This window comes from Arvicola amphibius, chromosome 3 (genome assembly GCF_903992535.2).
Source record: "Arvicola amphibius chromosome 3, mArvAmp1.2, whole genome shotgun sequence".
NCBI lineage: Eukaryota > Metazoa > Chordata > Mammalia > Rodentia > Cricetidae > Arvicola > Arvicola amphibius.
In genome coordinates this window covers 189,470,588-189,535,975 of record NC_052049.1, presented here as the reverse complement: position 1 = coordinate 189,535,975, position 65,388 = coordinate 189,470,588, and the positions used below count along the sequence as shown (strand labels likewise).

At 39.7% G+C, this 65,388-nt stretch overlaps 1 protein-coding gene and 1 non-coding gene across 3 annotated transcripts; one reads left to right on the top strand and one right to left on the bottom strand.

Moving 5' to 3' along the window:
* The first annotated feature begins 21,464 nt into the window (after positions 1–21,464).
* LOC119810516 (zinc finger protein 431-like) lies at positions 21,465–59,335 on the top strand. Of its 2 annotated transcripts, XM_038324035.1 has the most exons (4): positions 21,465–21,596; positions 54,687–54,813; positions 55,017–55,077; positions 55,525–59,335. In XM_038324035.1, exons 1-4 carry the CDS (start codon positions 21,570–21,572, stop codon positions 57,065–57,067), a joined length of 1,758 nt encoding a protein of 585 aa, XP_038179963.1. In that variant the 5' UTR covers positions 21,465–21,569; the 3' UTR covers positions 57,068–59,335. The 2 variants fall into 2 exon arrangements, with proteins under 2 accessions (XP_038179963.1, XP_041910733.1); XM_042054799.1 differs by lacking the exon at positions 55,525–59,335 and having other exon boundaries at positions 55,017–55,081.
* Positions 25,876–26,007, bottom strand: LOC119810927. Its single transcript, XR_005284863.1, has one exon. It is a non-coding gene; the product is annotated as a small nucleolar RNA SNORA41 (small nucleolar RNA).
* Positions 59,336–65,388: the final 6,053 nt, after the last annotated feature.

Below are 65,388 nucleotides of genomic sequence, written 5' to 3'. Positions count from 1 at the left end.
TAGGTGATAGACCCTGCCCACCTGGAACACTGGGTCTCCAACCAGGCCACAGTTTCTGTTCTCTTAACCATGAGTTTTCTTTAGTAAGCCTTTATAGCTACTCTAACATCTTCCTGAAATGGTGACCCTAAAATTACTTTGGAATGAGATAAGGATCAGAGCCTCTAAACACTTTCATTATCTCTGGCCTTTGAAAAGAGCAAGACTTCCAAAAGACTCAAGGCCATTTGGGGCTTCTAGACAAAGAAGAAACTAGTTATTTCTTAGAGGTTTTTTGCCCTAAACATCCTGTTCAGTTTCAACCTCTTTTCTTTTTTAGCATAATTCATGATTGATTATATAAGAATTTTACATCATGCACCTTAATCCTGCTCACTTCTCAGTCTCTCCATATCTGCCCACTACCCTTGCAGAACTCCCCCGCCCTGAGAAGAAAACCCTGCAAAATATTAATTAACTATACACCACCCAGATCAATGTAACCACAACAGTAGGTTTGCCCAACATGGTCTCATCCTCATAGCCCTAGGTGGTAACAGGAGCCACACACATCAATTCAGACACTGGCTGCTGTAGAGCCATGGAGTCAGACATGGCTCTTGACAGCAGCTCAGACTTGGGCAACCATGGCCCTATGTGGCAGTACAAGCCACTCAGGTCACCATGGCTCCTATGGCAGCACAGTCCCAGACACCAACATAGCCATAGGTTGTGGCCTAATACTCAGGCATCCATGGGCCATGCATACCAACATAGCCCCTGACTGTGGTAGTAACATGGACACAGACATTGTCCTCGGCAGCAGTCTGAGTGTGGATATCACCATGGCCCCAAAAGGCAGTGCAAATAGGTATCACCCAAGTTATGACCCTTTGACACCATGGCCCCAGGTAGCATGCAAAAATGAAACCAGAATTTGAATCTCCAAAATTTATATAAATGCTGTATGTGTTTGGTGACCAGCCTGCTATGGCAGGTCATAAGAGGTAGGGATAGGTAATCCATGGGCAGGTTGGCTAGCTAGATTAGCCTAATTATGAGCTCTGGGCTTATCAAGAGACCGTGGCTCAGTAAATAATGTAGCGTGTGATTAAGGAAAATGCCAATGTCTATCTCTAGCTTCTCATGAACATGTATATATGTGCACATGCAATTCCATACATGTACTCCCACACGTGCAAACGAAATGTAAATACATCACACACATATATATGTGAAAAAGAATTCTGCTGTCTGTTCTGCAGCTGTAGTAAAAGAAGTGTTCTTTAAATGAGTAAAATTTTTCTTAAATCTGATGCTTCTCTTACATCTGAAGTTTTTGTTCTGAATGAATGCTTTATTGAAGAAAAAAGATATTAAAGTCTTATTTAGTTAATATTTATTTTCAACTTGATTAGATTTAGAATCACCATGGAAATACAAATAAGGATATGTTAGTGTTTTGCCAGAAGGATTTTAAATACAGAGGAAAATTACAACCTTCAGTTGAGCAAAGCCATTGGAGGGGTACAGTCACAGGCTAGAAAAAAAGGAAAGAAAATTGAGCACCAGCCTTTATCTCTCATCTTCCTGACTGCACAAACAATGTGGCCTACTGCCCCCAAACTCTTACAGCACAGCATAACATAGCATAGTACAGGCCCCATACCTAACAATGATCTGGATAAAAAGGAGGAAGAAGGGTGAGAGTAGGGAAAAGTGTGTAATAGATAAAGTTAAGGGCTGGAGTGATGAGTTGATAGGAAAAAATGGGAATGAATGCCAGGCAAGCTCTCAAAAATATAAAAAAAGAAAGAAGGCTCCTGAGCAGCAAACCTCTGTGATTCCTATATGGTTGCCTAGTTGTCTTAGTTAGGGTTCCTATTGCTGTAAAGAGACACCATGACCACAGCAACTCATCAAAAAACATTTAATGTCTGGCTTACAGTTTCAGAGGTTTAGTCAATCAGTATCATGTTGGGAAATAGCAGTGTGCCGGTAAACATGGTGCTGGAGAATAAGCAGACAGTGGAGAAGGAGCTATATCTTGATCCTGCAGTCATAAGAAAGAGAACTGAGACACTGGGTGTGACCTGAGCATATATGAGACCTCAAATTCTGCCTCCACACTGACACACTTCCTTTAACAAGGCCACACTGACTCCAACAAAGCCACATCTCCTAAAAAATGCCACTCCCTGTGATCTTATGGGGGTCAATTATATACAGTTTACCACACTAGTGAAACAGAATTTGGATTTCTGATCTTCAAAACTAAACTATAATGGATTTTTGTCATGACAAGCCAGTGAATTCAAGTTGATTTAGCATCATTAATATTAGAAAGTTACTATACTGTGAACATTTATTATGGATAAAAAAGCCTAAGAACTTACCCAATATTTTATTTCTTAGTCAAGGTGTATGCTATTATATATTGAGAGCCCCTTATATCATCATCATTCCAGGCTGATAAGATAATGAGCTATGGGAGTCTGGGGTCAGTAAAGCTGATCCAGAGACTCCTGATTCCCAGTACACCTTCTAACATTCCATAGCTGTTAACATCCCAGTGACATCCTTACCATACCCAGTTCCATGCTTGGAGAACCACGAGATGCAGGATGTGGCAGAAGGTAGAATGGAACAAATACAGGGTGAGATCTGAGAATTTCATAGCGATCTATAATACCCAGTCATAATTCTGTCATGTTCCCAACACTCTGGTTGTTTCCTCATTTGTGCTACACTCAGTCAGCGGTCCCTGTGAGAGTGCATGTAATGACCCATGCAGTGTGCACACCCAAACACACAAAGGTCTGTTGATTATGCAGGTTCCTGTCAGGAATTGATGATCACTGGCTGATGTTTTCCCACAGGTGCTACTGCACAGGGTGACCTGCAGGCGATTCAGCCTGAGAAATCATTTTAGTTGCTGTTGAAGAAGGAGTCACTCTGAAGTACACTGTGACTCCCTTGATGTCTGGAGGCACAGGAAGTGGTTCAGGGGTGTGAGCACAGCTGGGAGATAACAGACAGGATCACAGGATACTTGAATGCTTCAGACATCACAACTAGAAACAGCCTAGACATGGCACTTATACTGAGAAGATGCAATCTGAACCAGAAACCTAGCTGACTGTGATTGAGTACAGTGTTGTTTCCTGTGTCTCCATGTGGCCCATCCTCCTGTGAAAAACAAGTAAGAGGCAGAAGTGATGGGTGGATGCTAATGTTCATAAACTGATTTCAGCACAGTGAGTTGGGGAAGCTGGGAAGTGCAGAGAGCTCACCATTTAATGAGGTTCCAGTTCTTGTTAATGGAGAAACATCTGCTCTATTTGTCCGCCTGCCCCACAGTCCTAGTCTTTTCTTGACTGACGAATAAAAGGTCTCAGAGAGTTGTGTGATTTATGTATGCACTGACAGCATCAGATATGACCAGTTTCCCCACAAAGCACTTTTCCTCCATAGGGAAGTCTTTTTATTTAGTGCGCTAAGCACTGAGGGTCTACAGTGACAGCCTCAACTTTGTATGCCATGGAGCTGGCAGGAGCTTATAAAACAGGATCACATCTCCATGAAAGCTCTGTATTTTTCTTCTGTGAGGACCAACATGCCAGTATGTAGGGGTCAGGGCATTTTTCCCAATGCCTCTTCATCTACAGAACACAAAAAGTTCCTGGAACACTTAGGTTTCTTGTGGAACTTCTCTGCCCTGGTAGAGGGACTGAAAAGATGCTGGGCTTTTCCCTGGCCCTGTCTGAAAATCAGAGGCAGTCTACTCTCACAGGCATGAAGACTGATGGAGCGAGTCATGGCCGAGAAATGGATCCTGTGCAGGTGATGTAGAGTTCTCAGAGTTAGGCAGGGAGATGCTTATTTGTATTTCTTGAAAAATGCACAGGATCATCTTTCTATATATTAATTTTCAGATTTTAAGCACAGGAAGAACATTCAGATAATCCAGCCAACACTGTTAAAGATGTGAGATCTGTCTATATGGCCATATCCCTGTTCAAGGTACCATGTATAGTTAATGTAAGAATCTGGTCAAGTAGCTAGATATGACTCCAAGACAGCATCTTGTGTCCCAGATGGACACAGTGTCTCCAGTGCGGAGCCAGTTGCACAGGAAGTGATGTTCCTAAGTCTGTTATTGTTCTACATACATTTGTGTATATATTTATTTAGTAAGTATGCATGTGTACTCATGTCAATTGCTTACTTAGAGGTCAGAGGACAACTTGTGGGAGCCAGTTCTCTCCTTCCACTGTATGCTTTCTGGGGATCTAACTCAGGTGATCATGCTTAACAACCAGCACCTTGGCTCACTGAGCCCTATCTTTGGCTCTGAATCAGAACCCAGTCACTACCCAGTGAAAGGTTTCCATTTATCAGTTTCTCAGGAGCACACATGCTTCCCTCATTCAAACACTGAGACCCAGTTCTGATTGGCAAACCTCTCCCCAGACATCTCCAGAAAGGTCTGAACAGATATTGACCCTTTCCTCTGGGCAAACACAGATCCACACTTTAGTAGAAAGAGCTGACCTCGTACAGCCGTCACCTGGTCAGGAGAACAGCTGACCTCGTACAGCCGTCACCTGGTCCGGAGAACAGCTGACCTCGTACAGCCGTCACCTGGTCAGGAGAACAGCTGACCTCGTACAGCCATCACCTGGTCAGGAGAACAGCTGACCTCGTACAGCCGTCACCTGGTCCGGAGAACAGCTGACCTCGTACAGCCGTCACCTGGTCAGAAGAACAGCTGACCTCGTACAGCCGTCACCTGGTCAGGAGAACAGCTGACCTCGTACAGCCGTCACCTGGTCAGAAGAACAGCTGACCTCGTACAGCCGTCACCTGGTCAGGAGAACAGCTGACCTCGTACAGCCGTCACCTGGTCAGGAGAACAGCTGACCTCGTACAGCCGTCACCTGGTCAGGAGAACAGCTGACCTCGTACAGCCGTCACCTGGTCAGGAGAACAGCTGACCTCGTACAGCCGTCACCTGGTCAGGAGAACAGCTGACCTCGTACAGCCGTCACCTGGTCAGGAGAACAGCTGACCTCGTACAGCCGTCACCTGGTCAGAAGAACAGCTGACCTCGTACAGCCGTCACCTGGTCAGGAGAACAGCTGACCTCGTACAGCCGTCACCTGGTCAGGAGAACAGCTGACCTCGTACAGCCGTCACCTGGTCAGGAGAACAGCTGACCTCGTACAGCCGTCACCTGGTCCGGAGAACAGCTGACCTCGTACAGCCGTCACCTGGTCAGAAGAACAGCTGACCTCGTACAGCCGTCACCTGGTCAGGAGAACAGCCAGGTCAGAGGGGGAATGTATTTCAGTTTAGAGAGATTTACAGGTTTCTTTTATTCTGATTGTAGAAGAGTCCTTCCTTGCCTTTAACTGAAGCAGGGGGAATGGCTTCATTCTAACTTTGAAGTATCAACTCTAAGGACACTGAGGTTCCCAGGTTGACTGTGCATTCTCGGGAATCCCAGGAGGGTCAGGAGAGAAGGAGTTGGCTGATTTTCATTGCCCTGCCATCTGCCCAAGCTGTGACCTAGATGAGAAAGGAGGGGCAGAGAGAGAGGATCTTTCATATATTTAACTTATGATTGTGGGAAAATGGGTCCCTTGGTGCCCCTTCCTTTACTGTTACTATACAGAAAATGATATTGGGTGCTTATGTGTCAGATCATGAGTGATATCAAGAATAAAAACAAAATGAAACAAAATAATACCTGATTATTCAATCACCATTTAAGAGAATATATGCAAGTAAATATTTCCAAATAACAATGAGTAAGTATTGTCCTAGAGGCAGGCTTCAAGTTCTAATTGTGCTTCAAATACACATTTATTTAAAAAGGTGAATGTTCATGTCCACCTAGCACTTTTGAACATTTTAAAAGTATTTTTGATATCCTTTAAGAGATATAAGGCAGGAAATAAATTTCGATCAATTCTGACAATATACAAATTATGCAGTTATTCAATAAAAGCAAACAATAATAATTGTAAATTCTAGGAGCAATATTTTGAATGAGAAAAGAAAATATTAAGGATAACTGTGAAAGTATTTTTAAAAATTATCATAGTAATCTGTCAATTAGAATACCAAGAATTGGATGCTGGATAACATTATCTAATACTTGGGTTGCATGAGAGGATCTGCTGTGCTAGTATTCTAAAAATCTTAATACTTTCCTGCAGTAGGAGGCTGTTTGCTTATTTCCTGACCACACAGACTCCAGGAATAACCACACAGAAACTGTATAAAATTGCTGCTTGGCCTATTAGTTCTAGCTTCTTATTGGCTAGCTCTTACATCTTGATTTAATCCATTTCTAGTCATCTGTGTATTGCCACATGGCTATGGCTTACTGGCAAGGTTCTCCAGGTGACTACATGGCATCTCGCACCTCTGCCTTCATTCTCCCAGAATTCAGTTTAGTTTTCTCCGCCTAGCTCTACTCTGCCCTATCATAGGCCAAGCCAGCTTCTTTATTTATTAACCAATAAAAGCAACACATATACAGAAGGACTTACCACACCATTTCCAACTATAGTTATGTCCAGAATATCTCCAATACCTGAAGTTAAATTTGAGGCACACAGAGAGGCAAACAGTGTTTAACCACTAAGTGTTTGAGGTTGTTCCAAAGATGAATGGCAGTAACCACAACATCAAGGTAACCAGCACTGACACCATCAGCGCCAACTGCATGATGCCTTCTACAGTGAATGCTCAAAGAGACGCTGATTTGTGAGCAGTTCAACCCCAGCTGTGGGACTCACAGTCCTACTCTCTGTCCCTCACACCATTCTTGTCAAAATGTAGGCATGCTCCACCCTCTCCTGACACCTCAAAATGTGTATACTCCAGTAATAAGCATGGGAAACACAATAGACTGGTCAGGTCCTATGGAGCTTTACCCCAAGTTAAAAAGTTTCTGTGACTGTCACAGAATGTCTCTCTGCAACTCCCAAGGGACCTGTCTCAATACTCAGTGGCCTATAGACTGCTTACCCAGCACTATGGTGAGTCTTCTCTGGGATCAGCCATAGGGCAGTTCTGTCACCCACTCAACTTGTACATCCAATCTGTCCCCGCAGAAGGAGTTCTGCGGCTCCTGGAGAGAACCTGAGACCCCTAAAGACAGAAACCTCTTCTGTCTTCTGGGCTCCAAAGAGTTTTTGTTCCTGCAAAATTCTTAGAGTCGGGTTCACTGGATGTATGGGAGGTGGTGCTTCAGAAATGGGGAGACTCTATGTTGAAGGGAAAGGAAGCTCAGGGGCTCAGGAAAGGAACTCTAGGAAATCATGTTGGAGGAAGGAAATTCATGTCTCACTCAACCTCAGTTTCCTTATCTTTGAAATGAGAATACTCACCAGTCCTCATAGGAATGGGAAATAGCTACAAATGACAATTCTTCATTCTATACTCAAAGGTTTGATGAATGTTTAGGAGGAAGTTACATATTTACAATTACAGTATGTGTGATCCGTGCTGCCCAGTGTCAGTCACACAGGTGCTCACTAATAATTAGCAAACACACAAGACAAATGGTGAACTATACACAATGGACATTTGCCCTCCTTCCTCTAATCTGTCTATCTGCATAACTTCAGGGCCAACAAGCACTTCTGCCTGCTCAGGATGCCTGTGTCTGTGCCTCTTATGATTAGTTAGCAACTGGAAATTAATTATCTCTGGCTTCCTCAACACAGAACTGTCCGTGTTTTCAACCTCAAACTAAAGGCCTGGTTCAGAGAAGCAGCCCTGTAGGGCTAGGAGAGAAAAAAACAAAGTTTGAGGGGATGGCTGACCTTGTGCTAATCCTCAGCTCACACTCATGGTAGGTCAGAACATTCATTTATCCCCCCCCCCTCTCTCTTTCCCTTTGTACACAAGGGAGATGAATAGATGCTTTCCATGCTGAACAGAGGGTGTCATCAATGTGATGGTGTCTTCCATGCCCAACAAACTGTCTACTTTATTCCTCCTTCAGTATAACCAACAAAATGCAACCCACACAGTTAAGCAGATGTTTATTAAATTTCACTGAACTTCTCTCCTAGGGAAATCAGGAAATTATTTTTTGTTAGGTACAGATAAATTTACTACTAAGTGTTCCATAAAACAGTATTTGTACTGTTTACTATTATATCAGTAGAAGATGGCAGTAAGAATCATTTCAAGATCAAAGATTATTCCACTCCAGTGTTAGGTTGACCTCAGAGCACTACTCTGGAATCAGTTAAGGATTTCTACTTAAGACAGAGATGGAAGAAGTCAGAAATCTGCTTCATCTTGGATTTCAGAGTTGAGGGTTTGAAGCACATCTTACTAAACTTAGGTCCCAGACGGTGAGTCACTAAAACCTCAAGATGTAATGAGGAACCCTGTAGGACTAAGGTAGGCTCCAAAGAGAAAGACCCTTTCTTGCCGCATTCATCTGAGTCCCTCTGAAAATGCACCATGAGGAGTCCCCCCCATCCAGCTGACTTCACTGTCTAGTTTCTGTTGCACAACCATGTATCCTGTGTGGTTTTCCTCTAACATAGCCACTCTATGAAGTGATAATCATTTTTTTTTCTCTCCACAGAGCAGATTATGGAATCTAACCTATAGCAGTATTTTCTCATTGGAATCACCAGCCTGAAAATAATGACTTGAAGGCTTATTACTAATTAGGAAAGCTTTGCCTTAGCTTAGGCCCAACTTGTTCTTATAACTCAAAGGATAAACCTAAGTAGCTCTTGTAACTTAAATTAACCAGTTTCTAGTAATCTACATTCTGCCATGTGGCTTTTACCTTTTCTCAGTGTGGCACATTCAACTTTTGAGTTTACTGTCAAAATTCCCACACCTATATTTCTTCTCCTCCTCTCCCCCTCCCACCCCTCGAAATCCCACCTTACTTCTTCCTGCCTTGTTACTGGCCTTTCAGCTCTTTATTAAGTCAATCAGAAGTTGCTTTGGCAAATATGCAGCTTCACAGTATACAAATACTCTGCAATACTCACCAGCACAGACACTTGACAGAGCAGATGCCCTCAATCACCATAATGCCAGAGCCTTCTTCCTGGACCCAGACTCCTCACAGTATCCTGTTGCTGCCCTGCCTGTTGAGTCTCACAGGTGTGCATGTTCAGGGAATAGAAGCCTCTCTCCCTGTCTTCAGCCAACCTTGTTCACAGAATTCATGGGCTCCAGGTAAACAAAGGAGCTTAGACAGGAAGGAAGATTAGTGTCTTATCTGAGACCCAAGAGCCAGAGTTCTCTGCGGGACAGAGAGGTGCAGAAAGGCACCAGAAGCAGCTGGTAGATGCTTCAAACAGCACTAATTTTTTTATGGTTTTATAAGAAACCAAGTTTTAAAAAAAACCATTCTTCTGAGAATTGTATTTAAACTTCTGTAACAATGAGGCCTGTTATATCACCTAGAGGGTTAGGGTCTCACTTTTAGTATTCAAATCATACTTACACAACACCCAGTGCCAGCAATACAAGATGAGCCATCCACCCACCCCAGCACACACACACACACACACACACACACACACACACACACACACGGCTCTTAGCACTTACAACTTTTAACCTGGTGAATTTTCTCCAATGTAATATGATAGATGTGGTGTGGGAAGTCCTATGTGTTGCTTTTCTTGGTTAATAGGGCAAAACTTAGGTAGGCGGGAAGGATTGGACTGAATGCTGGGAGAGAGAAAGGCAGAGTCAGAGCTGAATCTTTGCTGGTAAACCACTGCCATGTGGTGATACACAGATTACTAGAAATGGGTTAAATTAAGATATGAGTTAGTCAATAAGATGTTAAAGCTAATGGGACAAGCAGTGATTTTATTAATACAGTTTCTGTGTGGTTGTTTCGGTTCTGGGTAGCTGGGACAAGCAAGCAACTGCCCCCTGTATCATAGATGCTCTTACTGATCTGATCCAGAAGGAAAAACTGAGGCAGAGAGAATAATTTATTGTTATCACTCACCTTAGTATAAAAGATAAGATTTAAATCTAAACCAGCTACCTTAAGGCTTGTGCTTTCCTTCCTATTTTTCCCTCCTTCCTTTATATGTTACCTCCTTCCTGGAGCTAGGATTGAATTCACTACCTCGTAGATACTAAATTTATACTTACCATCAAGTTAATACCACCAGTACAACTCCAATTTCTTTTTCTTCTTTTCTATCTCTTTTTTTTTTTAAAAAAAGTAAAACCACATTTGATCATTAGGCTTAAAACTATAGATTAATCTCTAAAAGATGCAGAAAATTTAGTGAAGGACAGACGCCCTCAGGCTTCTCAATCTATGAGGAACACCCCCCCCCCCAAATAAAACTTCTTTAAGAAGGAAAGTCGAATGCTACCTCACATTTCTACCCAACATGTCAATTATCTCTGGAATAGTCCTCAGAGATCTGGGCTTCAATAATCTCCAAGGTGGATTTTCAGCTCCATCTAATGGACAACCAAGATATTCAGACATTGTCAATGGTATATCTGATACTCGCATTTGGCCAAGTATTTTCCTGGCAATGAATCCTTAAAATAACTTTCTCTATTACCAAGACAGAACCTACTTATGCTCATCTTGATTGTACATACCCATATCTGTGTATGTTTATGCATGAATATTGGTATATACACAGAGATACATTTTAAAATGTCTTTCTCTATTATATAAAATAATGCTTTAAACTACCTAACATTCACATAGGACAGCACTTTTTTTCTTTATAACCCAGCATCATCTCACTGCTTCATTATTTGCTATCTCTTATAGGAAGCAAACTTCTCTCCTGCTAAATAAAATTTGCCTCAAACCCATTCTGTCCACTAGTGCCTTGGAGCTCCCTCTTGTCCAGGAGATAAAATAAGGAAATAAACACTAAGAATAGCCATGTTATAGTTGGTGTCTGGGGTGTTCCTCAATGGTCATGAGATGGAGGCTTGGTCCCTAGAATAGAATGTTGTCAAATCTTGAAAAAGGAAAGTGAGTGGTCTTAGTTGGAGTCACACTCTTAAAAGAGATTGTGAGTCCCTGTTCGCTCCTTTCTCTTGTTTATGATCCAGTGTGCTTTGCTTTACCACTGTCTCTATTTGATGACCACCCTCACATAGATCCAAAGCTAATAGCCTGCCAAGGGATTGATGCCTCTAAAGTGGAGAACTGTAATAAAACTTCACTAGTTGATTTATCTCAGAAATTTGCTTTTGTACTGAGGAGTTGTTCAACACAAAGGTTATACTTCAAGTCTAGCATACCCCAAAACTCATGTGTAAAGGTATGGTCCTGAGGTGGTGGCATGATTTTAGGAGGTGATCCAAAGTTTAAGGAAAAGGGACTTAATAGAAAAACTGTGTCTCTTTGGACATGCCTTTGAAGATTATATGGGTTTCTCATCCATTTCTTCATCTTTCTGTTACCATGGGATGAGCAACATCAGTCCCTCACATGTTCTTACTGCAAGAGGCTCTGCTTCAGCATGAGTCCACTGCAGTGGGGCCAAGTGACTGTGGACAGAATCTTCTGGAACCACAAGCCTAAAGAGTCAGTTCTTTTTCAAAGGTTTTCCCCCAAGTATTTACAGCAGCAACAGAAATCTGGTGCAATAACCTATCATTACTCTGACATTTGTATTTTATCCATATCCATCTAAAGCTATACATCTACATCTATATCCAGTTCCGCATTCTGTTCCCAGCTTCTTGTTTCTACAGATTATCCAGTGTTCATGGAAGCTACTGTGTTTTAGGAAATCTGCTAAGAAACATGTTTTAAACTTCATAAACTCTTGTCCTCTCAGACAGTGTTGGAAATACTCTTGGCTTTAACTCATGTGAGCATACATCCCAGTTACTCCTGTCATGGATAAAGAAACAGAAACACAAAGATCTCCAAGGTCCCTTAACAGCAACTGAAAGAGTTGTGCATAGGATTCACCATCCCTCAGAGAGTTTGATCTCTCCCATGAATTTCTTGCAGTGACAGCCAATGATTGTGGGAAAGGGTGGAACAGGAACAACAGTTTTGACCTTTCTCTCCTGGCTGTTCCACTTCCTCTTTACATGCAAATAGCTTCCCTTTCACAATGCTATTTACTTGAGAAACTTGGCTTTTTGTTGATTTCCACATAAATCTTCAGTTTAAAATGGACATCAGAGGCCTAGAATGGCTGAAGATACCCACAAGTCTATCTGGACCTAACCTACCTGAGCAGGCAGAAGACATCCACAGGCCTTCAAGGCACAGGGTGAGCAGGCACCATTATAATGAGCAACTATACGGTGGACAAATGGGAGAGAAAGAGAACAGAGTGGTTCATGTGCTGTGGAGAGAAGCGTAACTGAATAAGCAAAGGCAGTGAGGAAGAATCTGATTTGAGTGGCCTGTGCTGTCACCTTGGGCTATGATGACATCCTGGACCAAGTTGATGCCAAGGGCCACAGCTAAGATCTGTGAGCATGCCCATGACTCCGGTTACTAGCTAATGCCGTGTACGTGGGGCCGTGTTGGTGCTCAAGTGCCATGCCATCACTGGGGCCGTACTGATGTCAGTGGCCTGTGCTGCTACCCAACTCTGTGGTGAAGTCCAGGCTGAACTGCTGCCAAGGGACATGTCTGGGTCCATGGTCTTGATACAGCTAGGATCTTTGTTAATATCTATGACCCTGGGTTACCACCAGTGGCCTTTCAAACCATACCATTTAAATTTCATTGGAGAAATTGAAATCCAAGGGTCATGATGAACCAGCACCACCTGTCTCTGGCTCTGGAAGATATGGCCCTGCACCTCACTGGCTGCTGCAGTGGTAGAGGTGGTCCTACCCCATTCGAGAGAGATGGTTCCAATGGCCCAGGCTCTGAGAAAGCTGGTCCCAGCCCTCACCACAGGGACTGGAGAGATGACTCCAATGGTGTGGTCACAGAAGAACTGACTCTGCATCTCTACTGAGAGGGGCCATCCTAGTAGAGGCCCAAACTGACCAACTCAGTTACCACCCAGGCACACATTCAGTGTTTTGAGTTGGTCCACCCTAACTTCTATTCCATCTATGACCTGCTGGAACTCAGGAAGGGACGGGACCTACAGAACCAAAGCTTCAGAATCTCTATGACTTGAGGAAATAGCAGGATACCTGAAAGGAGCTTCAGTGAGGGTTCAGTATTGATTGTGTAACAAAAGCCAGAGGTCTTGAATCAGACCAACAACTCATTATAATGAGTTACTGAAAGTAAAGCTATTTGGATAAAATGTTATGGTGACAAATGTATATGACAAATATAGAGGTTTATGACAAATGGAGAGGTGATGGAGACTCAGAAAAGATAGAGGAACAAAGTGGGTTTTGTTTGCTTGTTGTTGTTTTTGTTTTAGACTTTTTTATTGATTCTTTGTGGATTTCCCATAACGCATCCTGATCCCATTTATCTCACCATATCTTCATATCTGCCCTCTACCCTTGCAATCTCCCCCCAAAAATAAAATTAAATTAAAAAAAATTTAACAAACAAAACAACAAAAAGTCTGTAGTGTGACCCAGTGAGTCACCCAGTATATCCTGTAGTTCATACACCTTTACTTGTAAATGTTCACTGCGATGAGTCATTGGTCTGGTTCAAGATCTCTGGTTTCCTCTACACCCTCAATCCTAGGCCCTCATGGAACTCCTCTCGGATATCCTACTGTTGCCTGGTGTCATGAAGATCCTGCAGTTTTAAATTTCTAGGTCCAGCTCCTTCACATGCTCCAACAGTTCATAGACGAGATGGATGTTGGGGTGGGCCAACTCATAGCCCTGGTTCTGACCCTAGGTGGTTGGTCAGCCTGCCAGTATCCCTCATCAATATCACCAGGGCAAGCTCTCCAGGATTGCCAGGACTAGCTCACCCACTCAGCAGATAGTGAGGAGCAGGGACAGTTATTCTGCACTCATGCCCTAAAGGCTACCTCACCCACTCACACACCACGAGGGCCAGCTGTACTGTTTTGCCCAGGTAAGATGCGGGGGCTACTCTCCCCAGTGCTGTAGCTGGTGAGGTGCATGGCCAGCTCTCCTGATCTCATACCCCCACTTCCAACTCTCCCACCCACCACAGATGACAATTGGAGGGGAGAAGACATCTTTCCCTCATCCATGCCACCACATGGCAGATGAGGGAGAGTAGGAACCACTTTCCCATATGCTGCAGCTGGTGAGGGGAAAGGACCAGCTCTCCCTCTCTTGTGACCTCAGGGCCAGCTCACTCAACCACCAAAGGCAGCAAGAGGTGGATGATAGAGGAGGGCATCTCTCTCTTACCCACTGCACTATATGGCAGATGAGGGGTGGGGCCTGATTTCTAACATACATTCACAGGGCCAGCTCACCTGTGTACCCCTATTAACAAGGTCAGCTCTATTGTGTTGCCCAGACAAGTACTCCTGAGTGCTGCGGTTGGTGAGAGACAGAGTCAACTCTCTCACTCTCATGACTCGGGAAACAACTCTCTCACCTGTAGTAGGTGGCAAGGCGGGGGGTGGGGGGACATCATCACTGCATAACAGACAGATAGTGGAGTTAGCTCTCTCACTCTTATGCCTTCAGGGCCGGCTCACTGCCCTCCCCACCAACATGTCAGCTCTGCTGTGCTGCCCAGGTGAGGCACAGGACCCACTCTCCGAAGTGCTGAAAGTTGGTGTGAAACAGGGCTATTTCTCTCTAATGCTACATCCAATAAGGGGCAGGGCCACCAAAATGGCCAAAGGTGGCAGTCCAGATCCTGGGCATCCCCATGGCCCTTGATGTGATTCTTTTTAATTAATATTTTATTAATATTAATTTTAAGTAATCAATAAAATTAATATTTAATTAATTAATTTAATATTTAATTGATGAATGAAAATTAATGTTTTATTTGGGTATGTTGTCTCTTCATTTTTGTTGAATTCAAGGAAGACTTTAATTTCTTTATTTCTTCCTTGACCCAGGGGTGGTTAATTAGTTGATTGTTCAGTTTCCATGAGTTTGTAGGCTTTCTGGGGGTAGTATTGTTGTTAAATTCTAACTTTACTCCATGGTGATCCGATAAGACACAGGTGGTTACTCCAATTTTTTTTGTATCTGTGGATGTTTGCTTTGTTACCGAGTATGTGATCCATTTTTGAGAAGGTTTCATGAGTTGCTGAGAAGAAGGTGAATTCTTTCCTGTTTGGATGGAATGTTCTATAGGTATCTGTTACGTTCATTTGATTCATTGCATCTGTTAGTTCTCTTATTTCTTTGGTTTCTTTGGTTTTCTTTGGAATTCTTTGGTTTCTCAATTAGCCATTTTAAAGGTAGGGTCATTGGTACCTCTAAAGATTTGCTAGTTGCTTTGTGTTATTGTATATCCTGTATGGCTGGTGACCATTTTTTATAGTACTTATAATATCCTTCCCAGAAATAAGAGTTTTGATGACTGCAGAAATGTTAATATGGGTATTCCATTGCTGCCACAGGTCATGACCCCATAAATTCACTGTGATATTAGCCACATATGGCCTCAGGCTTCATCTCTGTCCTTTTAGTCCTATGCATTCAACCCATCTCATGCTTTGTTTCACTTGACATAGGGTTCCTATTCATAGGAATTGAACATCTGTCTCTTGAAGAGGCCAATTCAAATGCCAAGATTCTGGAGTAATGATACTCACATCTGTACCCGTGTCTGTCAAACCCACAATTACAATGCCATTTATATGCACTCTTAGCTTTGGTCTTTGATCATTTGTAGAAGTCTGCCAAAATATACTTTTCCTATTTCCTATTGGAATTTTTTATTTTTCTTCATGTTTATTCCATCATCCAGAACAGTATGGTCTTCTACGGCAGGTACTGAATTTTTTAGATGTCCTCCAGAGTGACTGGGAATGACTGGACCACTTTTGACTTGGGAGTCTGTGAAAGGCCCTCAAGGAGTTTCCTGATGGTATTGGGTTGCCTTGTCTGTCTTTTGTTGATCTGCATTCAGTGGTACAATGTCGGCATTTGCCATACCTCCTACATAATCCAGAAGGCTGATACCTTTTAATTTTGCCATTCCCAGAGGAGACACTATTTCTAGGAATTACTTGTCTACAATCCCTTCTCAGGTGTCCTATTCTACAACCATTAAAACATTTGGCATTTTGCTCTCTCCTCATTCCTTTGGAAATTGCTTCTCCTACCCAAGATCCAGTATTGTTGTTAAATATCTCAATGTTCATTGTATGCAGAATTCATTCATCCATTGGTGCTGATCTAACCTTTAAAAGCACAAGTATCTTTTTGCATTCTAAGTTGGCATTTTTAAAAGCCAGATAGTCAATAAGTACTCATCTAGTATATTGATTTGTTACTCCTATTTGTACAGCCTTAGTTAATCTTTATAAAAAGTCACTAAAGGGTTTTCTCAGGCCCTGTTTAACCCTGGTATATGATTCAATTCATTTTCCTAGTTCTTGAATCCCATCCCAAACATTTAAGGCTGCTTTGTGGCACAGGAACAAGATTTGTTCATTGTAAAGAGCTTGAGCTTGTGGGTCAGCATAAGTGCCCTCACCAAGAAGTTGATCTTGGGAAATCTCAAGTCCTTTTACTTTTCTTTGTTGTTCTAAAATTTTTGCCTCTTCTCGCAAATAACATTTCCACAGTAATTGTGGCCCATAATCCAGGACTGCTAAAACTAATTGAAGACAGTTGTGTAGGAGAGCTGTATTGCTAGAAGCCCATGTCTTTAATCTCCCTAACAAATTCTGAATGCTAGCTATAAGATACTAGTTCTTGCTTAATTTCTTTTAGCTCATTCATTTCTATAGTAGCCATCTACCTTCTTTGGATCCCTTTGGGCGCTTAAAACTTGATGCTTTTTCAGAGTTACATGGTAGTAAGCTAAAACCCTGGGTAAATCATCTCTGATGAGTACTGGTGATATTAATTCCTGTCCATCAGCTCCAATAATTTCTTCAGTTGTTTCAAAACTTTTTACTACTGTCATTCGTAAAGCCTGGATTTCCTGGCCTGTATATATTTCTAGTGATTTCATTGAGGCACATAGCCTCTGGTCCTCATTTTGCACATGTGATTCCAAGGTCTGAAGTTTTTCCTTTAAAGATAACATCTCAGCCTTGGACACTATTTAAGTAGTGTGAAGATTGCCTTCCTGGAGAGATCCTCTATCTGCTAACCTATCATAACTTTTTAACAGATTTTGATTGTCAAATTCAACAGATGAATTCTTTCTGATAATTTCTCAGTACACTTTGACATAGATTGAATTTTATCTGTAAAATTAATGTTATCCTTTTCAGTAGTATTAATTTTTAGGTAAATTTTGATTTTCGATGGTATTAATCCTGCCAGCTAGCTGTTCATTATTAGTATGTAAAGACTGTATCATTTCTAAAAGTGCCTCATTCTTGGCTCTGTTATCAAACCATTTTCTTAAGGATATAATATGCAGAAGAAAACTGAGTCCCATTATCCAATAAATGTATTACAATAACCATATAAGCCTTGCAGAATACAAACCATAGTATCAGCAAAAAGGTTATTAAAATTCTGCATGGTAATATTGTCTGAAATTATTTAACTTTCAAGTTTATTGATTTGTTTATTAATCAAATAGTTACCTTTGTTATATCTTGGTAAATTGTTTTGGGTGTAATAATCTTTATTGTCCAGCAGGTGTCACAGTTGTAGCGCATGGTGAAGAGTCACAACTGGCGGTTTTATAACCAGTGGTGGCATGAAGAGTCCTGTATCGCTTTGGTTTTCTGCCTTGGTGCCTTGTTAAATACTGACAAATATGTCTTGCTTGACAAATTAAAAGCAATCAATTCCATACACAGAACAAGGAGCCCAGAATTCACCAGCAAGAAGCACAAACTGGAAGCTGTGTGACAGGGAAAGGATATGCTAAACAAACAGAAAGGAATGATAAGTACTCCCAGAAATAGACTGCATAATGCTTTATTAACTTTGAATTATCTAAATATTAATGAGAAGGAAACAATAGCCGTGGAGAGACATTGGAGAGTAGAAAAAAATTGCAGAATCAAATCAGCCAATATACTTTAAAGATGTACTGACATCAGAATGGAAACCAGGACACGTGCTACACTGGTGAAGGGGTTTTACTTTTGTTTCCACAGGAGAAGAAAAGCTATGGATACCATCAAAACTGATAAAGATTCAATTTGAACAAGAGACACCTCTTAATTACAAGAGATGATAGTTCATCAAACAGCATAGCTGCTTAAGCTAAACTAACCTAGAAAAACTATTAAACACTTTTCATTTGATCAGATATAACTTTCCAAAGGGAATCCCCCAAAAACTAGGGTTGGAAGTCAGGGATGATAATGCCTCCAGAAGTACGTTTATTGTATAAGATTTTTTTGGCTATCCTGGGTTTCTTGTTTTTCCATATAAAGTTGATTATTGTCCTCTCAATATCTGTGAAGAATTTTGATGAGACCTTGATGGGGATTGCATTGAATCTATAGATTGCTTTTGGTAGAATTGCCATTTTTACTATGTTGATCCTCCCAATTCACGAGCAGGGGAGATCCTTCCATTTTCTGGTATCCTCTTCAATTTCTTTCTTCAAAGACTTAAAGTTCTTGTCAAATAAATCCTTCACTTCCATGGCTTTCCCTGAACTCTGAGGGCTTGGATTTCATGGAGATACCCCCCCTTTTTAGGGCTGAGTGTTCCAAGGGCTCTCACTCTGTGCAATGTCTGGCTGTGGGCCTTTGTGTTTGTTCCCATCTGTTGCAGAAAGAAGATTCTCTGATGATAGCTGACCAAAAAAATTATAAATGAGTATATCTGAATATTTCCTGGAAGCTGCCTCCTTGATGGAGAGACTAAAAATGACCATCTAAGTCCTCTAGAAACCTGGGGAATTTAGTATGTAAGTGGAAAGTGGTCCAGCTGGTTGGCTAAAAGCTACCACATGAAGAGGAAGAGACCTGATCAGTCATCCAACACGCAACAAAGCCACTTAGGAGTTTATTAGAGGGGGTGCTTACAGGCCTGGGGATCAGTGTGCAGAGAGAAAGAGAGGGAGATGGGGCATCCAGCTTTTAAAAGCTGCCTAGCACATGCACACAGGGGGTTGCTGTGACTACGCCACATGCTGATGACACAGATGACCGGCGACTCACACATGCGCACAAGGGTCTAGCTGAGTCATACATGGATATAACCACACATACGTGCACGTGGGTCACACAGGGCCCTTTGTGCCCAAGGGCCTGCCCACACATGCCTTCCTTTAGAACCTGGAAGTGCAGCCTTATCTGTGGCTGAATAATTACAATCTTGACTTCAAAATTTGGTTCTAAGGATATATTGCATTGGAAAAGAGGTTCTGCTTTTGTTTCCACAGATGAGAACCTGTGGATTCCTTCCAGGCTAATGTGGTTTTGATGGAACAAGACCTCTTGAAAGGTCTCCATGAACCCCTAAAAACATTTCACCCAACAAACAGCAGGAAGCAGTTTGGAGAGAACAACACTCAAATTCCCAAAATGAGTGTTTATAATGTTTATTTTCATTTAAAGGTGGTTGATTATAAGTGGTCAATGGTCACAGTCAATTTCTAAAACAAACAAACAAACAAAACACCATAAGGGAGATATGATATAGAAGTGAATAGTTTGCACTGGTATGGATCTTGGTCTATTAATACATATTTAAGGTTGGTTGATTTTGTTACACTGTGCATATGCATTTCTGCTCTTGTTTAAAGAATTCTGTTTGGGCAGCTCATTTAAAATGTAATGTATAATTAAGATTATACATTATTATTATTTATTATACAGATTAATAAATAGCCTTCAGTTGAGCCGCTGCATTTTGGGGTGCTTTTGTCCTTCCAGGTGGTCCCGACAGGTGTGCAGCCCTGCACAGACCTTGCAGTAGTGCATGAAAGGCGACTTAGGGCCCTCTTTGAACTTTGGCAGCCAGTCCAGGGATGGTGGCACATCACTGGTAAAGCTGGGGTCTCAGGGTCTGAGGCCTGGTGGTCCAGGTCCAAGGTTGTTTCTGCAGGCCCCACTGGGACTTTGGTAGGTGGTCCGAGTAGTGGGAACTTGGGCCTGGCTGGTAGAGTGAGGCTGTAGCTGGCTGCTCCAGTGTGTCCTCAGAATTCCTGATCCCCTTTGACTCTCCGGAGGCAGCAGGCAGCTGGCAGGTGGATGCAGCAGTAGGCACAGGGAGAGGCCTCTGGGGCCAGCTGTTGATGTGGAGTCCTGGCTAGCATACAACTGGGAACACCTATATCCCACTGGCACTCCTCCTTTGGGTACAGGTGCTGGCTGGCAGTGCTTTCTGTTCCAGGATAGACTGCATTGTGTAACTGGCCCCAGCCGCTGGGACTCGGAAAGCCGAGGATGGCTGGGAGCTGTATGTCTGGTCAGCACCCTGTGCAAGGCCTGAAGAGTCACTGGCTGCTACGTCCACATCCTCCCCAAGCTCACTTTGAGCCTGAGGTCCTGCTGAGTGTGGACTTGCCAGGGCTGCTGGCGCAGCTGGTGCATAGCTTCAGGCTACTGCTGCCGGTGTATGCCCTTGGCTACCTGGGGTTGATCTTCAGTTGGGTGCTGTTGGTGCTTGGTCTTCTTGTTTGGTGCCACAGGGAGCCACGGCCTCAAGGCCAGCATCCTGTGCTATGCACTGGTGCTGTTGGAGGATGAGGAGTGAGTAGTGCACCTGCAGGTGAGCGCCTGCAATCTGTCCACCTGGGTTCATTTTCCAGACACGGAAAGAGTAGAATGGCTAAACAACATGGTAAAGCACATGCGGCCCTTTATTTGTCAAATTATAGAGACGATCTTTCAAGAAACCACAGAACAAACTGTGCAGGGAGCAAATGCCCACCTCAGCACTTCCAGTTTCACAAAGATGAACATGGGTCAACAGCCCTTTAGAGTCAAGAAAACTTCGAATGCAATGGAACCATCATCCAGCCTTCTGGTGGGAGATGCTACTATGTTTTCTTATCTGATTGCTGCATTTGTTTCCTGGTTGTCTGAAGTACCTGTGACTTCACCTGAAGCCAGAGAACAAGCATATCCTTTTGTGTCCTAAAATCTCTCTTTAAAATTGTTAATATTCTGGATGCCCTTGCACCTGTGTGACAGGAAATCACTCCACTCCACATTGAGGAAAGGGTCCTGCAAGCTAATCACAAAGTGTCCAGGAGGAAAATGCAGAGTGCCTGTGGAGCGCGGGAAGATAGCATGGTCAGCGACTGGAGCCAGGGGCAAGTGCTATTGAAATGCAAATCTCTGCAGCTTTGGAAAAGATCTGGATCTGGGGTGGAAGGCGAGATCAGGACCCGATGTGCTGTGTCTTTAAGCACATGTAACCCTAAGGGAGTTGCTCTCATCACTAGCCAATCAGGGCCTCCAGGCGGAACTGCCAGTCAGAAGTCGTGCAGGGCACTTCCGGGAGCCAGGTTGCCGGTTTAGCTTTGTAGAGGAGCTGGTGCCAGGGCTTTCGTGTGCCGCGCTGCGAGTGCTGTTGCAGGGTGCTGTGAAGGGGCCATGGGCGACCTGGGAAGCCACGGCATGGTGAGGGAGGGGCTGCTGTCCCCAGAAGGAAAGAGCGAATGGGAGGTGCGGGAGCCGATGTGGCGAGTCCTCCCCGGGACTGGGACGGGTTGGGAATATGCAGTCAGATTCCCTGTCCTGTGCGTTCCCATGCAGTCTGTGCGACTCCCTGGACCCAGGCACAGGCCTCTGAATAATTTTGCTCTGTGGGTTGCATCTATTCAGAGCATTGGGAACCCGGAGCTGTGTGTAGAAAAGTATTTGTAGTTAACAACAATATGCTTTCGGTGCATCCGTGGAAGACAGGTTGCCAAACTTGGAGAGGCCTACTTTCTCCTGTATCTTCTAGACGGCCAGCACTTTGCATTTAACCTTTATGTGTAAGATCCATTCACAGTTAATTTTGTGGAGGTCGTAAAAAGTATCTATTGTGTTGGTTAGCACTCCACTACTTAGCTGTGATGTAGAGGAGTAGAATTGATGATATAAATAAATTACTAATGCTTAGTAGATGGTAAGTTTCACACGGTAGAATTTAGCTAAGGGAAGGTTGTCCCTAAAACACCCCAAAGCTAGAGATGCTAATGTACCTAAAAAAACAAAACAAAACAAAACAAAAAAAAAAAACAGGACTGTCCAGATATTTGGCTCCAAACCATTACAAAGAAGCCACCCGTGATTTACAATCAGTCCCTAGGCCCATCCCTGTATCAAAGAACAGTCCTCTAACAAGCTGCTCAAGGTGGCATTACAGGGTCATAACCTACTTTAAGGGCTGGTGTGCCTCAAAGTTGCAGCTTTCTTCTTGAGAAAAGCAGAGTTCTGAGAGATGGGACATACGACACCAGGTGACAAGCACCCAAAAGATAAAATGCTGTTGTGTTGAGGACTGGTCGGGGACTGTCATATAGGCCCTCCAGCAGGGAGGAGTAACTAACTTGGAAGAGAGAATAACAGCCTGGGGCCTAGGCCTTGGGAGCTTTCCATAAGGCCTTGATGCACTGATAATAAAACAGAGTACCTCTAAAATGTGGAATACAGAGGTGGTAGTGGTCTGGGACAGGGCCTTTGTGGAGAGGTTGCTTCTGATCCCTAGAACCTAAGATTTCCCACCAAGTGGAGCTATGGTTATCAGTCCCAAGGCACTGTCAACATAGTCAGTATTGTTCTTGAAATACCCTGTGTTCCCATTGGTTAGCCTCCTCCTGAATTTGTCCCATGGCATGATAGTTTCTGCTGACTTCATAGAAATTTTCTCCATTTCCTTCCATTCCCCCATGGGAGTGGTGTACAAGAAGGTATTCTTCTTAAGAAGCTTACTTGACATGAGACAAAGCTTGTGTAAGACCTCCCACCCTAGCTGTTATCTCTTCTACCATCTGCTTGCTCTGTCTTTCCCACTCACTGGCACCTTCACCTCAGGGCCCAGTCACTGAAGAATGACCTGTTGTATCAAGTCACTGGTGTACTTCAGAAATCTTTGCTGTGTAACTCCCATCTGCTAGACTTGCAGTCTCCTTTCCCTGTTTAATAATTGTTCAAAGCATAACCTGGAGCATGAACCTAAAAGAAACTTAAGGATGACAGCATGTGTGGAATGCAAAATCTGTCTAGGCTGGCTCCTTTTTGAGCATTAGCCAAAGATAGATAAATGCTCTCATTAAAGAGAATTTTCTTTATTAATCTCCTAAGTGTGTGTAGTAATTTCTCCTTTGGAAGGCATGTTAATTCTAGAACAACTGAACTCCCACCCTTTTGGAAAATGTGTTTCTGAGACAAGCTCTCTTCTGTTGATCCAGGTGGCCTTCATTTCAGACTGTTCCATTCTAGGACAATAAATGATCTTGTTGTCCTTTATATTCTCCCTCCAAAATTCTTAAATGACCATACCACCTCAGAGTTTTAAAATTTTTCATTTGTGTCAGGTAGTTGACTGTTCATTGCACTTACAGGAAAAGGATTTGCATGCGGAACATTTCTGCCTTCAGACAAGAGTTGGAGGAATAGTTTATTGTGTACACTGTTGGGGTGGAGGGAGACGAGGACAGAGTAGGCAGTCAACTGCTGGAGTCATCGTTTTAAAAAGTCACTTACAGGTATCAGTTTTTTTTTTAACATTTGCTTTATGTACATTATTGCTCTTATTTGTTTCTGTTCTCCAATGTTTCTTGGTCATTAGGAATTTTATTCCTTTTTTCTCAGGTGTTATCAATTTATTTAATTCTGTTTAGAGCAATATTACCCGTAGCTATGAAGTTGATAATTGCTTTGAACAAACGCCTAATCCTGCCTCTGCTGCCCAGTACTGGAAAGACAGTGCTGCAACTCCTTCCAGGTTGTGCCTTTACAGCTCAGTGAGAAGGATAAGAGAGACACCAGTGAATGTGTGTCCTCCAATATCTCTGATTTTTACTGGGGAATTGATTTCATTGACCAACTTTGAAAATGGTGTAATCACGGTACAGAAAGAGAGGGGCAGGAAGGAGGGGGAGAGGTTTCTTGCTTTGGCAGTAGTTGATGTTAGCAATGTGGAGTCAGGTAATCAATTTTAGATGCTCCAAAAATGTCCTGGCTGGCCATTTCTTGAGGTCCATAGACCAAGGCAATCAAGAATCTGGGTAAAGGACTGAACTTATCATGTAACCAAATTACTGCAGTTACATTAGTTCAACCAAAGTAGAGGATCTTTGTAAAAAGTTGTGGCCCTGCTATTATTTTCCAGTACTGTTATTTTCCAGATTTAAGATATACAGGCTGAGAGAAAAGGTGTGCGTAATCCTTGGTGTTCTCTCATACAAATCCTTAGTCTCTGGAGTACATGGCCCTAAAGCCTGTTTCAAATTTTCCAATAATTATTTGAGATAAAAACTATATCATACCCACAGTCTCTTTCTTGCCTCCAAACCCTATCATGACTTCTCATTGTTTTTAATTCATAGCCTGTTTGTTGCCTTAACAAGGACTCCCAGCTAAGAAGCAAAAGGTTGGCTGCACTGAATAGTGAGTGTATAATGGAATGTGCACAAAAAAGACCCTGTACCTGGCCGAGGAATAGGAAGTGTACTTGGAGAATGGAAGAATGTCAATTAAAATATAAACTTTCTAGCTGGGCGGTGGTGGCGCACGCCTTTAATCCCAGCACTCAGAAGGCAGAGGCAGGTGGATCTATGTGAGTCTGAGGCCAGCCTGGTCTACAAGAGCTAGTCCCAGGATAGGCTCCAAAGCTACAGAGAAACCCTGTCTCAAAAAACCCAAACAACAACAAAAAAAACAAAAATAAAAACTTTCTAGACTAGAGCCCTGTTTGCTGGGCTGGAAGAGTAGAGCTGGGAAGGTGTGTGCTGTGTGAGTCATTTGATCTCTGTTCACCCAGTATGGTAGCTGCTAATATTCTGAGGCCCAGCTGGATGGCCCTAGCTTGTTCTTTTCATGATTCTTCTATGTTTCTACTGTAGGGAGTTGTAAGGAAGACCACAAGCCATGCCATGGTGAATGGGGGGTTTCTAGAGCAGGTCTACTGCATTGTTATTTCTGCTGAGACTTGAATGGTCCATGAGCTAGACTGTGATTCTGTTGGTCTTCTGCTAACCTTGGCAGTGGCCCTTGTCCTCTAAGCCTCCCTATGTGGAATTTTCTAGGCAGGGGGAGGCACAGAAGCGTTGGCATGGGAGGATATGATGCTTGTAATATCACTGTCCAGGGTGCAGTTGTTGCTTGTGGTGGATGGTAGGAAAATGAATTGGAAAATGATGGTCTAGTTTCTGGACGTTCTCAGTATTGCACTCCACTGTCAGGTTTGGCTTATAAGTGTTACAGATAGTTTAGTACCTGATAGAAAGAGGTGATGTGGATTACCCTTCAGCAATACATGATTAGAATGCATTTAACATTCTGCTACCACCATGGTGTGATTCAGTTCCAGAGGACAAATGGGGCTTTCTGATCTGCAGAGATTTCTCAAGCATCCATGGTGCTGGGCAGATAAATAGGGCAGATTTCACCTCTTGTGCAATAATCCATTTGGCAGGAAGCAGATTTTAAATTATTCTTCTGTGTTGTTTTGCTATTGGGCATCAGTGGGGATGGGTTTACCTGAAACTACAAGGAACTATAGGGAGCTATAAATCCATAGCAGGAAATCACCTCCATTTGCAGAGAGAGTTCTAGAGCATGGGGCTTCTGTCTCTAGAAGAAATATCAGCAGCTGGAGGGTTAGAAACATAAGAGTTAAAGGGTCATTTTGAATTAATTTTGTGGAAGTTATGAAGTCTGTTTTTATTTAATTTCTTTTTTTTCCACCTTGTGTCTGTCACGCACAGGCCTCTTTCTTTTTGGCTAAGAAAGAGGCATGAAATTGTGTAACAGTCTCTATCCCACAGAGGAATGCTACAACTGCCACCGTGAGACCAGCTGCAGACCAGTACCTGTGGGTTTATTTAATTTCTATACAGATAGAATCATAGGGAATTGACTGACATTAGTTCAGATAACACTTTTCCTGACTGAGTTTCCTTTGGTCTTTTGATTAAAAGGTGACTATATTTTCCTACCTTTGTTCTTGGCTTTTTCTCTCCATGCCCTTTTTTCTTTCACAAATATTCTACACATTCTTGATTGCTGTAGTATTATGGTAAGTATAGAATTCATACTGTGTCAATCTCTGTACTGTTTTTTCACAATCCCATTAAACATTCTGAGTGTTTCCACTGTGACTGGATAATCAGCTTTCTTGTTATAAATTGTTGGGAAATTTCTTTGGATTGCATTCAGTTCATGCTGCAAATTTACCGTACACAGCATCCTATATTGATGCATCATATTCCCAAGGATTATTTATTTATTTATTTATTTAGGTTTTATTCTTGTTGTTCTCAATCTATGAGACTTTTGGTTTATTGGGTAAAAAGTGCTATATGTCTTGGCAGGTGGCTCAGCACATATTCTTCTTGGGGATGACCTGAGTTCAGATACCAACACTCAAATTGGGGATCTCATAACTATCTCCTATTCCCCTTTTATTCTCTATCTTTTTAATTGATTTTTATTGAGCTCTACATTTTTCTCTGTTCCCCTCCCACCCCCTTCAACACACCCCCAAGGTCCCTATGCTCCAAATTTACTCAGGAGATCTTGTCTTTTTCTACTTCCTATTTCCCATGTAGATTAGATCTATGTAAGTCTCTTTTAGTGTCCTCATTGTTGTCTAAATTCTCTGGGATTGTGGTTTGTAGGCTGGTTTTCTTTGCTTTATGTTTAAAAACCACCTATGAGTGAGTACATGTGATAATTGTTTTTCTGTGTCTGGGTTATCTCATTCAAAATAATGTTTTCTAGCTCCATCTATTTTCCTGCAAAATTCAAGATGTCATTATTTTTTTCTACTGTGTAGTATTCCATTGTGTAAATGTACTACATTTCATTGTTCTTTCTTTGGTCGAGGGGCATTGAGGTTGTTTCCAGTTCTGGCTATGACAAACAAAGCTGCTATGAAGATAGTTGAGCACATGTCCTTGTGGCACGATTGAGCATCCTTTGGGTATATACCCAAAAGTGGTATTACTGGGTCTTGAGGAAGGTTGTTTCCTAATTTTCTGAGAAATCGCCACACTGACATCCAAAGGGGTTGCACCAGCTTGCATTCCCACAAGCAATGCAGAAGTGTTCCCTTTTCCCTACAACTTCTCCAGCATAAGCTGTCATCAGTGTTTTTGATCTTGGCCATTCTTAGAGGTGTAAGATGGAATCTCAGAGTTGCTTTGATTTGCATTTCTCTGGACTAAGGATGGTGAACATTTCCTTAAATGTCTTTCAGCCATTTTAGATTTCTCTGTTGAGAGTTCTCTGTTTAGGTCTATACTTCATTTTTTAAAATTGGATTATGTGTTCTTTTGGTGTCCAATTTCTTGAGTTCTTTGCATATTTTGGAGATCAGACCTCTGTCTTTTGTGGTGTTAGTGAAGATCTTTTCCCATTCTGTAGGCTATTGTTTTGTCTTGTTGATCATGTCCTTGCTTTACAGAAATCTTTCAGTTTCTGGAGGTCCCATTTATTAATTGTTTCTCTCAGTGTCTGTGCTGCTAGGGTTATATTTAGGAAGTGGTCTCCTGTGCCAATGCATTCAAGTGTACATCCCACTTTCTCTTCTATAAGGGGCAGTGTGGCTGGCTTTATGTTGAGGTCTTCGATCCATTTGGACTTGAGTTTTGTGCATGGTGATAGATATGTGTCTATTTTCATTCTTCTACATGTTGATATCCAGTTATGCCAGCACCACTTGTTAAATATGCTTTCTTTTTTCCATTTGATATTTTTTGCTTCCTTGTCAAAAATCAGGTGTTCGAATATGTGTGGATTAATATCTAAGTCTTGTATTCAGTTCCATTGGTCCTCCTATCTGTTCTTATGCCAATACCAGGCTGTTTTCAGTACTGTAGCTCTGTAGTAGAGTTTGAAGTCAGGGATTGTGATACCTCGAGTTCTTTTTTTTTAAGATTTATTTATTTTATTATTATGTATACAGTATTCTCAGTATTCTGTCTGCATGTATGCCTACAGTCCAGAAGAGGGCACCAGTTCTCATTACAGATGGTTGTGAGCCACCATGCGGTTGCTGGGAATTGAACTCAGGACCTTTGGAAGAGCAGGCAATGCTTTTAACCACTGAGCCATCTCTCCAGCCCAAGAAGTTCTTTTATTCTACAGGATTGTTTTGGCTATCCTGGGTTTTTTGCTTTTCCATATGAAGTTGAGTACTGTTCTTTCGAGGTCTGTGAATAATTTTGCTGGCCATTGTGTTGAATCTGTAGACTGCTTTTTGAAAGATTGCCATTTTAACTATGTTAATTCTGCCTACCCAAGAGCATGGGAGATCTTTCCACTTTCTGGTGTCTTCTTCAGTTTCTTCAAAGATTTAAAGTTCTTGTCATACAAGTCTTCCACGTGTTTGGTTAGAGTTACTCCGAGATATTTTTTGCTATTTGTGGCTGTTGTGAAGGGTTTTGATTCTCTGATTTCTTTGCCAGCCCTTTTTATCATCTGTGTACAGGAGGGCTACTAATTTTTTTGAGTTAATCTTGTATCCTGCTACATTACTGAAAGTGTTTATGAGTTGTAGAAGTTCTTTAGTAGAATTTTTGGGATTGCTTATGTAAACTATCATATCATCAGCAAACAGTGAGAGTTTGACTTCTTTTCCAATTGATCTCCTTTTGATGTCTTATTGCTCTAGAAAGGACCTCAAAAACTATATTGAATAGATATGGAGAGAGTGGACAACCTTGTCTTATTCCTGATTTCAGTGGGATCGCTGGGAGTTTTTTTTTTTTTGTTTTTGTTTTTGTTTTGCTTTGTTTTGTTTTTTTTTTAGTTTGATGTTGGCTGTTGGCTTGCTATATATTGCCTTTATTATGTTTAGGTATGTTCCTTATATCACTGCTCTCTGTAACACCGTCATCATGAAGGGATGTTGTATTTTGTCAAAAGCTTTTTTGGAATCTAATGAGATGATCATGTGGTTTTTATTTTTCAGCTTATTTATATGGTGGATTACATTGACAGATTTTTGTATGTTGAACCATCCCTGAATCTCTGGAATGAAGCTGATTTGATCATGGTGGATGATGGTTCTGGTGTGTTTTTGGATTCAATTTGCCAGTATTTTATTTAGTATTTTTGCATCAATGTTCATGAGTGAGACAGGTCTGTAATACTCTTTCTTAGTAATATCTTTCTATGGTTTGGGTATGAGGGTAATTGTAGCCACATAAAAAGAGTTTGGCAATGTTTCTTCTGTTTCTATTGTGTGGAATAATTTGAGGAGTATTGATATTAGTTCTTCTTTGAAAGTCTTGTAGAATTCTGAGCTGAAACCATCTGGTCCAGGGCTTTTTTTGGTTGGGAGACTTTTGATGACTGTTTCTACTTCTTCAGCAGTTATAGGTCGGTTTAATTTGCTTATCTGGGTCTTGATTTAATTTTGGTAAGTGATATTTATCCAGAAAGTTGTCCATTTCCTTTAAGTTTTCCAATTTTGTGGAGTTTTCTAAATATGACCTGATGGTTCTCTGTATTTCCTTGGTGTCTGTTGTTATGCCCTCCTTTTCATTTCTGATTTTGTTAATTTGGATATTCTCTCTCTGCCTTTTGGTTAGTTTGATAAAGATTTGTCTATTTTGTTGATTTTTCTCAGACAACTAATTCTTTGTCTCATTGATTCTTTGTATTGTTTTCTTTATTTCTATTTTATTGATTTCTCAATTTCTCAATTTGATTATTTCCTGCCTTCTAGTTCTCTTAAGTAAGTTTGCTTTTTTTTGTTCTATAGTTTTCAAATGTTCGGTTAATTCACTAGTGTGGGATTTTTCCAGCTTCTTTATGTATGCGTTTAGTGCTATGAACTTTCCTCTTAACACTGCTTTCATTGTGTCCCATAAATCTGGGTATGTTGTATGGTCATTTTTATTGAATTTTAGAAAGTCTTTAATTTCTCCCTTTATTTCTTCCTTGACACATTGATGATTGTAGGTGTGCATTGCTTAATTTCCATGTGTTTGTGGGTTTTCTGGAATTAGTATTGTTGTTGATTTCTAGTTTTAAACCATGGTGATCTGATAAGGTACATTGGGTTATTCCACTTCTTTGTATTTGTTGAGATTTGTTTTTTTACTGAGTATGTGGTCGCTTTTTGAGAAGGTTCCATGAGATGCTGGGAAGAAGTTATATTCTTTTCCTGATTGGATGGAATATTCTATAGATGTCTGTTAAGTTCGTTTGATTCATAACATCTCTTAATTCTCTTATTTCTCTGTTCATTTTTTTGTCTGACTGACCTGTCCAGTGGTGAGAGGGGAGTGTTGAAGTCTCCCACTATTAATATGTGGGGTTTAATGTATGATTTAAGTTTTAGAAGTGTTTCTTTTACATATGAGGGTGCACTTGTATTTGGGGCATAGATGTTCAGTATTGAGATTTCCTCTTGATGGATTTTTCCTGTGACTAATATGAAATGACCTTCTTTGTCTCTTTTGGCTGATTTTAGCTTGAAAGTCTATTTTGTTAGATTTTAGGATAGCTACACCAGCTTGTTTCTTAGGTACATTTGATTGGTATATTTTTTTCCCAACCCGTTACTCTGAGACAATGTCTGTCTTTGAGGTTGAGGTGTGTTTCTTGTAATGAAGGAGAAGGATGGATGTTTTCATATCCAATCTGTAAGCCTGTGCCTTTTTATAGGTGAGTTGAGTCCATTTACATTAAGGGATATTAATGACCAGTGATTGCTATCTCCTGTTAATTTAGTTTTCATTGTTGGTGATGTTAACTTGTGCATTTTTTCCCTTCTTTGGGATTTGCTGCTACAAGACCATTAATTGTCTATGTTTTTGTTGGTGTAGCCAACTTCCTAGAGTTGGAGTTTTCCTTCTAGTATTTTGTGTAGGGCTGGGTTTGTTGTAGTGATGCGGTACAGTGGCCCCTGTCCTGCTGCCTGGCTATTTTACACCCAAAATAATTACACGGAAACTGTATTCATTTAAACACTACTTGGCCCATTAGCTCTAGCCTCTTACTGGCTAATTCTTACATCTTGATTAACCCATTTCTATTAATGTGTGTAGTACCACTTACCGGGAAGATTCTAACCTACTTCCATCTTGTACCGGAGCTTCATGGTAACTTCCTCACCACCTTCTACCCAGCATCCTGTTCTGTTTATCCCACCTACCTAATTTTCTGTCCTATCAAAGGGCCAAGGCAGTTTCTTTATTTAACCAATGAAATCAACACAAAACAGAAGACCCTCCCACATCAGTTTGTGGCTAGGAATTTGCGAAATCTAGATTTGTCATGGAATATCTTGCTTTCTCCTTCTATGCTTATTGAGAGTTTTGCTGGGTATAGTAGTCTGGGCTGGCATCTGTAGTCTTTTAATGTCTGCATAACGCTTGACTACGACCTTCTGGCTTTCATTGTCTCCAATGAGAAGTCAGGTGTAATTCTGATAGGTCTAGCTTTATATGTTACTTGGTCTTTTTCTTTTGAAGCTCTTAATACTCTTTCTTTATTCTGTATGTTTAGTGTTTTGGTTATTATTTTTATTAGGTTTTACTGGTGTTGAATTGCTCTTTGCAGTGTTGCATGTATTCTTACTTTTTCTACTTATCTTTTCCTCTAATAGGTGTGGCTGGAGCTGCCTGAGATTCTGTTGAATAATCTTCTAGGTGCCAGTGAATCCAAAGCTCAGATGGTTGTTCCTTGTGGTACAGTCAGTGTCACAGTTCTATTTACCCCAGTGGTTACTCCGTGTTCCTGGAGATAGCTCAGTGCTCCTGTGCTTTGCTCTGCTCCTTTGGAGTTTGCTGTCTCAGGCCTACTTTGGTCTAGGTTGCTGGCTTTGCCCTGTTTCTGTAAATCCTGGTCTGGAACCCCTCCTGCAGAATGTAACATGAGGGCCGGCTTGTTTGTTGGGGTTTCTGTCCCGCCCGGTACCCCACAGCCAGCAAACCCCACAGAAATAACACAGAGATCTCTATAAGTTATAAAGTTGATTGGCCCATTAGCTCTAGCCTCTCACTGGCTAACTCTCACATCTTGATTAACCCTTTTTTTCTGATCTATTTTAGCCATGTGGCTCAGTACCTTTTTCAGCGGGGCAGATTACATCCTGCTGCTTTGGTGGTCTGGGCAGGAGTGGGAGTAATCAACTTCCTCCTTCCCAGAATTCTCCTTTTCTCATTGCATCATTTCTACTTCCTGTCTGGTTTTCCCGCCTATATTACCTGCCTGGCCAATCAGCATTTATTTAAAACATTATTGACAGAATACGGACAATTATCCCACACCAGCAGAAGTCCCTGACTTGGAGTTGGATCTGGAACAGTTTCTGGCTCTAGACTACTGCCTTGGAGGTACCAGACTCGGGTGTGTCTGGGATAGCAGAGGAGCTGCTTACTCCTTCAGAGGTCCCAGACCCACGCTCGGATCTGCAGAGGTTCTAGGTTCCTGCCTATTCCCTTTGATGTCCCAGACCAATGCTCAGATCCACAGAGGTCCTGGCTCAGGCCTACTCCCTCTGAGGACCCAGACTCATGCCTGGCCCCACTGAGGTCTCTGGTTCCTACCTATTCCCTGGGAGGTCCCAGGTTCACTCACGCCTGTTGTCCTTCTGGTTCACGCAGTTGTTAAGACCCAAAGAAATCACACAGAGGTCTACACTAACTTTAAACTGATTGGCCCTTTAGCTCAGGCTTCTTATTAACTCTCATAACTTATATTAGCTCATTATTCTTGTCTATGTTAGCCATGTGGCTTGGTACCTTTTTTGGTGAGGCAGTTACATCTTGCTTGCTCTGTGGCCAGGTTAGGACTGCAGACAAAATTTTCCTCTTTCCAGAATTCTCCTGTTCTCCTTGACCTACCTCTACTTCCTGTCTTGTTGTCCCGCCTATACTTCCTGCCTGGCTATTGGGCAATCAGCATTTACTTAAAATATAATTGACAGAATATACACCATTGTCCCACACCACACACCCAGACAGGCAGAGGTCCTGGCTCAGGCCTAGTTCCTGGGAGGTCCTAGACTCATGCCCAGACCCACCAGGGTCCTGGCTTAGGTCTACTCCCTTGAACTCACAGAGATCTGCCTGTCTTCCTTCTGAGTGCTAGGATTAAAGGTGTGTGCAACCAATGCCTGGCTGTGTCTTTTTTTTCCCCAGTGTTGCCATCTGTGTTGTTGAATTTAATTGTAATCTAAGTATATTGTTCATTTTCTGGAAAATAATGGACCTTCATCAATTTTTCATTCAGAAAATTTCTTGTTAGGTGTTCCTTGAGTTTTTGTTGGTTTGGGAACTCCTGTGGAGAGACAGCTTTAGCTTTCTCTTCTTGATCTTAGAGGCTTGCTTCTTCCCATTTCCTGGTATATCTGTGTTTTCCAGATGTTACTATCTTTATGTTTGGGTTTTTGCTGCTTAAGTGATTGATATCATTAATATACTGTCTTTGGATATTTAAACCTCTTGTATATTATTGTCTCTCTTTCCAAATGAGACTCAGCTGTCAGTGTCAGACATAGCTAAGGGTCATATGAGGGGACATCAATTGAGAGTGTGGCTAGATCAGAATACCTGGTTGCTGTTTCTGGGAGAGACTGTGTTGATTATGATTGATGTGAGGAGGCTCTTCCCCTGAGTTGGTAATATCTCTAAGCAAGTGAGCCTGGACTGGATAAGAGAGCTCGCTGAGCATGAGACAGTGACAGAGCGAGAGAGAAAGCTAGGAAACAATATTTCCCCATGTTTTGCCTTCAATTACTTGCTTGATTTTCTATCCTATAAGCTTCTATAAGGAGGGATTGTAACCTAGGGGTACCCACCAAATAAATCTGTTCATTACCTGAATTGCTTTGGGTTAGAGAATTTTATGACAGCAACGGAGAAGAAAGTTGGAACAAAAAAAAAATGGTACCTCAGATGTTATTTTGTTGCTGCAAAGGACCTGGGAATATTGACTTTTGGAGGAATGTTGAAGATATTAGGACTTTAGATGGCAAAAACCATAGAAAGCTGTTCACAGAGCTTAATCAGTTGTTCTGGTAGGACCTGGAAGATTGGAAGGTTGAGAGTAATGGCAGACAGTGGAGGTCAAAGTCATAGGATTTTAGTGGGCAATAGGCTCTGCAGGGAACCATGGATTTGACCTGGCTTTCCTGCCTTGAGAGATATGTATCATAGGTTTTTCCAGGTTAAACTCCATGGCTCCTGGGGCATAGTGTGCCTTCTGAGATACTGATGTAACCCAATGGCAGTGAAGCATTCAGGTTGCTTTGTGTTTTTCTTTATGATCCGTTAGTAGTCAAGGAAGCATGTAAGCTTAATGGTACAATTGGTATTAGACATTAATTTTGTGTACTGTGAATAGTTTACAAACTTCCTTGTGTCATGACAACTACAATTGTATTGATTATGGAAATTGCCATTATGTTCTGTTTCTGATAAAGGTATAAAACATGTGACTGTTGTCAATAAAACCATTATAGCCTCCTCCCTTTCTGTGGCCACTCTAACCAGAGACTGGCTTCATTCCTCATGGCCTTATCAGGTGACCATTTCCTGGTAAGTAAGCGCAGATGCTTATAATACTCCATGAATACAGGTCATTTGTGTTATATTTTGGCCCCAAATTTTTCTTATTCTCTCCATATCCCAAGAAAGTGAGCAAGGCAATATTAAAGAGTAATGGGCTGCTTTCTTAGAGAAAATATTGCTTCTGTTAGATGGCTATTACTGATGACTCATTGAGGTCTACAGTGAAAAACAGTGGACTTAGCAAGAAATGAAAAGTCTGTGTTTTGTAGAGAAAGACAGAAGTAGGTAGTTTCATATGGCAGTCAAGTGGTGAAAAAGAGGAATTGTCAAGGAGATTAGCACCATTAAAGAGAAGATATTTGTTCTGAATTAGAAGCCTAGGAAGTTGTCCCAGTGGTGAGACTCCATTCAGCTAAGTCTTTAATTTATGGAAGGAGTAGGCAAAGTAGGCTTCCTAGTCCTAGGAAGCAACTTCATACAGAACCTGCAACAACTGTAGTCCACACTTGGTAAGGTCCATCAAAACATGGCAAAATCACCTATATTGTAGTGATTCTGGAAATGAGAAAGTTGCAAAATGTAAAGGTCTTGAATTCTTCTTCTGTGGTCAGTTCATCACTAATGTACCCATCTGTGTTTGGCAGAGTCAGAGCCTCAGTAAGGGAAGTGTGAGAGTTCAATATATGAAGCTGTGAAGATGAAAGTGGGTTGAATTTGAGACCACAGGATGTTCAGATAACCAAACTATGAGACATCTGCCGTGAAAAGCTGCATATGGGGTGTGAAAGTAACAAAAGAGAAAGATATGAAAAGTTGCAGAGATAGAGCCATTTCCCTTTAGAAAAACATAAATCTCTCATAGATATCAACTAGATGTAGGTTTCTCAGTTAGGGTTTCTATTGTTGTGATGAAACCCCATGACCAGAAGTCAAGTTAGGGAGAAAAGTGTTTTGGCTGGCACTTCCAAATTGATGTTCATTATTAAAGGAAGTCAGGACAGAAACACAAACAGGCAGGATCCTGGAGGTGTAGGAGCTGATACAAATGCTGCTTACTGGCTTACTTCAAATGACTTGCTCAGCTTCCCTTTTATAGAGTGCAGAATCACCAGCACATGGATGGCACTACTCTCAGTGGTCTGGGCCCTCCTCCATTAAACAGTAATTGAGAAAATGCCTCACTACTGAATCTCATGAAGGCATTTCCTCAGTTGAGGCTCCTACCTCTCTGCTGTCTCTAACTTGGTGTCAAATGGCACAAAACAACCCATGCACATGGTATAACAAGTTATAGTAAGACTAGGCACAGTCCATAAGACAACCATTTATGATGAGAAGGGTCCCAGATCAGGTAAATGAGACAAAGACATGCGTACTCCCACTTTTAGGTATCCTACAAAAATACCAAGGTATGTAATCATATCATATATACAAAGAACTTAGTACAGACCCCTACATGATCCATGATTGATGCTTCAGCTTATGTGAGCACTTATGACCGGGTTATTGAATTCTGTGGGGTGTGTTCTCCTGGTGTCCTCAATCCCTCTGACAGCTACAGTTCTTCCCCTTATCAGCATGGGTTCCTGAGCTCCTTCTAATATTTGGCCATGGGTCTCTACATTTGCCTCCATCAGTTTCTGAATTAGACTTTAATGAATAAAATTGAGCTAGGTACAATTCTATGTGTATAGCAGAATATGACTTTTTTCTTTTTTCTTTTTTCTTTTTTTTTTTGCTAGTCTTTGGTTTTATCCTAGATCTCTGGGCTATTGAGCTTCAGGTTCTTGGACATCCAAGCAGTGTTTGGAATGGGCCTAAAGTTAGACCTTTCATTGTTTGTCCACTCCCTCAAGTTCTAAGCCACCAATAAACTGCTTCTTGCAAGTAGGACTTAATTGTAGGTTGAAGGTTTTGTGGCTGGGTTGGTTTCCCAGTCCCAATACTGAAAACCTTGCCTGATTAGAGAAGGCTATTCAGACTCATTATCCCCCTTTCCTGGGAGTCCTGACTATTGTTATTTTCATAGAATCTAAGGACTTTCTGAACAGGTAGATTTACTGCTTCTTTTAGAATTAGAAAGAAATGGTTCAGTCAATAAGACTTATATTAAGAGGCTGCGCTGGGTTTTCATATCGACATCTAAATGTCTCCCAATTCCAGTAGTTTGCCCCATACTCTCTGCCTTCATCCCTAAATCCAGCCTGCTTTCCCTTATTCCCATACCTACCATCCACAGTCTATCCAGAAAATCCATTCTATTTCCTCTTTCCAGGGAGATCCTTGTGTTCCCCCTGAGTCCTCCTTTTAATTAGCTTCTCAGGGACTTTGGATTGTAGCATGAATATCTTTTACTTTACAGCTAATATCTACTTATGAGTTTATACTGTGTTTGTCTTTTTGGGTCTCGGTTACCTCACGCAGGATGATATTTTTCTTACCTATTAAAAAAAAGACTTATTTATTTATTATGTATACAGCGTTCTGCCTTTATGTCTCCTTGCAGGTCAGAAGAAGGCACCAGATCTCATTACAGATGGTTGTAAGCCTCAACATGTGGTTGCTGGGAATTGAACTCAGGACTTCCGAAAGAGCAGCCAGTGCTCTTAACCTCTGAGCCATATCTAAGTCCAGGATCATTTTTTTTCTAGTTTCATCCATTTTTCTGCAAATGATGTCCATATTTTAATAACTGAGTAATACTCCATTATATCAATACAGTACATTTTCTTTACCCATTCTTTGGTTGAGGGACATCTAAATTGTTTCCATTTTCTGGCTATTACAAATAAAGCTGCTATGAACATAGTTGAGAATGTGTCTTTTTGGTTGGATGGCGCATTCTTTGCATATATGCCCAAAAGTGCTATAGCAGCATTTTGGGGTAGATCTATTCCCAGTTTTCTGAGGAACTGCCATTTTGATTTCCATAGTGGCTATACACATTTGTTAAAGTTATTTTCCATATGGGAACCAGAGTGCTGTAGTTAAAGTTTTGTAAATCTCGTTCTATTCTGAGGATTAAGAGTTTTTCAATCACTTGAAATTCTTAGCCCTGCTCTACTCTCCTGAAGAGAATCTTGCTGTTGTTTTTGTTATCTAGCCCAGGTTGGCCACCAATTCATGGCAGTTTTTATCCCAGCTTCTGAGTTCTGGGGTGCATGCCATGTACTCCTCTGAACAGTTAAAAATTACTGAGAGGTCTGAAGACCTTGGTTTATTGCTTCTTGTAGAATTAAAAGGGAAAAAGATTCAGCCAATGAGAGCTGCAACAGAGGTTGCAGAGACTGAGGGCATTGTTCACATGCATTGTGCCATTCACACATTTGCAGGGGTTGATAGGGAGGATTTAAAAACAGAAGGTCAACATGTGTAGAGTAATGGTAACCAAATTTGGCTGCCTATCAGGATTTTAAGAAGAGCTTACTAAAGCTTACTCAACAAGATCTGAGTTAATTTTAATCCTAACAGTCAGGAGATGGAGCCTAGAAAGTGGAATTTTATGTAAAACTGTTTTAATGTAGATATTTGTAATTTGCAACTCTAGAGAGTTTCACAGTAGGAGGAAGTGTTTCAAACTGTTGTTAGCAATTGCATAGACCAATGGATATAGTGAATTTGGGTAATTGTAGCCACTATTGCTTTATAATATTACTTTAAGCACTAAATTCTCCCCAGTCATGAAGTTGACTTAGGTTGGTTCAGTAATAAACTTGAGTTAGTGCTTGTATGTTTCAAAAGCAGTCACACAAAACAAGTATATTTAGATTGACTTTTGGTGCCAGCAGTTAATCTATAAAGTTTATTTAATATGTGTTTGTGAGATCTTGAGATTGACTCATCAGCTAAAAACATGTTGCTGTTCACATGTAGAAACCATGGTAGAAATAAACGAAACCCTGAAAGTTGTCCATTGACCAGTACACATTAGGTATAGCATGTAACTGCACTCACACATCAGATACTCATATCACACACACCTTTCTTTCTCTCTCACACCCACATACACAAATATACATACAACATACACACAATGCATACATCACACATAAATATACATACAAATACCAACATATACCCAAACAGAAACAAACAAACATAGACACACAAACATACGCACATCACACAAGCACATATCACACAAACCCAGACACACACACATACACACACAAACATACATACATATACACAAACACATACACCCACAAATAAACTTTCAAAAACCGTATTGGTATTTAAAGAACACTTAGGATATATGTGGTGAATAAATTTGCACAGGATTGAATTTTTTGTTCAAATTTTTATTCTTAATTTGGGGATATCTATCATTTGACAGTCCTGTAGAGCTGTTTGAAAACGTTAGGTTGTTCCTCTCTAACCTTATAATGTAATGCTGAAATTGTTTCCTTTAAATTACTCTGTCTGGATCTGAATATCTCTATGATTTGTTTTATTAAGTTTTTCTAAAACATATATGTATATATATGCATATGTATATGTATGTGTATATATGTATATATATAAATATATATTTTAATTAGCCCAGGCTGGCCTCAAACTCGTAATCCTCCTACCTGTGCCTCCTTCAGCAAATCCTACTGGCGTGCACCACCACAACCAGCAACTTTTTCTAAAACTTGTATCTTAGCGCCCAGCAATATTATCCAACTTTTGTAGTGAAAAGACAAAAATGATGGAATCAATAATGTTCATCATCGACATTATGTAAGCTCCATCTAGATTAGTTATCCTCTTATTTGATCGTTCCATTTTCAAACTGTCCATTACGTAAGCTCCATCTAGATTAGTCATCCTCTCATTTGATCGTTCCATTTTCAAACCGTCCAGCATATTTTCATAAGGAGACCTAAATCCCTCCATTGTAATAGTGTTTGCTATATTTTAATGTGAGCAAACAACTCTCATCTTTTTAACCAATTCCCCCCTCTAAGTACGAATTCCCAGTTGTCTCACCAAATCTGTTGACTGTGGAGCCTGAGGCTGCAGCTGAGTAGCATGTCTGAGTGGAGACACAGGCAGTACGCGGCCTGGCTGAAGACAGCTGCAGTTGCTAGTGTGTATGTTGTGGCCACAACAGTAGAAGTCTCAGCGGTATCAAGGCGGCGACCTAGTTTGGCAGCAGTTCATGGAGGGGTTCCGAGGAAACTCACAACCCACGGGGGAGAGGGAGCTGGCTGTCTGAAAACATACACGGGATTGTGCGGAGGAAGCACGTGTGGTGGAAGCTGCCTGATGGCAGAACCAGCCGGTCTAAAGCAGGTGTTTGGAGCCCAGGTTCTTCTGGAGTTTAGTGGACAGCTGGAGCCTGTTTTAGAGAGGCTACAACAAGAAAATCCCAAACTTGCTCAGAGGTTTGGGGAAAAAAAGCAAAGAAAACCTAGTGGGAGTGCAGTGACTCTGGCAGGAGCCCCCAAGTGCAGCTCTGCATTGTGCCAGAGGCTGCAAAGCCACAGTCAAGTGACTTTTTCATGAATTCATACCACAAACTTAGGTGCCAATATGTAACACAAGTTTTAATAGGTCTTAATAATAAGAGCCCTGAGATATTACAGGGTAAAAGCTATTTGAGGTTTCTCTGTTGAGAATTCTCTGCTTAGATCTGTAACCCATTTTTATTTGGATTATTTAGATCTTCAACTGTAGGCAGATGTTTCTTTTCTACCAGCAGCTCCCAAATAGACACACTGAGGCTTATACTAATTACAGATGATCAGCCAATAGCTCAGGCTTATTACTAACTAGCTCTTAAAACTTAAATTAACCCATTTCTATTAATATATGTGCTGCCCCGTGGTTTGTTGCATTTACCTCACTGTCATGTCTTGCTTTCTCTTTGACTGGTGACTCCTCTGACTACACCCTTCTTGTTCCCAGCATTCTCTTAGTTTGCCTCCCCCACCTAATCTCTTTGTATCCATCTATAGACCAGTCAGTTCTTTATTAGTCAATGAGAGTAATACCTGTTTGCAGTATGCAGAAGGATTACTCCACAGCTTTCAGCATCTAGTTTTCCGAGTTCTTTACATATTTGGATACTTGGTCTCTATTGGATGTGGAGTGGTTAAAAATCTTTCTCCATTCTCTTTGTCTGATTGACTGTGTCCTTTGCCTTACAGAAGCTTTGCAGTTTCATGAGGACCCATTTATTAAGTATTGATCTTACTACATGCACTCTTGGTGTTCTGTTCAGAAAGTTGTCTCCTTTACCAGTGTATTTAAGGCTTTCCTCGACTTTGTCTTGTATCAGTTTCAGTGTGTGTGGTTTTATGTTGGGGGTCTTTGACCCACTTGGACTTGAGTTTTGTGCAAGTTGATGAGTGTGAATCTATTTGAATTCTTTTACATGCAGAGGTTCAGGTTACTAGGCACCATTTGTTGAAGGTGCAGGTCCCTCGCCCCCAGTTTTGTATTTCTGAATTTCCTTAACAGGAATTAGGTATCCATGTGTGTTTGGATTTATGTTTGGGTCTTTAATTCAATTCCATTGTTTTCTTCCAATGCTATGCAGTTCTCTTATTGTTCAAGATTATTTTAAATATCTGGGTTTTTTTGTTTGTTTGTTTTGTTTGTTATTCCATAGGAAACTAGGAACTGTCCTTTGCAGGTCTTTAAACTTGTCTATTTTACTGCAAATGCAATGAATGCAGTTCTTTTATTGTTCAGGGTTGCTTTAGCTATTCGGGTTTTTTGTTGTTATTTATATGAAGTTATAAATTGTCCTTTCAAGGTCTTTAAACATTTGTGTTGGAATTTTGATGGGGATTGTTGAAACATGATTAATAAAATCTCAGGGTCAGAAATTTGGGTTCAATTTGAAGATCCAAAAAGCAAATCAGCCAGCCACTGGCTCTTACCTTGACCTCAATCTGAAATGGCAATCCTGCCTCTGGAATCTCAAAAGGAATCTACGCATCTGAGAGCTCTCCTCCCCCCCCCCCCCCCCCCCCCCCCCCCCCGCCCCATCTTAGATTTTTCTCTAGGGCTGTGATTAAAGGTATGCACAACTGGGATTAAAGGTGTGTACCATTGTGGCTACTGGGATTAAAGGTGTATGTTATTACCTGGTCCATAAGGCTAGTTAGTGGAACTATTTTACTCTCAGATCTTCAGGCAGTCTTTATTTATTAAAATACATTTGAAATGCCACTACAGGTTGTGGTGAATCTAGGTTGCTGTTGATAGGATAACCTTTTTACTCTGTTAATCTACTGGTCCATGAGCATGGGAGATCTTTACATCTCCTGATAGCATCTTCAATTTCCTTCTTCAAACACCTGAAGCTTTTGTCACACAAGTATTTCAATTGCTTTGTTAGAGTTACTTGAGTGTATTTTTTTTTATTATTTAAGGCTGTTGTTTCCCTTGTTGCTTTCTCAGTCTCTTATTTTTTTAGAGGAGGGTTACTGATTTTTTTTTTTTTTAGTTACTCTTGTACCTAGTCACTTTCTTAAAATGTAGTTTTTAAAAGCTGTAGTTCCTTTGTTGATTTTTTTTAGGGTCACTTTATGTATACGATCATCTTCTAATAAGGATATTTTGACTTCTTCCTTTCCAAATTATATCCTACTGATATATTTCAGTTGTTTATTTGGTCTAATTAAATCTTCAAGTACTATATTTCATAGAAATAAAGTTTACAGCCTTATCTTGTTCCAAATTTTAGTGGAATTACTTTGAGTTTGTTTCCATTTAATCTGTTGTTATCTATAAGCTTGCTTTAAATTTCCTTCATTGTGTTTATGTATGAACCTTGCATCCCTAATCTCTCCAAGACTTTTATTATGTATCTTTTTTTTCCAGCATCTAGTAGGAAGACACTTTTTTTTTTCACTTTGTTTTTATGGTGGATTACTTTTACTGATTTTTGTATTGCCTCTCTGGGATGAAGCCTACGCAATCGGTTTAGATAATCTTTTTCATGTTTTTGGAATCTGTTGGCAAGTATTTTATTGAGTATTTGTGAATATGTTCATGAGGGAAAATGGTCTGTAATTCTCTTTTTATTTATCACAACTCTAAAAAATCTGTGCTGAATTAGGTTAATAATCTCAAGGTCATCCAGCAGAGGGGCTACAACCCATTGAATACCTGAAATTGGAATTTCCAGAGTCTGTCAACCTGACTGCAATTGCCCAATTGTTAAGGACAAATCCAGAAACCTAACTTTCCACTGCCCCTTGTCTCAGGTTTAACATATCTGATGTAGCAGCACCTGTTATAAGTTATCTGTGATTATTTAAAAACAAGAACCTTAATTTATGGGTATCTGTGTAATTGTGGCATCATAAAATGAATTGGATAATGTTCCTTCTGTTTCTATTTCATGGAATAATTTGAGGTGTATTGGTTTCAACTCTTCTTTGAAAATCTGGTAAAATTCGGGGCTAACATCATCTGGCCCTAGTTTGGGGGTGGGTGGGAGATTTGTAATGACTTGTTGCATTTCACTAGGGGTTATAGTTCTATTTAAAATTTTATATGATATTGATTGAAGTTTGGTAAGTGGTACTTACCAAGAAAATTATCCATTTCTTTTATAATTTGGTGGGGCACAGGTTTTTTAAATATGTAGTTATGATTCTTCAGTTTTCCTCATTGTCCTTATTTCCCTTTTCAATTTTTATTTTATTAATTAGGATATTCTCTCTCTGTCTCTTAGTTTGGATAAGGGTTTGTCTGTCTTGTTGATTTTCTCAAAGAACCAAATCTGTGTTTCATTGATTCTTTGTATTTTTCTTTGTTTCTATTTTGTGAATTTTAGCCCTTAGTTTGATAGTTTCTTCCTGTCTACTCCTGTTGGGTATGCTTACTTTGTTTTGTTGTAGAGCTTTATGTTTGCCCGACAGTTGCTAGTATAAGGTGCCTCTTGTTTTCTGTATTTATGTAAGCCCTCACTGCCACCACTTTCATTGTGGCCCCAAGTTTGGTTATGTTGTGTGTGCGTTTTCATTGAACTCTATAAAGTGTTTAATTTCCTTCCTTTATTTCTGTCTTGATCCATTTTCTTCAGTAGAGAGTTGTTCAGTTTCCATGAGTATGTAAGCTTTCTATTGTTTCTGGTTTTTTGTTTGTTTGTTTTTTTTTTAATATTGAACTGTAATCCATGGTGGCCTGATAGGATACAGGAACTTATTTCAATTTTCTTGTTGAGACTTGTATTGTATCCAAGTATGTCATCAACTTTGGAGAAAATTACATGTGGTACTGAGAAGATGTATTCTTTTTGTTTGGGTGGAATGTCCTATAGTATCTGTTAGGTTCATTTGGTTTATAAAGTCTACTATCTATAATATTTCTCTTTACTTTCTGTATGGATTACCTATCTATTGTTGAGTGTAGGATATTGAAGTTTACCACTGTCAAACAATGTGTAAATTAATCTGTATTTTTTTTATGAAAGTGGGAGAGAAGAGAAGGGGGGAAGAGAGAGAAATGGTTGCCTCTTCAGAAGGGCAAACACACAGAGGGAGATGAGAAGAGAAGGTGTGAGATCAGGAAGGGTGAAGATTGGGGGTGGGTGAAACTTGTCTCTTAAAGGGACAGCGTACCCGGGTAGCAGGGAAGGCCAACAGAATTATAACATGTCCATCTTTTTCTTATAATAAAAAGGCAAGGAGCTAGTCATGGCAGATTAAGGGGATGGGGCTGTCAAGTTCTCAAGACTGCTTCCTGCCTGTTTGTGAATGTCAGAGTCTTGGGGGACCTGAGAAAGCTAGGTGCTGGTCATGTACTGCGATAGCTGCTTACCTCACTCTTGTCCAGGATTTGTAGTGTGGAACTGTTCAGTATTTCTTGAACCTGGCAAAGTGTTAGCAGAGCAGAGCAGAGGACAAGGTTAAGTTTAGGAAGAAAAAAAATTCTTTATGTCCTGGTGATTGAGGAGGAGGGTGTCAGGATCAGGAAATTGCAAGAGGGGTGCATCTGACCTGCTTAAGGTGAATCCTTAATTCAGCTCCTGGGGAATTCTTTGTAAAACATAAGTTTTAGACACACAAATTGTATTAACAGCAGAATATTTATGCCATTTGGAGAGAACTTAGGTATAGAGTTTATTTAATGAGTATTGGGAAGTTATAAGAATAAGGGGATTATGGGGAAAGAGATAGAGAAGGGGGAGACAAGAGGAAAGGGGGAAGGGAGAGAAAATGGTTGCCTCTTCAGAGAGAAAGGAGAGGAGAGAAGGCATGAGATCATTTTGCCTCTTTGGAAAGCAGGGCGGGGAAGGTTGGGGGTTGGTGGTAGGCCAGCAGAATTATAACAGGGAGACCTTGTGTTTGGAACAAGATATTTGTTTGTATTTTCATGAATTTATTTAAGGAATTTTCTTTTTAAGGGCTTCTGTCATCTTCATGCAGCCTTTTTCTTGTATTTCAGCTATGTTAGAATATTCAGGGCCTGATGAACTTTTGTGGTAACATGCCTTGGCTGCTATTGATTATTTTTTTTATGCTAGGGCATCTGACTTTGGTGTGATTGTGGGTCTAGGTGCTGGTTTCTGATTTCATCTTGGTTGGATGGGAGGGTTTTTTTTTTTTTTTCATGGAGTTTTTCTGTTTGGTCTCTGGAGTTTCAGAGCATGTATTGGCTGAGTGTTGCCCTTTGTCCTGGCCTTCTTGGCTGGTGTGTTCAAGGGAAAATGCTTGCTGGTGTTGGAAACTAGGAGAAGGGAAGGTCAGGAGAAATGATCTTAGGGATACACAGGAGGCATGGAGATGGGGCGGGAGTTGCCTCTGGTGTTGTACTACAGTAATAGGGGCAACTGTGAAAATCAGATCTGAGGTAAGAGATAATGCGCTATATGTGTGGGCAGCTTAAATTGGTCTTCTGGCAGATGTGACAAGCAGTTAGGTGCTGGGATACAGAGATGAGCTGTGAAGGGAAGGGCAGGTGGAGATGGTTCTGGAATCATCAGGAGACGTGGACAGGGAAGGAGAAGCTGCAGCTGGAGTTCTCTTGCAGCCATGGTGTAACCCTGAATATTGGGTTTTGGGTAACAGTGAGTGGGGAAGGTCTGTGGGAAGCATACCTGGTCCCAACATCTTAATAATGATTCATCAAGTTCACAGGGATCATTTATTTGCTTTTTTCTTTATTTAGGTTTCTGTTGTTGTTAATCTGTGAAAGACTTTTAGTTTGTTGGATAAAAAGTTACAGTATGTGGGCAGCCCATGTCACTCAACAAGTATCATTCTTGGCTTCTGTTCATATACCAACACCCAAGTTCAGATATAATAATAGTCTATTTATGTTTTAATAAATAAAGTTTGGCTGAATATCAGAAGGGCAAAACTAAGCCACTAGAGGTCAGGCAGTGGTAGCACACACCTTTAATTCAGGTTTTGGGAGTTGGAGGAAGATGGATCTCTGTGAGTTCAGGGCCACCCTCGGCTACACAAGATCAATATACAAACAAATCCAAGTAGTGGTGCCTAACCCCTTTAATCCCAGTACTAGGGGTCAAACACCATTAATCTCAGCACTGGAGAGAATTTAAAACGGGAGGGAATAGAGGCTCTTGCTGCTTACTTTGCTTAGTCTGTAGTCACCTAGCCTTGGTAGAGGTAAGACTTCTTTAGTGGCTTGGCTGCTTTGCTTATCTGGTTCTCAGGTTGAGCCCTAATTTCTGTCTCTTGGTTTTTATTATTCATGCTACATTGGGAGGCTCGTAACTACTTGCTAATCCAGATCCAGGGGATCTGACACACTCTTTGGTGTGTCACCTGTACACACATGGAAAACATTCTCTCTCACACATACAAACATGCACATAAAAATGGAGATAGACTTGTTTCCAGAAGTCTTAAAGACTTATAAAGCAATTAGAGGCAAATGGGTTGCTTTAGATATATAATACAGATATACACCTAATCATCAATCATAGGAGGCAAAATGGTTAATAAATGATCCTAATGGACATCATTTTCTTTATCAAAAGAGAATGAGATAGTTTTAGTAGTCAAAATTATTTTCTGCAATGTGGAAACATCAGAAGGCTTCAAGCAAATCTAATTTTGGTGGAACAATCATCTCTACCCCACCCATTTTCTATTAATGGCAAAGGAGAGAACTGGAGTGCACAGGGTGAGTGGTGGTCAATGATTTCTTCTATTCTAATTTTGGTTAGAATCTTCTAATCCTTGTTCAAAGGACCATGTTAAATTTGTAGGTCTGTCTTTGTGTCTCCTTTTATTTATCTACATTGTATGATTTTTTTTAGTTATAATCTAGTTATATTGTTTCTCTGGAAAATGATGAACCTTCACTAGTTTTTATTTTATGAAAATTTATTATATAATGTTATGAGTTCCTTGAGTTTGTTGGTTTGGAGACTTTCTGTGGAGAAACAGTTTTAGTTTTCTATTCTTGATCTTAGATGCTTGTCTCTCTTCATTTCTTCATATATCCATGTTTTCCAGTTGTTACTGGTATCAATTTTTGCATTTTTACTATTTAAGTTATTGATGTGGTTGATACATTGGTTTTTGGGTTTTTAAAACCTTCTCATATATTATTGTCTCTGTGTCCTAGCTACCTCCAACTGTCAACATGTCAGAGCCTATAGTCAGTCATCTGTGGGAACATCAGTTGAAAATGTGACCCCATCAGAAGGGCTGGTTGCAATGTCTTCGAGAAACTATGTTGATTGATGTGTGAAGGCCCTTCCACTGAGGGTGCAATATCCCTTAAAAAATGTTGGCCTGTGTTAGATAAGACAACTGACTGAGCATAAAACAATGTCCAATTAAGTGAGAAAGCCAGGAAACACATTGCTCATGGTTTTTGCCTGCAGTTTCTAGCTTGAATTTCTATCCTAAACTCCCACAATGGTGGATGGTGATCTGACAGAATCAGCCAGATAAGTCCTTTCATTACCTGAGATGCTTTTGATTAGAGAATTTAATCACAGAAGCAAAGAAGTAAGTTAGAACAAAAATGGTACAGCAAAAGTGATTTTGTTCTTGGGCAGAACCTGGGAATGTTATCATTTGGAAAATGTGGAAGATAGCAGGACTTTGGATGGCAAAAGTTATAGAAAGCTCTACATAGAGCTTAATCAGCTGCTCTTAGTGGACCTGGAAGACGGGAGTGTTGAGAGCAATGGCAGATAGTGGAGGACCAGGTCATAGGATTCCAGTGGGAAATAGACTCCATGATAAATTAAGCTCAGGATCACTTGTGTGATAATTTGGCCCCTAACCTTTCTTATTATGCCAGTTCCCCCAAGAACTTGAGTAAGACAGAATTCAAAAATAATAGGCTGATTTCTTAGATGGAATATTGACTCTTGGGTGGCTATTGCTTATGTTTCATTCAGGACTACAGTGAAAAAAGCAACAAATGGGTCAGTCATAAATAAATGAAAAATCTGTGGGTTGTAGAGAAAAACATCACTAGGTAGTTTTAGATGGTATTCACATGTGAGTAGAGGCAGGAATTTTCAGGGAGATTATCACCATTAATGACAAGACACTGAAAGCCTAGCAAGGTGCCCTAAGGGTAAGAATCCATCATATAGTTCTATGTCATTAGTTAATGGAAGAATTAGGCAATGTGATTCCTAGTACCAAAAAGCAACGTCATACAAAATCTGCTGCAACTCTGGTCCAAGCATGGCAAAATCCATCACACCTTAGAAGCCAAACTTGAGGGAATCATCAGTGTTGTTCTGCTTCTGGAAACAAGAAAGATGCAAAATTTGAGGCCATGCATTCTTAGCCTGTGGTTTCAGTTCAGCAGTGTTGTAGGCATCTGTGTTGGCTGGAGTTAGAGCTCCAATGAGGATACTATGAGAATTCATTGCATGATGCTTTCAAGATGATGCTTGGGTTATATTTGAGACCATAAAATGTTGAGATACGGGCTGGAGAGATGGCTCAGAGGTTAAGAGCACTGCCTGCTCTTCCAAAGGTCCTGAGTTCAATTCCCAGCAACCACATGGTGGCTCACAGCCATCTGTAATGGAGTCTGGTGCCCTCTTCTGGCCTGCGGGCATACACACAAACAGAATATTGTATACATAATAAACATTTAAAAAAATATTGAGATATTTAAGCTATGAGATGACTTCCATGGAGAGCTGCATATACAGAGTGGAGGTAACCAAAGAGTGAGATGTATGGGAAGGTGTGGGCTAGAGCCATCTAAGCCCTTTTAAACTGAAGCCTGTAGACAGATGTTTCTCTCTCACCCACCAATTCCTGAATAGCCACTCAGAGGCTTAGCATTCCTTATAAATTCTCAGCCAGTAGCTCAGGCTTGTTACTAACTAACTCTTACATTTGAATTAACCCATATTTCTATTATGCTTTGCCACATGGCTTATGACTTGTTACCTTATTTTTTACATGTTCTGCTTGCTCAGTGGGTGGCTGGCATCTCTCCTGACCCTGCCCTTGACAATGGTCTTTTATCTGTTATTTTTAATAAAACGCTGATTGGCCAGTAGTCAGGCAGAAAGTATAGGCGGGATAACCAGTTGGGAAATAGAGGTAGAACAACAAGAATTCTGGGAAGAGGGAAGTTTTAGTCTGCAGTCATGACCCAGCCACAGAGGAAGCAAGATGTGAATGCCTCGCCAAAAAAGGTACTGAGCCATGTAGCTAACATAGACAAGAATAATGGGCTAATATAAGTTATAAGGGTTAATAAGAAGCCTGAGCTAATGGGCCAATAAGTTTTATAATTAATATAGTCCTCTATAAGTTTCTTTGGGACTTAATGGCTACAGGACCGGGCAGTAAGAAAGCCTCGGTCAATATCCCATCATACTTAGTTTGGCCATCTCACCTGTACTTCTTGCCCAGCCAGTGGATAATTAGTGTTTTGTTAAACCAGTTTGAGTGACAAATCTTCACAGTATAAAAGATTATTTCACAGCATTCCCCCCCTTTTTGTCTAATTAAACGGAAGGTTTTAACTTTAACATTGTAAAATTATATACAGCAAAAGTAATTATTAAGTAAGAATTATAGTAACACATCTAATCTGTTTGCATTTGACAAAATTAGAGAAAGTACTTAATTGTCTTTCTTAGTGAGTCTAAAGTTTGTATCTAATTTACTTTCTATTATGACTAAGAAAGATTATAACTATTTAGTCTTCAACTCCATCAATGACCCCAAAAAGGTGAATAATACCTAATGACAGGAACCTCAAGCTGCCTGAACAGTCACCCAAAGTTCCTTTGCAATGTTGGACATCCAGCTCTGGCCTACAACCCTAGCTTGTCTGACAGACTTTCCTGTGAAGCAGGGAATTTTGAAGGACTCTAGTACCTTGTCTTGTCAAAATCAGTAGTTACCTTTCTTGTGTCCCGCTGGTCCAGTTCAGATAGTAACTCTCAGCAGTTAAGGCAAGGGCAGTTTCTTTTCTCACATGGCTAGCTAGATTTTGCCATAAAGAAAACAAACTCCATATGGAGTTTTTACAATGAACACCATCTTCTTTGAAGTAATTGGTGTTACCAGGAGCAGATGTTTCTCACTGTTGAATAGTCTTAAAACATTTTAAATGCCATATTCTATAGGTCTTTAAAGTACTTTAAGATTGCCTATGTATATTGAACTGTATGACCTTGAAAACATACCTGACTGTAAGTTTGCTATTATAGATGACTATTAATGTACGTTACTTAATTACATATTACTTTGGGGGTGGGGTTTCAAGACAGGATTTCTCTGTAGCTTTAGAGCCTGTTCTGGAACTAGCTCTAGTAGACCAGGCTGGCCTTGAACTCACAGAGATCCGCCTGCCTCTGCCTCCCGAGTGCTGGGATTAAAGGTGTGCACTACCACTGCCTGACATACATTATATTTTTAAATGAGCTGCATAAACATAATACCCCAAACAAGAGTAAAAATATATATAAACAAAATTAGCTTTAAATTTGTGTTAATAAACTAAAATCTATACCAATGTAAAATATGTAAGATTAATAGTCGATTTTTGCATTAAAGTAGATTCAATAATCTATCTTTTTCTCTATCAATTTTATATCATATCCTCTTTTCTTCTTTTAGAAAGAGATCTCTGAATTTAACTTTTTCATTTAGCCTATTTTGACTATGAATAATAAAAATTGTAACCAACCCCTTGTACAAAGGCAAACATTCATAATCCATTATTTGGGAATGTGGGCGTCGTTCTCTAGACTACTTCTTGTTGACTGGGGGCACTGGTAATCTTTGGGGGACCCTAAGAAAATTTACGATTATGGCCAAATCCTGACCAGTATTCTGTGAGGCTGGATCATCTCAGCCAGCAGTTTTTAAACTCTGGATACAGAATTCTGAGGAGACTGTAATAGAGGCATTTTGAAATGCTGAATCACCAGGATCATCTATTTTTATTGGTGTCTGGTCTCCTTGCTCTGAAAATATATAACCTTTTAAGAGTAACTTACATATTTGCACTGATACAAGTATAGACTGTTTATTCATTGTACACAGGTCAGTCAAAGATGATTTTCTGTTATGTGTTTGAGCAGGTAAAATATACATAATGTGTCTTGTAGTTCTTTTAAGTTTATTTCTTTATGTCTGTAGTCAGGATTTCAGGGAGTAATCATCAATCAAACCTGATTTTCTTTAATCTGGAATGAATCCACAAACTTTCATTTTCTGTTGAAACAAAAGCATAACCCCCTTCTCCAAAGTAACATTTTTCGACTTAAATTTTGAAGTGAACACATTTTCAAAATGTATAGGTTGGATTAATCCAGCAACATTTATAATCAAATGTCTCTCAGTAGTTGTTGTTCCTCCCACCAGTCAAACAATGCAAAGACAATACAATAACATACAGTGTCCAATTCGCTGTGTATTTTCCATCTTTACATGGCTTTTTTTTATATTACTTTACTCCCTTTTTAAGGACTTTACTTACTATTTTAAAACTATATATTTCTTTTCTTTCCCAAGCCTATGTATAATTTTAAACACACTGCAATACTGCAAACAATTTAGAGGGAATTTTTAGAATTTTCATTTGAATCTCTCTTTACAGAATATCTCTATATTTTTTCTGACCACTTGAGTCTTTAAACTGCTAAGCGGCATGACTAGGACCAAAGCAGTGACTTTGGTGGCTGGCTCTGACCCATTCCTTGGCTTTCTTAAATTCTAGCCTCATGCTGTAGGTACTGGTAGAAGCCTCATTTATTGCCCCAACTATGGGGAGTTTTTAGGTCCATGCTGCCACTGAGTAGTGTGTTGTCAGTTGCTTATAAACACCATATAAGTGTTTGGTACTAGAGCCTCTTAAAAGAGGCCCCTGTTTTTGCCACTAACACTGAATAAGGAAGCCATGGGAGCTGCACCTCTGCTCACTGCCAGCAAACAGAGAGAGCCTGTGGAGAAAAAGTGGTTACCAAGAAGCTGAGTTTGACTCCTTTTTTGTTTGTGTAGAATCCTCTTAAAATTTTCTCAGGTTTAATGTCAAATTTCTTGCCAAACTTTTGAGTGCCATATGTAGACATATGTCTCTCTCCTGCCTACCAGCTCTCAAATAACCACTCACAGGCTTAATATTACTTATAATGCTTGGCCGATAGTTCATTCATGTTACTAAGTAACTCCTACATTTAAATTAACCTTTGTTTCTGTTTATGCTTTGCCACTTGGTTTATAACTTCTTAACCTCATTTTCTATGTGTCCTGACTGTGCAGTGGCTACATGGCATCTTTCCTGACTCTGCCCTTTGGTGTAGGAAATCATAAAGCCAATAACCTTTAAGTTAACTACCCACTGGGACATGGCCTCTTATACTATTTATACCAATGTAAAGCATGTGTCTGCTCCCTTTTCTGGCTGTGGGATTCAGTTTCTGTTCTCCGTTCCAGCAGAGGATTCTGATTTGTGAGTTTACCCCTAAATAAATAACCATTTATTATTCTCAATTCTGAGCTAGTGTGGGATTTCTTTTAAACATCCTTCTTCAGCCCTTCTTCTCCCCATCATCCTTAGGCTGCCTTGCCTATACTTTCTGCCCAGCTACTGGACAATCAATATTTTATTAAACCAGTTGAGTGACAAATCTTTACCATGTACAAGAGGATTATTCCACAGCAGAAGCCCCAGATATCTGGTTGCCCTACTGTGTTTCAGTCTTGCATTGGTCCAGTCTTCCCTCAGTATGTCTTAGTTACTCTCCTTTGCAATGGGAAAGAGCAGTCTGTGCCACTGTATGTTGGACAGATTTATTTAACTTGTTTTATAATACAGTCAAGAGATTGTCTTGAGTTTCAGGAAAGATTTTGGACATTTGAAGAGTGTAGGGACTGTTACAAACTATAAAGATCATTGAGGTGACTAAATGCATTTTCTTCCTAGATAACCATGAGTCTATAGTGACCTGAGTCAGAATCTGGTCAAGTGAATAAAAAACTCAGATAGAATGATGTATTTGAACATGCATTTCTCCTTGGTGACTTTCTTTGTGATGCCTGTGGAAACATTAGTTGGAGGAACCTTTCTGGAAGACATTTCTCATTGGGGAGGTGATTTGAGTATCTATAGTCTCAACCCGTTTCCTGTTCTTTGTTTCTACTATGTTATGATTGAAACTAATCAGCCAGCTTCCTTCTTGTGCTGTCATGATTTCACCACCATTATAGATCACATAAGATACAACTGAAGTGATTGATATTCAATGATAAGCCATTTTGTTACCCTGATTTCATTTTAATTTTGTTGTTTTTATTTTTTTTCTGAAGACAAAGTTTGTCTGAGTAGCCCTTACTGTCCTGAAAGTTGGTCTGTAGACCAGACTGTCCTTGAACACAAAGATTCACCTGACTCTTGCTTCCAAATCTGGTATTAAAGGTGGGACAACATTCCTAGGTTTTTAAAATATAATTATATATGTTTATATAATTGTATGATGGGTCTAGAGTATATATTTTTGTTCATGTCAAACATACACTGGTTTACTGAGCTGCAACCCCAACTGGAATTTTGAAATTTGGCAGAGGGTATCATTTTCTTTCCCAGGATGTCAGTATTCATGACATTAATATTGCCTGGGGCTCTGAGTAACTGAATTGCAGGTGTTTGACATTCTTCCTATTTGTTTTAATTTTTTTAAATGAATATGACTCTTTTGCCTGCATATATGGATATGCACAACATGTGCATGTCCTCACAATAGTCAAAGGGTGGTCTTAGAACCCCTGAGCTTGGAATAACGGATAATTGTAATCACTCACATATGTAGTGTCAATTGAGTATACCTATATGCAGGACTAGCAAGAGCTCTTAACTTCTGGTCATCTCTCCTGCCCTGTGTTATTTATGATCAACATTTACTTTGCTAATGTTTTCATCTGTCTGTCTGTAACAGTTTAAATGCACAGTTCCTTTTAATAAGATTTATTAAAGTTACAATTTAAACTGAAGCACTTCAGATTTCTGGAAGACAAATACAGAACTGGAGTAAATGCATAACTCCTTGTAGGAACTTAAGTAAAAAAAAAAAAAAAAAAAAAAACCAAACAAAACGTCCAAGTTCTTCCTATTTTTTGTTTGATTGATGCTTTTTTTCTCAGGGGAGACAAGATCTTAATATTTACTTCTTGCTGTTCTGGAAATGATTGCAGAGACTAGACTAACATTCATCTCAGAGGCAGATATACCTGCCTGTGCCTTCTGAGTACTGGAATTAAAGGCATGAGCCAATACACCCAGCTTGCTCATATTTTTTGTAGTTAGTATTTGTTCATACAGTTTCTGTGATGTTTACTTAGTACTGTTTATTTGTTTGCTTGTCTCTCTTTGTCTGTTAATAGGCATTTCTCTTACATCATGCTATTCCATTTGAAATGTTCAGAAATGATAGGGGTAAACCTCCTATTCAGTTTCCTTCTAAAGTGACTTGATTATATTAAAATTCCTGTGTCATAGAGTAAGTGCAGGGAGCACCAGAATTATAAGATTATATTGCCAAAAAAGTACACATTTACAATGTTGTCAGTATCTTGCTTTTTGTTATATAATGTATGGCATATTTTAGGATGCAGTGACCTATAATGATGTGCATGTTGACTTCACCTGGGAAGAGTGGTCTTTGCTGGATCCTTCCCAGAAGAATCTATACAAAGATGTGATGCTGGAGACCTATATCAACCTCACCGCTATAGGTAATACTGTGAATTTTCCTTCATGTTTTAAAATAACAGGAAAACTATTTCTTACTTATCAATGCTTTTCTGTAATTTTGATTGAGAATGAGGAGAATAAGGTGAATAAATTAGGCATGAATCTAAGGATCACTGAAGATAGCAACTTAAATTTTGCACAGTTTCCAATAATATATCATACATTTCCTGGTGCTATATTTTAGGCTACAAATGGGAAGATCACAATATTGAAGAACATTGTCAGAGTTCTCGAAGACATGGAAGGTAAATTTTTATGTGCAAGCTGATACAAATATGCCTCTGAAGATAATTTAATGTATCTGGAAGTTTGTTTTTTTCTTAAAGCAGCAGTGTTCATAAGTACAGCTCACAGGGCATTGATGATAATTAAATTCTTACAAAACACTATTCCTCAATGGCAGGTAAGTGAATTGTGTTTGCAAGTCATTCTTTTAAGAAGGAAGACAAGGAATCATTGCCTTTACAGATATCACCATTTGAATCATAGCTCCCTCAGATCTATGCTGTAGAACTGCCAATCCATTTAGTTTCATACCTCTTATTTTACAAAAACATACACGTTGAATAGTGATAAGTGTATGTCTAAAACCCAATAAGCAAATAGACTGCAGTAAGCCTAATGTGACTCATATAGATTCAACAGTGTTATGAATGTGGTAAAACTTTTACATGTGTCAATTAACCTTACAGGCATGAAAGACGTCATACTGGAGAGAAGCCCTCTGAATATACTCAATGTGAAGCCTTTGCATATCAAAATCATCTTCAAAGTCATAAAAAAATTCATACTGGAGAGAAACCCTATGAAGATATTCAATATGATGAAGCCTTTGCATGCCGTAGTCATCTCCAAATACATACAGGAACACATACTGGAGAGAAACCCTACGAATGTAATCAGTGCATTAAAGGATTTGCATGTAACAGTCATCTTCAAATACATAAAAAAACACATACTGAAGAGAAACCCTATGAATGCAACCAGTGTGGTAAAGCCTTTGCACGTCAAAGTTGCCTCCAAATACATAAAAGAATACATACTGGAGAGAAACCCTATGAATGTACTCAATGTGGTAAAACCTTTGCACATCCAAGTAATCTCCAAGTACATAAAAGAACACATACTGGAGACAAACCCTATGAATGTAATGAATGTGGTAAAGCCTTTGTATGTCAAAGCCGTCTCCGAATCCATAGAAGAACACATACAGGAGAGAAACCGTATGAATGTAATCAATGTGGTAAAGCATTTGCATGTCATAGTTATCTTCAAATCCATAAAAGAACACATACTGGAGAGAAACCTTATGAATGTAATCAATGTGGTAAAGGCTTTACATCTCCCAGTTATCTTCATATTCATGAAAGAACACATACTGGAGAGAAACCTTATGAATGTAATCAATGTGGTAAAGGCTTTACATGTCACAGTCAACTTCAAAATCATGAAAGAACACATACTGGAGAGAAACCATATGAATGTAATCAATGTGGTAAAGCATTTGCATGTCATAGTCATCTTCATATGCATGAAAGAACACATACTGGAGAGAAACCCTATGAATGTAATCAGTGTGGTAAAGCCTTTGCACAACACAATCATCTTCAAAGGCATAGAAGAACACATACTGGAGAAAAGCCCTATGAATGTAATCAATGTGGTAAAGCCTTTGCATCTCAAAGTAATCTCCAAATACATAAAAGAACACATACTGGAGAGAAACCCTATGAATGTAATCAATGTGGTAAAGCTTTTGCACTTCAGAGTCATTATCGAAGTCATGAAAGAACACATACTGGGGAAAAACCCTATGAATGTAATCAGTGTGGTAAAGCCTTTGCACATCAGTTTCATTATCGAAGGCATGAAAGAACACATACTGGAGAGAAACCTTATGAATGTAATCATTGTGGTAAAGCTTTTGCACGTCAGTGTAGTCTCCAAATACATAAAAGAACACATACCGGAGAGAAACCCTATGAATGTACTCAATGTGGTAAAGCCTTCACTTGTCAGAGTAGTCTCCAAATACATAAAAGAATACATACTAGAGAGAAACCCTATGAATGTAGTCAATGTGGTAAAGCTTTTTCACAACACAGTAGTCTTAAAATACATAAAAGAACACATACTGGAGATAAATCCAACATATGTAATCAATGTGATAAAGCCTTTGTATCAGAAACCTTTGAAAACATGAGAAAAAAATCATACTGCAGAGAAACCACTTAAATATAATCAGTGTTGCAAAGTTTTGCAAGTCATGGTAGTCTTTATACAAGAGTAAAAATTTAGTGTGTAATTTGTCTGTTAAAACCCCTGAACATAAAATTAGACTTTAGGATTCTGACAAAACTCATACTGAAGGTACTCTGAATATAAATAATTTGGTAAGATCTTTAGCCAATACATTTACATTCAGTTACACAAGATTATTTATTCCGGAGGGGAAAAAACTGACACTATAAACAATCTGTTCAAACATTATAAATTCTTCTTTATTTTGTTTACACATGAAGACTCACATGGACAAAAGGCCTATGAAGTTAAATAATAAGATAACCCTTTTAGATTTCATACTTCTCTTTAATTACATGAGATAATGAATCCAGGTGTAAAACTTAATGGACATGTATTAGTGCCTTTTCTGTTGCTGTGATAAAACTTCGTGTCTAAGTGAACTTATAGAATTTTAATTTGGCCTTAGTTCAAGAGTGACACAGGATTGCTGTAAAAGTGGCGTGGGAACAAGTGTCAGACATGACAGCTAAGATGGGAAAGTAAGAATTCACACCCTTAATCTGCAGCATGAAGCAGAAAGTATAAACTGAATATGATGTGTAGATAGAAACTCTTAGGTCAATCCCCAGTGATAAAGCAGCTTTGCCTAAATCTTCCCTATAATACCTATAATACCACAGACTGAGAATGATTGATTTCTCTGACTTCAAGCCTACATGCTTGCTTTCTGTTAGTTGAACCAATTCATGATGGAGAAATAGTCTGTGAGCCTTTAGGTGTCTCAGCAACCTATATGTTACAGGAATTACAAGAGAAAACATTTGTAACAAATTTAATTTAAAGATTTGTTTTAATTTTAATTATGGCAGTGTGTCTTTGTATGGTATTGCATTCTGGGTCCCAAGAAGGTTAGACCTTTTGGGCTTCTTGTAGCAGGAATTACTGGAAGTTGTCAAACACCTAACCTTGGTGCTGGGAATGGACTTGTATTAAAACCTCATCCATGTGTCTAGCCCTGTAAATATCTTAAAGTTTTTCTTTATCACCTTGATATCCTTAAATAGGGAGGAACTCATACAATAAAAAGGCCCTATTCATGTAAATTATTTGGTAAAAACTTTAGACATCACAGTTGTCTTCAGTTTTAAGAAAACAAAACTTGTCTTATCTCTTTTTCATTGTAACCTTGAAGTAAGTAAATTATTAACTAAGTTCATTAAAGACTGTTGTGACGATCACTTTGTGACTTCTATTTTGCAACATTTGAAGTAGATATTAAAGTGTACTATATGTGTGGCAAATCCATTTAGTGAAGTTTATTTTGTGGCCCTTATATCCTTCTGTGGTTTTTGTTAATCTTCTATTGTGCTTTCACAGTGAGAGAAATTTTCTGCTGCAATGTATAGAATGGGATGGCCATCTTCTAAGTGATTCATTTTTGTTTAAGTATCAGGCAGTGTGTGATCGTACTTTTCAAGTAAGGGTGTCTGTGAAAGGGTGTTGGGTTTTTGTTCCTGGTATTATTTTTCACATTTTTTTCACTGATTCTCTTGAAATGTTGTTTGTTATGCAGTCTGGCTTGGATGTCAGTAATTAGCCAGGGATACATTTGAACTTATGATCTTCATGTATCAGTCTCCTAAGTACAAGTCTAAGGGGAGATGATGTATGCCCAACGTTTGCTGTTTTGTCAAAATGTTTTAACAATGTTAATGTTAAAATACTTAATAGAGAATATAAAAAACACGTTAAATACCCCATGTGTATATCCAAAGACTCATTTCGTCTATTGGGAAGAGATGTAATAAGGTCAGATAGTCATCATTCAACTGTCTATTTCACAATATAATTTAATGTGTTATAGATATGCAAAGACAATTTGAATTTTTATCTTCACATCTTCATCAGTTATCCATTTGGCAAATCATCTTATTCCTTTTAAATAAATTATTCAGAGATGCCAGATAATGTAATTGCAATGAGATTGATTTTAAGACAAAATTTCTGGTGTGTGTGTGTGTGTGTGTCTTAATGTGACTATGGGTTTTTAGGCCATTACAGATATGTAAAAACAAGAACTTTGGAGAGTCTACTTTTGTCCATCTTCATATGGTGATCAAAATGAGGTCACAGCCTTGTACAACATAAACATTTCGAACAAAGTTGTCTCGTTGATGCTCAAATGAGATTAGTTGAAATATTACATCAGGAAAGTATTGTCTTTTCAGATTGTAAACATTTTATTTGAAAGGTAATGGAAAACAGGAAAAAAATTGCATAATAAATCCTCCTAGCAAATGAAAATGATATACTTCTATCTTTTTTTTTCCTTTTTGTGTTTAGAATGTGTTAGTTTATTTTGAGGGCCAAACATATGTCCATAGCCCGTTTTCAAAACTACAAGTGAAAGCCAGAGAGGAGTTTTTATGAGTAAAGGTTGTTGCTGCAGAACCTGAGGTCCTGAGTTCAATCTCTAAGAAACCCATATTACTCCTACATAGTTTTGCTCTTATTTCTATACTTGTGGCATCTGCACCCTCACACACCAGCACATACATAAATAATCTTAAAACCCAAAGAAGTACCATTGAGGTCACTTGCAGCCTACTGATTCCCTGGCTTTCATCTCTAGAACTCATGTAGAATAAGAAGATAATAGAAACCTATAAGTTGTCCTCTCAATGCCATATACACATCATGGCAAAGATATATACACACAAGCAAAATTCAAACATTTTTAAATGTATTAAATTAACAGACAAAAAAGCCCAATTATTGAGAACATAAAAATGAAATTCCTGTTTAAGCTATTAGTATAGAATTTTAAGAAGTTTTTCTATTAAAATATTGATGGTCCCCTTTTAACTCTTATTCAAAGATAATTTTAAAAATAAATCTCAGCTGGACTTAGAGTTGAATGCCTATAATTCTAGCAGCTGGAAGAGAGTGGACATACATGCATATAGAGAAATATCCTATCTCCAAAAAGTCAAAAAGAAGATCCCAAATTATGGAACTTACCTTAAAATAATCTGACTGGACTCTGAGTGGTTTCAACCAAACTGTTTGTTATCTTTACTCACATAAATAGAATTGTGTTAACAAACAAAATATGAAGCAATGTGGAGAGTCTATTCACAGAGGTATAGAGAGCCATTGAATTCTTTGACAACCATCTAGTGGGGACTTTCATCACCTTAAGGTGATAGGAGACAGAAGGAGTAATGGGGCATTTTCATTTTTAATATTATAATGACATATTTGGCAGATGGATAATTTGCTTAATAGTACTGTTCCTCTTACATACCCAAATGTGATTCCTAGTACCTACATCAGATGACTCAGAACTACTTGTATTTCCAGATCTAGGAGATCTGATGCATTCTTCTCCCCTGCTAGGGCACCAGATATGCAAATGGTGAAATGGCAGATATATATGTGATTCCACATTTTTTTAAAATGTCTTCATGTATATATTATTTTCAAAAAGAATAGAATTTAAGTGTTTACATTTTGCCAGTGTGTATATCAATTTCATGTCAGATACCAGTGAAGGTTGCAAGAGAGTATCTTTTCCCCGATGCCTGTAATTACAAACAGTTGTGAGCTGTTTTTTGGTGCTGGGAATGACCAGCCAATGCTCATAGATGTTGGTTCATCTGTTCAGCCACAAGAACATTACATTACACCAGTATGGTATGAATGAATGATCCTGTGTTCGTTTTTACCTCAGTCATGATGATCCAGAAGAAATAGAAAGTTGATAGCATCATTAACTGACTTAGACATCTTGCTTAAATAAGATTCCAAGCCTCAATCCCCACGAAATGATGTAGGAGTACAAAAATGCTCAGGATTGTAACTGGCAATATAAGTCTTTTAAAAGTGACTGACTACTTGATCAAAGCCAAAAATTGAGATTATCTTAAATGTGGTAAATAGGCAAAAATGGGACTTTATAAGGACCCAAGTCAGGTGTGCCCCTTGCTGGAGTTTATATCTCCTGTATGCAGAGAAAAAACTTGAAGGCATGAAGACTGATTTATCTAAAGTGGATCATAGCTGCTTCATTTATGCATGCAAAACCTTCAGTTAGGAGCCCTGAATTGTGACTCTAGATGACATCCAACTTGTCAGGAGATCCTGAGACTTTAAACAGCGGTCACTCTAAAGGTGGAGCATTCAGGCATTTACAAAGAACTGAAGTGTGTAGAACTAGTTATGGAGGGAGCTTTGGGTATAAAAGTCAAAAGATCAAATGACCAGAAAACAATGCTTGTAGGGGTGTACCTGAGGACAAGCTCATTCTTACTGTGCTCTGTGTATGCTCTCAAATGGTGAGTTAGCCATACCTATCAGGGGTAATACCCTGTAGTTGCGACTTTGTGTCCCCACTTGAACCTTAAAGTTCTATAGACCTCGTATCGACATCACTGTAAACCTGCCTGCATGGCAGGAATAAGCATTTCTTATAAATGCTTATAAAAGAGACATATCATTTTTGTTGGCTAACAACTAGAAAAACAGTAGACTCCATGAAATTCTAATTTCCCTGGGAATCTCACTGTGGGAAAAGACTTAGTCCTTAGAGTAAGAATATCTCTGCTAAAGAAACGTTTACTCCTTATCTAACACATGGCAGGAGAGACAGGAACTGAAAATGGGGAGGGTTTTAGAAATGGGAAAAATTCTTTATACAATTTCATTAGATTATTTATGTTTACCTTTTGCCTTCTATCTCAGTCTCTTAGGACCCAAGAATGGATTAGTTACCTTATGATTTCATCACTGTTCCTGATTAGTAAAACTGAATAAATACCATTTGTTCGGTATTCATTAATAATGTACCTTTTCCTTTTCAGTCTTTTTTCTTCTTTCTTTTCAAATCAGTCTTACAATGAATCTTTGGATGGCTTAGGATTCATTCAATAGATTAAGCTGTGTTAGGACATCAGAGAGATCTGTTCACTTTCCTTCCAGAGTGCCTACATATCACAACTGGATAACTTGGTTTATTTAAATGACTTAATAGGGATGAGTGGTTGATTCTGACTACTTAGCATAGCCAGGAAACAGGCTCTGGTCCTAACTAGAGGAATAGAAGGCTCCCACAAAATGCAGTCCTCCTGCCTTAAAATCCATTTTCTTCTAAGTATGAACAATAATGTTGTAGATGTCTTTCTGTCTGTGTGTTGCTTTTTTTGGTTGATGAATAGAGAGGCTGCCTTGGCCTGTTGATAGGGCAGAGCTTAGGTAGACAGGGAAGATAGAATTGATTGCTGGGAGGAAGAAGGGTGGAGTCAGAGAGAATCATGGAATTGCCGAAGACAGACACTGGGAATTTTACTCAGTAAGCCACTGCCATGTGGCGACATACAGATGAATAGAAATGGGTTAAATTAAGATGTAAGAGTTAGCAAATAAGAAGCTAGAGCTAATGGGCCAAGCAGTGATTTAATTAATACAGTTTCTGTGTAGTTATTTTGGATCTAAGCTAGCCAGGCAGCCCGGAACCAAACAAGTCCCTCCTCCTACATATGGCTCTGAAGTTATGGGGCTATAGGGATAACTATGATGACTGTCCTGAACCAGTCTCCCCTTGGTTCTGTGCACCTTGCACCACACCTATCTGATCATATTCATTTTGGATAACTTTTAAATACTGAAATATTTGGCTTCACTTTCTAAATACCATGATTAAAGCCCTGTGCTACCATTTAATGAGGCATTAGAATGACAGGACGAGCAGTTGCACTTAATCATATTTAAAACCAATTATCTCTTGTGGTCCTACATTATTGTGTAGGAGGAGGGCCCGCTTGTTTGTCCTGGCCTCCCAGAACTGAAATAACCACACAGAAATTGTATTGATTAAATCACTGCTTGGCCCATTAGCTCTAACTTCTGTATATTACTAAGAGGTCATGGCCTACCAGCAAAGTTTCAGCACGTCTACCTCGGCTGTGAATCCATGGCTTCCCCTGACTCTGCCTTCTTCCTCCCAGAATTTAGTTCCCTTTTATCCCTGCCTACCTATGTTCTTCCCTATCAATAGGCCAAGGCAGTTTCTTTATTCATTAATGGTAATTACAGCACACAGAGGGGACCCCAATATCACCTCTTTTCTGTTTAAATAAAAAGGAAGGCTTTAACTTTAACATAGTAAAATCACATATAAAATGTTAATAAACAAGTTAGAATACATTTATTTTATCTTCTATCATAACTAAGGAAAACTGTAACTATAATTATAAATTCTTCAACTCTATTAAAGGCTCCAGAAAAATATAATATTACCTAAGTTAACAGGAAGTATCAGCAACTTTTAAAACTGTAGAATTGACAGAGACATCTAATATTGTGTTTGTGTAGCTCATTTAAAAAATGTAATTAAGAAATATAAGTTAATAGTCATCTATAATAGTCAAGCTTGTAGTCATGTTAGATTTCTAAATATATAGAGATAAATTTCAGTTAGATAGGTATTCTACAAATCTTTCAGAGACCTTCAAAATATGGCATTTAAAATCTTTAAGAACTTAAGACTTTTCATGACAGTGAGACACATTTGCTCCTGGCAGCACCAATCTACTTCAAGAGGAAGATGGGCATCAAAGAGGCTCCTTATAGAGTTTGTTAGATAAACTGGACATAAAGGATCCACAAAATAATGACTGCTAAACTTGTCTAAAGGTGAAATGATCCTTCAGGATTCCTGCTTCATAAAAGAGTCTATGAGACATTCTGCAGAATACAAAAGAAAGTAATTAAACTGTCTTTAAAATTTTCTGCTTCATGAAAAAGTCTGCTGGATACTATGGGCCTACATATAAGGAATCTAATATGTATTATATATAAGGCATGATTTCTATTTCTGATTATTTCTTGTAACTGAATAAATACAAAGTCAATTTTGTATTGCCTGGAACAAATTCAGCAGTGTCAAAATGCAATACAACTCTTTCTGCATATTGAATCAGTAACTATATTAATGTTCTGGAAAATTTAATAATACCATGAAATTAGCACATAATCTGACTTTTGGATGGAATTACAATGGCTTTGAGCCACTTTATTCAAATTTCCTGGTAGGGACATTTCATTTGTATATTATTATATAAAGCTTGCCTGAAAATCAGAAAAGTAAAATAGACACACTGGCCAGCCTTCCAGACCAGGCAGCAATGAAACTTACCTGTAATCCCAATAGCCACACTAGTTTACCATAGAAATGAGGTGGTAGTGGTGCACACCCTCAATCCCAGAACTGGAGAGGATTATAAAATGGGAGGAGACAGCTCTTAGGCTCAGTCTCATTCTGAGATTCTTGGAGGCAGGATGGCCATTTTAGACTGAAGTAGAGGTAAGAGTCAGTGACTGACTGTTTTGCTTTTCTGACCTGCAGGTTGAACTCCAATTTCTCTCTCTGAGTTTTAATTAATCATGCCACATTTTCTGATTTATGACCGGCCTTTCCTGATTTGTTTGGGACAATATAGCATGTAGGGGCTCCAGAAACTGGTGTTCCCTATACAATGTGAGGAAGGACTCAGTTACTACTCTTTATAAGCTGAATTCTCTTGATTTTGGATATTTGTTGTTAATCTTTTGATGGAGGAATGTCTATGTGTTACTTTCATTATTAATAAAGATACTGCCTTGGCCCTTTAAGAGAACAGAAAATTAGGTAGGCGGAGTAGACAGAACAGAATGCTGGGTAGCAGGAGTGGGGAGACACTTCAGGCAGTCGCCATATGCAGTCACCATGCTTCTCCTCTCCGAGATGGACGCAGGTTAAGATCTCTCCTGGTAAGCCACACCTCGTGGTGCTATATAAATTACTAAATATGGGTTAAAGCAAGATATGAGAATCAACCAATAAGAAGCTACAGATAACGGGCCGGACAGTATTTTAAATGAATACAGTTTCCGTGTAATTATTTCCGGGTGTAAAGCTAGCTGGCAGCTGGGTGGCGGGACGCAGCCCCTCCGCTCCTTCTACAATCTTTTCCCAAAAAATTAATGCAATCTCTTTGCCAATATTCATTTCTGCCCATAGAGAGAAAATTTTAGTATTAGTAAAAGTTACTGAAATTTCTGCTGCGTCTACTGCTTTTAATTAACAAAGTCTCAATTTCCCTTTTAGAATCAACTCAGAAATATTTTCTACATAGGTCTTTAATTATTTACTGTTTGTGTGGTAAAATTTCCATTATAAGATATTATCTTCTCTCTGCAACAAATTTCCGGGCTGGAGAATTGGCTCAGAGGGTAAGAGCACTGGCTGCTCTTCCAGAGGTCCTGAGTTCAAT

What these genes read in the sequence shown, in the direction of transcription:
- LOC119810516 (XM_038324035.1), top strand. Translation starts at nt 21,570, where the DNA reads ATGGGCGACCTGGGAAGCCACGGCATG. An exon ending in ACCTGGGAAGCCACGGCATG is followed by an intron (nt 21,597 to 54,686) that starts GTGAGGGAGGGG and finishes GGCATATTTTAG; the next exon opens with GATGCAGTGACCTATAATGA. An exon ending in AGTTCTCGAAGACATGGAAG is followed by an intron (nt 55,078 to 55,524) that starts GTAAATTTTTAT and finishes TTAACCTTACAG; the next exon opens with GCATGAAAGACGTCATACTG.